This window comes from Nestor notabilis, unplaced genomic scaffold, assembly GCF_000696875.1.
Source record: "Nestor notabilis isolate BGI_N333 unplaced genomic scaffold, ASM69687v1 scaffold28942, whole genome shotgun sequence".
NCBI lineage: Eukaryota > Metazoa > Chordata > Aves > Psittaciformes > Psittacidae > Nestor > Nestor notabilis.
Window position 1 is genome coordinate 1 of NW_009918306.1, and position 54,063 is coordinate 54,063.

Below are 54,063 nucleotides of genomic sequence, written 5' to 3' on the forward strand. Positions count from 1 at the left end.
GTGCCGTGCGGCAGGCCTCCCCAGGGACAGACACCACTCCTCTGGCCATCTCCAGCATCCGCAGGGATCTGTCTCTTCATCTGCACATAGTCCTGTCGCTTATCAGACCTTCAGGATGGGAGGTGGCCCTGCAGAACCTGACTCAAAGACAGCACTTCTACCAGTGCTTGCTGAGGATTTTCACTGTAGCAAAAACTGTTCTTGGAGCTGCCTGTAGCGTTGTGTTGTGGCCAAGCCACTGTGGTAATTGACTGCGTACATACTTAAGTTGAATGAACTCAGAAACTGAGGGTAATGTGTTTATACACCTCTTGGCAAATCCATGGGGACATTCACGCTGATGTCTTGGCTTGTCTTCTAATAGGTGGCCTCTGGGCTTGCCAGCAGGGCTTGGCAGAAGCAGCAGCAACTGCTTATGAAGAGATGGGACAGTTGAGGAGAGTCAATCAAGTGTTCAAGAAGGACAACCACCTTGAAAGGATGACCAGGTTTTGAGGTGGTTAGGACAAGAATCCAGGCTTCCATCATGAGATGGTACAAAGATATGTCTTCTTGTCATTTCATGGCATTAAGAAATAATGCCTTCCTTTCAAGAGGGTTGCTGTCTACTGGTTGACAGCTCCTGAGGGAAACCTCTACTTCAACCAACATAGCAACACGAGGGACAATTGGTGCAAGGTACCAGAGCCCAAGGTCTGCTTTAAGGGTTGGAGATTCACAGGTTTCCACTCAATAAATAACAAGAGTATAAGGCCTGAGAGGGGTTAAAGGAGTAGTGAGCCATGTAACCATGACGCTGTACAATACCAAATTGTGTTTTGACAGACAATCCCCCTGAAGAGTGGGACTGGAGCCAAACAGTCTAGCTTGGCAGAGACAGACCCTAGCAATACATTTCATCCCTGCCAAGCAATGTTGATTTGCTTTGGTTCACATTCATTTGTAAGCACCCTGTCTGCACAAAGCCCCAGATGGCCTCGGAGACTCCAGCACAATAATATTTTGATACAAATACTCTTACAAAAGCTATCAGAGCCTGAGCTGGTGTCCAGAGACAACAGTCCTTACTGGTTGGCTCTCAGATCAGGTTTAGGAAGGTACATGCATAAAGGAAAGAAAATCTCTCAGCCCAATTTGTTCGTGAGGAGATACCCCACTGATCCAAACTTTGTTTGAGGCAAGATCCCCAACCACTTAGATAGCTCAGGAAATCCTCTTGGCAAAAAGCAGGTTTCCAGTTTTGGAAAGCCACCTCCAGTGTCCTTGAATCTCTTTCTTTATTTTCCTTTGGTCTTGCGCAGATCACAAGCACAATGATGGAAATGCAAGATAATTCTCCAAGCTCACACTGATGGTTCAGCCTGGCTTCTCAGATGTTCCAGCCCCTGCCGTGGCTCAGGTCTACTTGTGCCCTTAGTTCCAGGAGCATGTGCAAGAACAAAAGCTGCTAAAAGTAAAACTTATCTTCCCTTTTCCCCAGTGAATTAGAGAATCCAAAGGGAAACATGTCCTTCTTTCTCTTCTGGAAGAAAGACAAGAAGGCATAACATAACTCCTGGTTGCCTTGTAATTCCTCTTCAGTTCCTGTTCTCCCTTCACACACAGAAGTAGTTGAACACTTCGGCCAACACAGCCTGACTTACTTGTTCGGTTGTTTCTTTCTTCTCATTAGAGAAGAAGGCATGGCCATTTCCAGACATAAAAGCACTGAGGACAGAGATAAATTGCTTACTTTTGAAGAAGAGGATTTGTGCCAGTCTGAAGTTCTAAGGTCAGAACTTCGTTGGACTAAGGTCCTTCTTCCTCTTTTCCCCACCAAACCCACGCTGAAAACATCACAGGTGGTACCCTGTGCTGACTTCCACACAAAACTCTGACGATGCATGTATCTGCCTTCTGAGCTGACAGGTCTTATGTTGGTAGACATCACTGGCTTATCTTCTTTGCTCCTGCACTGTGCATTCTCACCAATGCTCCTGCACGGAGGAGTGGATTAGGGAAGGCATCTGCTGTTCTATCAGATCTTCCTAGACAATATTTAACATAAAGTCAGTTATTTCTGCAATCTTTTGGTGTGCAGCATTTCAGTCATAAGGAATTCAAGCCATAAGAAATGGGTTTCTCTTGCCGTCTGTCTTGTACAGATGTATGATAGTCACACATTTGTTAGCTACAGAACATTTCAAAGCTAGAAACTCCAGCTTTCCTGGAGAAAAGCAGTGCTGTTATATGACCAGCACCCAGGAGATCATCTTTTCTTGATGGCTTTTCTTGGGCAGTAACTTCAGCTCATTCTCACCCTTTCAAAAACACATGAATTATCATCTGGAGTACTGGAGCAGACATTTGTAGTGAAGGAGAGAAGAAAAGGGTTGAGGGGATGGCAGCAGGGAATGGCATGTCTCCAATGGGACTCAACACAGTCAGCAATGCCCTAAATCCACTAACTGCTGTTGCCCAGCAGGAAAAGCTGCATATCTGCAGGGGTGAGGTGGAAAGGAGGCTGCAAACATCACATTGAATAAACCCCCAAAAGATGTCCTTATGCAAAAGCATGTTTCATAAAGCTACTGTGGGTTGGAATAACAACTTTAACCTGTACCCTGAAGAGCCATAGAAGTTTATGAATTACTTCTTAGTTGTCATGAAGGCAATTAAGAAAAATAAGCTGCTCACCAGTGGGATTAATCTCACAATGCAGTCAGCCTCTGCCACTGGAAGATATGTAGGGGCTCAGGACAAGTGAGACTGGGAAGCCAGCACCAGATGATGGCATCTCATGGCTGCATGAGACAGAAGACTACCTCCTTGCTCACCCCATGGTGTGTTGGCCTGGGCCTGGCTCAAGGAGACAGCACCGTTGTCTTGGACTGAAATCAATCTTCACTCCTTCCAAAAGATTGGAGTTTTGATTGGATATCAACCCATCTCCACCTCCAGTACCTCCCCAACGTTTCTAACTGTTGTTCCTGCAATGTTTTTGCTTAATTAGCCCAAGACTGTGCTTGCCTGGACATCGGTGTCCTGTAATGCAGGAGTTTTTACCTCATTGAGGAAACTTTGTGCAATGCATTTCTCTGTCAAAATCACCTAGCCAAGTTTGCTAAATGGCAAAACCAGATGGTCTGAAGTAACTGGATACCCTATTTTCTGCTTCATCTCTGCTGTCTGGTCATTTCTCTGTGTGGTGGGGGACCATGGTGAAGGATTTTGCTGCTATTCTAGAAACAGGGGTCAACGTGCAATGGTGTGGGTGGGGACGGAAACTTGGCAAGATAAGCAAGTTGATTGAGACTAGTTAACATATTTAGTATAAAAATAAAACCATAATTAGCAAAATAAAGTAGTTGTTACTAATTCTGCTGTGCTGTGACACTAACATGTTCCTTAGGACATTGAAATCAACACATCCATTCGCATGCCAGTGGCTTCTCCAAGAGAACAAAGGGATATTCTGCACATCCACCAGTGCCTTGCACAGCAGTTTCTGACAGTTTATTACCTTGCTGGAGCAACAGCTTTAAAAAATGAAAGTATGAGCTTAAAGTCTAACAACCTTGCACAATCTCACAGTCATCTAGTGCAAAACAAATGTAGACCAATTTAAGCAAAGTATTTGGATTTCAGATTTTCCACTTAAATGAGGGGTAATTTGAGAAGCTCAGTACATAGTGAATCAGTGCCCATGTGCCTGCTTTCCAGGAATAAAATAATATTCTATGTTTGATCTTTCTGTTGCACTTCTACACAGAGCACAGAAAAGACTTACAACATTGGCTTGAATTTAGTGTAGGTACAAAGTAAACTATCCAGGGCTAGCATAAAATGTCATTTCAAAGCTCCCAAATATTTTGTATTTGGCATCCTTTATAGCCTGGAGGTTATGCAGAGTTCAACTTTAACTTCTGACATTAGTGCTTAAGGACTGTGGGAGTTGAGCTCACAGAATGACCTTTTTCACAAAGAAAAAAGCCTTTATTCTGACAGCAGTTATTTAAGATAACCTGAGAATATTTATAATTAGGCCCCAAAGGCTGGCCTCTGCCAGGCTGCCTGCAGCAGGCATGCCCTGTGTGACAGAGTTTCCAAGTTGCCTCCTACAAGTGCCATTGCTTTTGCCATGTGCCACTGCACATTGTTCGTTTTGGCTTTCACATTTTTGATGTCATCAATCCTGGCTTTTGGTTACTGTATTTCATTCATCACTAAGGCCATGCTGGCGGTTGAAGCACTCACCTGGAGGACACACATTAAAGTCTTGTCTTTGCCCATCATTCAGAAACGATGAGTGTCTGGTTCTCATCCCACTGACTGCTGAGTCACCTCTGAAGAATTTGCTTCCACAGAGAAGAGACTGCTTTTTTACAGCCTAACCTACGCTCTGGATAGAGCAATATTCACATGATACCTGTTTCCCAGCTCTGCATGTTTCTCCATCAGCAAGCTACAACTTCTCAAGCAGAGCCAGATAAGCATCAGATCTTCTTACATGTGAGGTCCCATCCCTGTCTAGATACCGTTGATGACGTCCTTCCCCGTAGAAGGGCAAGGTCATATTTCTCCATCAGGGTCAGCATTACTTTCTCCTTAGCCAAGTGCTCAGGTTAGGAAATCCTAACATATTGCTTATGGTTTGAGCCAGTCTCAGTGACTGCAAGAATCTTTTATCTGAGGTCAGGAGCTAGGACAGCCCTCAGCCTTGGGGGGACCTGAACTGATTTTTCTACTTGATTACTTCACAGGTCTCTGTCTGAGATAAATTGCCTTGATTCCTGACCCTTTTATCTCTGACAGTGCAACTCTAAGCAGACTGCAGCAGGACTTCAGTGTGGATGTGGCTTTAGTCTGCTCTCAATTCACTACACCACATCTCTTTCTGAGTTGCCTTGACTTAGTGGCTTTACATCACTGCTCTTGTGCCACAGTCCTGAGATTTATAATCACATCTTCTGATTCCAGTAGTGGAGACAATTCGTTGTTTGACATGCTGCTCCTCTCTGTTTGCACAGCTTATCATACATGTGAGTGAAATCACACCTTTGTTTTCCATGAAATCTGTCACCATTCTGGAGGCCCCTCTTTAATGCTCCAGCTTTAGCTAACATAAAAATGCTCTTCTCTTTGTATGAACATCCTCAAGTCAATGTTCGCAACCAATGCCACCTTTCCTAGAAATACCTAAACCTTTCCTTTCCTGCTGCCAGGAGAAGCTGGAAACCTGGAAAGCCTGTGCTCTCCTTTTCCCCTTGCTCTGTGAATGGCTCTGGGCTGCCAGGGCCATCTTCCGCCTGCAGAGAGACCTCACTGCCTCCCATGGTGAGGATCCTGTGTGTGCTGCTGTTTGTACATCTCCTGGCAGCACAGCTTTCCCTGTAGCCCACCTCAGCCCATCTGTACACTGGCAAACAAGCAAAGGGAGAGCACATGTAAAGCACAGCTGTACTTGTATGATGTTGTCCCTTTAACTTGAGTGGCCAGCCACTGCAGTGTGCTGCCTTGAGGTGTTCCTTTTAGCTGGAATGACTCAGAGGAGTTAAGGATGTAGGTAGTTTTGAGTGGCTCTCTGGTTTTCTTTGGAAAGAGGCTAAACAAAGCTCTGATGGCCTGAAGAGGAATAAAAATAGGAAGGTTTGCTCCTTCTTGGGCAACCATTTTCCCAGTGGGTCCCAGAACCCACACTGCTTTGCTTTCTTTCTGGCTTCAGAACCCTTCTCTCAGGAGGTGTTTTTCTTCTGGGACTCCTCCAACCCTAGCTGCGTGATCAATCCCCCTTTCAGGGAGCAAAGAAGGTTGTAATGAACCCAAATCACTGCAGGAGCTTTTTTCCCCATACTGTCCCTTGTAGCTACACTGGGGGACCTGAGGCTGGCACAGGGCAGAGAGGAATGGTGGTGAGCTGGAAAGCACCACACTGACCACCAACACAGAGAGGCAGGTGGAAACGTGCTGTTTCCACTGTTCAGGCTAACTAGTAAAAACTTTCCTCTTTCTTCATTCCTCTTTTAGCACCAAAACAAATAGCACATGAAAACAGCACATGCATCTTAACAAAATGACATGCCATTCACTCTCAGCAGCCACCATGGAAGGGCATGGCAAAGTGGTGGTGATCCTGCACTGAATACAGAACCTCTGCTGCCTGACTGACCAAAACCAAGGTCTGATCCCATGCCTTGTAGCTGGGGGCTTCACTACTGGAGGAATTTGTGCTCCCCCAGATTCATTTCACTTCTTTCCACAGGCTGTGCCCGCGAGTGCTGGAGGCCACCACTGCCTTCTCTGGTGATACCACATCAGAAGTAACTGTGGCTCCTCAACACCTTTCTGAGATCAAACCTATCTGAAAATGTGGCTTCTTGTTTGCACTGGGCCAGGGCTGACCAGGGCTGCTGTACCAGGCTCTGGACTGTACCCCATTTGGCATGACCCTGCCTACCCAGTACAAAACAGAGTGGAAAAACATGGCCAAGGCCACATAGGCAGAGCAGAGGCAGCTGGTGGCTCTAACATGGAAAGCATGGGCTGTTCCTCCAACACCAGCCCCCCGGGGCAGCCCAACATCAGCAAAGCTCTCTGCTTAATCTGTTTTACTAGCACAGGGGTCATATTTTCTATGTTTTCCCCCCTGACATTATGCTGATGTGCTAATCCACTGCATGGCAGCAAAAAACCCTCTGAAATTTCCTATGGTGCTGTCAGCTGCTGGAGCTGGGCACCCTGTCATAACCTCCAGAGCTGATGGCCTGCTGCCTCCAATTCCCAGTAAGGACTTATTTTCTTTGGCATGACCAACACATGCAAACCCCTGCTCTGCTAGCTTTTTAAAAGAGAAAATAGGTGGCAAAGTACTTAGCTCTTTCAAGGAAGTTTGGAAACGATGGAGAGCAACCTCATGCCATGTGAACACTGAGTGTGGCTGTCCAGCTTCCAGCACAGAGCAGTAAATCATCTACTGAATGGCTGTCACAAGCACACCAGATCACCACAAAGAAGCTGTTTTTCTTTCATTGCAACTGCCCATTTGAGATCCAATACTGCTGCTAATGTGTTTAGCAGGTGCAAGAAACATTTGGAAATTGATTTCTTTATTTTTTTTTTTCCCCAAGAAATAAGGTTAAGGCTTGTTTGCTCTGCTTGTTTGGGGTTTGGCGTATTTTGTTATACTCCTGCACAGCTGCAGTTTCCTCCACATGCTGGAAACGGTTGCATCCGCTCATAGCAAAGTTTCAGGGCAAACAGCAGTATTTCCAGTACCGCAGGCAGGGATTTACAAGGTACTTCAATGGGGCATCCCGAACTGCATCCACATGTTACTGCCTCCTCACTGGCTGGACTGGAGAGGTACTGTAGCCCCCACACCTGGGTGCAAAGCCCAAATGCAGGAGATGATGCTCTGCTGTGGAAGCACCGCTGGTGACCAGCCGCTCTCCATGCTCTGTGCACAGTACTGGAGTGATCACTCCTTCCCTGGGGAAAAGGGTCAGTGTCACTGTGGGCAACACCAGCTTGGGTGTCCCTGATGCAGTCTCATCCCATCTGACATGTTGTCAGCTCCTGCTGCCTCTAGCCAGTCACCGCACCGCTCATTCCTTAGGTGGGCTCTTGTGCCCAGCATCTCCAGTGTCCTCCACGGCTCTGCCTCCATGGCAGACCAGGATGGTGATTTCCAGTTTCTGTACTCACTTGGGAATTAGTTTTGCACAGGGGTTGGGCACATCCCTTGAGAGTGCCATGGGGCCAGGCACCACTCCCTGCTTATTTAGTCCTCACCAGCAGTGGCACTGCTGCCATGGTGGAATGCACCACAGGAGTAACCTGTAAGTGGAAAACTGGACCAATACTTCCTAAAGATGAATTATAAGTGTGTTATTTTAAAACATATGACATGAGCATCTGTCAAGGAAACACCAGATGAATAGTAATTAAAGTTACATTGCACAAGCCATTAAGCGCTTTCCGAGTGACAGCACTTTGAGTGTTTTTGAAGACAAAGATGGGGAACTAGAGGGGAAAGACTGCTCATTCCCCAGCATGGGAAAGTTTCCTTAGAAAATACCTGCGGGGGGGGGGGTCCCTACCATCGCTTCCACCAGCCAACAGGCAAGAGTCAAAGTGCCCTGAGAGCAAGTCAGCATCTCCCAGCAGCCGAAATGCTGGGCTGAGCAACTTCATCCATGGGATTCTGACCAGAAGAGCTTGGGAAAGCTCTTCTGAAGAGAAGGGATGCAGCAGTTTCTGAATCAAGTTTCATTCTAGATAGCCTATAGGCAGAAACTCATGATTACTCATCCAAAGCTGTTGTGTTTTGTGGCCCTTGTGCAGCTGTTAGTATCCCTTTCCTCAAAATGAAAGTATTGATATGGTTTTACAAAATAGGAAACCACTAGTGTTTTATAGAAATATCTGTGAAAGCATACACTGTGACAGAGAAGTCGGTTTTGTCTTCTTCTTTTGAGCCAGCACATTGGATTTTATAGCTGAGGTGTGTTCTCAGAACAGTCTCTTCTGCTGTGTTTTTTGTGGCAGAGGTTTGTTTGCTGTGGCTGTTTCTATATGCCAAGATCAACTCTCTGGTAGTTTGGGTTCATGCTGGAGAAGTGGATTGATGTGACATGATGGCAGCAAAGAATAGTATCATTAATGTGGTTATGAAGAAAAAGACAGGGACTGTATCAGATATAAACGGTGTCCATAAATGCAGATATGTGTATATATGAACAATGCGTGAAGTAAAATATACTATAACTAAAACAAAATGCAGGAATACTTTGTCCTTAAATGGTTCAAAGTTGTACAAAGTACCTCCATGTACTTTCTGGAGTTCAAGCGTGTGTACAGAGCAAATAATTTCTGATTGGACAAGGTGCCCTGCACCATCTGATCTTAAGTATGAATTCTCCAATTGTCTGAAACACATACTTGATAGGGAATCTGAAAAGAAAGACCAGGTATTTAAAGGTTAAATAGTATTAGGGAACTTCCTGAGCTGAAACTTCAATGGCAGGGTGCCTGCTCTGTCAAGATGATAAAAGATCAGCTCCCTCACTCCATCTGGCCCTTTCAGCAAAGCTGTGTAAACACCACTGACTTTGACCAACAGCACTTAGGGAGCACTCTTGCACAAGACTCCCTCCCAGTTACGTGGGGAAAGCAGATCACAAACACATTTTCCTCTTCCCTCATGTATTCATAAGCCTGAAGCCTGTTTCTACAGCTTTGGATAAAATGCCTGTTATGACTGGAAGGAAACCTGCCCAGGGAACAGGGGGATGAGGAGCAGAGAGTGACTCTAGGGGGCCCCAGGTGGGACGTGGCTATCATTCCTCTGGAGCTGCCACTGGGACGGTGACCCTGCCGTGCCAGGCAGGTTGTGTACCTGCAAGGAAAGCTGCAAGAGAGATAAGGGAGGCAGTCAAGGTGCACTTTTGGGGCCATTGCTGAGAAACAAGTCACACAGCGATGAGGAGACCCCCAAAAGGGCACACTGGAAGTTGGGCAAAACTGAAGCCAGGTCTGCTGGTGCTCAGGGCAAGGGGGCAGGACGTGACTTTCTGTGTGAAACACTGACATTCCTACTAGTAGCATCTAGGCAAAAATAAAAGCAAACTTTTCAAGTGCACTCAAAGCAGGATTGCCCCACGTTCTTCTCCTCTCTCCCTTTTATCCCCTTTTTCTGATTTCTGTAGCTGCAAAGAGCCTATCCGGCTTTCCAGGTGGCAACATAGGAAAGCGTATTTTTAGGAGAGCCCAAACTGCTTTTGTTTTGCAAAAGTACTTTTTCTACCTGTGTAATGTAGGAGGGTTAGAGCAGACCTAAGTTAAAAAACCACTGGTAAATGGTGATATAGGGTGATACCCATGCAGCCCTTCTGGGCCCAATCAAAGGGTCCTCTATGGGCCAGCACCTCCCTCAGACAGAGGCCAAAACCAGATGCCTGCAGGGCAGTACCAAAACAGGGCAAGCTCTTGATGATACTTCTCCCAGATGCTTTCCCAGTCTGCAACAATTCAGGGATTGTCTGAGCCTCTTCCTGTACTTGATTATCCTTGGTTAATGTCTCTTCCTTGAACTTGTTCAGTCATTGTGGACTTGAGCTTTTGAGTGAACATGAGCACCCAAAGCAACCTATAGGAAATGCTTTCACAGTAGAGCTGCATGTTTTTTTCAGTTCATCCTTGGATGCATGATTTTGACAGGTATTGAGTGTCTATATGAGCAGCTTCTCTCTTTCTCCTTGTGCCCATCCCTGTCACATTCAACATGTCCATGGAGAGGCTGAGACCACAGATGGCTTCTGACTGATACTGAAGGTCTCCAAAAAAAGTGTGTCAGGAGTGAGACAGTGTGATGGTGAACTGACTTGAACTTGCACCCTGGTGGAAAGATCTTGCAGCGGTTAGAGGAGGATGAAAAGGATGAGCCCACTTGAGAGGTGGTTGTCAAGCAAATAATGACACATCAAGGTAGCAGCAATGTGGTTTCCTGAAGCTCATCATACCAAATGCTTTTGATGGGATAAGTCCCTTGACATCATATCCAGCTGTTCAGGAGTACACCATCAAGTATCTTCCTCCCTATAAACAACCTCTACTGCTCAAGGACAGTGGCTAGTCTTTGTGATGAGTCAAAATGAGGAGACAACAGCACATTTAAGCAATTTGAGCTGGTTTTTTGTTTTCCAGGCCCAAACCTACATGTTTACTTATATTTTTGGGTGTTCTCTTATTATTTTTTCAGTAGTTAATGGAACAAAGATACACATGGGCTTACAGATCAGGTCCTTAACCAAATTAGAAGCACTAAGCCAAAGAAATGTCATCTTCCTTCTTCCTTGCAGGTCTCCGTTGACATGTTAGGAGAAACGATTCAGCTGGTTTTCCCGTCCTCGTCCACGCCGACACTAGATGTCAGCCCAAACACACGAGTGCTGCTGCTCTGAACTGCAAACAGCTTCTGCAAACCTATGGAGAAGCTGCCTCGGCCAGCCTTCAGCTGTGCTGGCCAATCTTCACCCCTGCAGCAAAGGGAGTTGTTGCATTGCAGTGGCGATGGAGAAGAGGCAGGGTAGGCTCTCGCACCTTTGTACAAAGTCCCTTTTATAATGATCACGTATTTACACAAGCTGAAAGGAGACCTGTTTTATGTGGTAGAAACTCCCACCTGAAGTTCTTGCCCCTGAAGTGCCAGAAGGGGATTATTGTCTCATGGGAACCATTAGCAGCAGTGTCCCTGCTCCTGGCACACAGCAGCTTTGAGCAGGCTGAGGCTGTCCCTGCAGACCCTGCCAGGGAAGGCTGTCAACTGCAGAGGTTTTATTGCTATTAACAGAGAAAGCAGCTATGACCACTACCTCGAAGCAGCTACCAGCTGCAGGCTCTCCTCGGCTCAGATAACAGGCAGAGCAGGCGCTTTTGGTTTTACAGTGAAGTGGAACTGGTGGCAGGGAAACAGACTCACCAGGGGACTTTCTACAATTAGTTAAAAGCTCTGTTAGTGTGTTTTCTCCTCACAGCATTGTTGTCCCAGAGTGTTTAGCTCACAGACATCAGTTACCAAGGCTTGTGTTGACTGAAAGCCCTGCAAAGACGACGGAAATTGGCCAGGGGTAAAATAGCATTTCCTCTTATTTCCACTCTGTCTGGAGAGAGAGGCAATTTCCCCTTCCCTTGTTTAGAAAACAGCCTTCCTTCCCCATTTCCCCATCATTCTCCCAAACTCCAGCTGTGGGAGGCCAGCCTGGCACGAGCTCCAGGCTGCAGAGACAAGATGCCCGTGTGGAACCTGGCAATTAAAGACTAAAGGCTGGCAGTGAACTCCTGCTCCTACACCTCTGTTCCTGTATTCCCACCTTCTGATTTTTAAAATACAAATGTATAAGTTTCCATGTTCAGTCCCTGTCCTTCCTTGTGCCTTGCTGTGCAGTGAGAGATCACAGAGATCAATGGCTAGGCCGAGATCACCCAGCCAAAACCCAGACAAGCTGCAGATCTGCATGGCACGGCATATTTCTAGCACTATTGCCTGGACACCCCTGTCCTTGCCGTGGCAGGGACATGGCTCCTGCGTCTGAGCTGGCTGGCACAGAAAAGGCTCAAACATCCCTGCACCCAGCTCTCCTGCTTCCTTAGTGAATTACCTGTTGTGGAGACAAGCCTAGAGAGACTTTCAAGATCCTGCACTTTTTAAAACACCTCTGTCTTTCAGTGAAGGGATTTTCAGCAGAGCAAATGCAAGTAATTCTGGGTCAAAATAACAAGTATTTAAGCTGTTCCAGTGTGGTGTCCTGCAATACCTGTTCTGTCAGCTTAGCTGCTTAATGATACGTGTTTCATTGTCCAAGCCACTTCCTTGAAGAACAACTAGATGAGCAGTGGGTACGGTTTGTTCTTGTTTACCATGGGGAAGAAAGAAAACTGAAGCACAAACAAGCACACATGCTGCTCTGAGCAGTGACTCTTCAGCTACTGGGGCCGGGGTCAGCTGCAACAAGGCTGGATTGCAGGGGGCCAGCACTGGAAAGCGCGCGTAACGCCAGGCAGGAGGGGTTCCTGGATTTCAATGGCTTGACATCATGCCTTTCCCTCGGTTGCCTTTTTTCTTCTTCCTTTTACGAAGTTCTGCTCCTGGCCAGGATCCTGGCAACACTTCGTCACACAAACGACAGTTGCCATGGCCACTAAAGGGGAGGCAGCAAACAGCCCTGCTGCAGCACTGGCAAGAGCTGCTACAGCTTCCTGGGTGCACGGCATGGGTGCACGGGTGTGCAGGTGCATGGGTGTGGGAGTGCAGGGGTGCAGGGGTGCAGGGGCAGGCACCCCACCAGGGTCCCAGCATCTCTCTGCTCACTTGAGGTATGAGCATCCCACAAACTGCCACCAGCCATGAGCAAGTCGTGCACCACAGAAAAGCTTTGTTGTGAACACAGTAAAATATTTTGCACAGGCTCCATGTGGGCATCAGCAACTTTATGTCTGCTCTGGAAATGGGGGTGAGTGTTAGTTAAAAAAGGAGGGAGTGGGGCTGCAAGGATGCTCGGCATGCTGCCAGCTCTCTATGCACACGCAAGTTGTGAATTTGATGAGCAAAAGGCAGCACCCAACGATCCAAAGAGGAATGGGCTTCCCTGCAGAGGTAGCCCACCCTTCCTGCTGCTCATCTCTCCTGTTGTGCACAGGGCTTGTGAAGGAGTGGAACTGATCAGCTGAAGTCATTGGGGCCCATATGGTCTGTTAACACAGTGCAGGTAACAGCTGAAGAGGGAAGCGATGACCAGCATCTGCCAGCCAGGAGCAATTGAAGTCAGGTAAAGTACCCAAGCAGGGTGTTTGTTCCTGTTACCTCACGTCCATAAGGATTTATTGAGGCCCCAGCAGAGAAGGTGCAGCTGGGAGTTACTCATGGCCACAGGGAGTTCTTTCTGGGGTAGCTGTGGAAATTGCTACCCATTCTTTCCTTCTTGTCCCTGCACTGGGGCAGGAGCACCAGTAGCAGACCTGCACCAGCCATCCAAGCTCACGGTTTGGTGAGCCACACTTACAGCCTGGCCAGACTGAGGATTTAAATCTGCCATGCAGTGGAGGGAAGGCTGCGCTGCCTGCCATGCTGCTGCTGCCTCAGTTGTAGTGGAGGTGCAAGAAAAAGGACCGGTAACTTAACTCAGTGCAGCAAGACCAGCTAGTATTAATTTTCCAGAGCCCTTGGTTACTCATGGAACATTAATTTTGTTTATATTCTGTTCTGTAAAACTAAATAGTTCCCCTCGCTTGGTGGCTTTACACTCTCTAAATAGCTCTAGCACATTTCCCATTCCTAGTTTTACATTTGCTTGCTTGTTTCTCAAGCCAGTTCTTCCAGTGTCTCTTGAATCGTCTGCTGTTGTTTGAATCCCTGCCAGTTTCTTGCCATCTGTTCAATGCCAAAGTGAACAAAATGTTCATGGTTCATAGCAATATCCACTATGACAGAAACAGGAGCCTTCTGTATCTGAAGTTTCGAGCTTTCCCAGTCAAATAACAACAAAATTAAGGCATTGATCTTTGTGCCTCTACTGATTGCACCTTTCTTTGTGTGCTTTAACTTAGAACAAGTACATAGGATTTCCATGGATGAGCTTTTAAACGTCCTCTCCTCTCCGCTTCCCAGAATCCAGGGCTTGCATTTGTTTTCCGTTAACAACCCACTAAGGCAAAACTTTAGACCTTAGCTCATTGCCTTGTATACTATTTCTGATCTCTGCAGCTTGATCACTTATTTGGATGCTGGTATTGTACTCTGCAGTTTCTTAATTGTAATGCTTCTTCATGGCATCAACCAAGAAGTTCCCTGAAATTGATCTCTGACCTCTGTGGCTCAAAAAATCCAGGCGTACATTTGTTCTGGACTTAGCTGTGGTCCTGGCTTGTGGCGTCTGATCTTCGTTTTGTTTTCAGAGTCCCAAGGGAAGCTGTGACCCTTATGAAATCCTGAGCAAGCCGATCTTTTGGTGAGTCTTCAATCAAGTTTTGCTCTTCCAGATGTTAATAATATAACGTTCACAAAAATTAAGCCAGCTGATCTTACCATTCACCATTAATTCCTGGAAATCAGGAAAATTGCATGTTTTCCTTTAATCCCAGAAAGATAATTCTCCCCAGGGTCTCTGCACAGTCACATCTCCCATTGTGCATCAAAGAAACTTCTTCACACCCAGAGCAACACAGACTGTTATCAGATTCCTGATCCCTGAAGGGCCTTTTCTGGGAGGATGAAACACAAGCCTTCAGACGTCACTGTGCTTACCTCAGCCAGCTAGGTAATCTGCTTAGCTGTAGATGAAGCTGATGGGTAAGGCTGACCCATCAGAGACAGCAGCTTTGAGCAGTCCCAACTGCAAGCAGAAGCTCCAGGTTTTGCTTTTCTGGTAGTCTTGGGTTTCACAGCTATTGCAGAGCTAGGCAGAAGTCTCTGCAAATGCTATTCACTGTTACATCTGACTTACTTGACAGCAAACGAAAGCCGACGTGATAGTTATCACTGTCCTCAGAAGGTAATGTCGATTCTTGAGCTTTTCCCTCACTTAGGCAAGACGTCTCCCCCTTTGCTGCTTGACATGTGGCATTTTTCTCTGAGGTAGGTCATTTTACAGCTTTGTTGGCTAATGTTGGTGAAAACCTTTTCCCAGAACAGTTTCATAATGATTCACTGGCTTTATCCAGAGCACATATTCTCCTGTTTAAGCAGCTCACACAGTGCTGTCAGCAGCATGTCTGAACACCAAAAATTGCCTAGTGATGACAAGCCCAACAAGGGCTGGTGGGATGCATTGGCAGGGCAAAGGATTTTCCTGTCATGTTGAGATTACAGATACTTTAACATATCTGTTCCTGATGCACAGCTGTAGATCTCTTGAAGCACCTTTTCTCCCCAGTAAGATCATATTAAAAAGAAATATCAATCAGTATAACAATGAAAAGGTTAAAGCTATGTTGCAGAGTGGGGCATCAGAGGAAGCCTCAGGTGAACATCTCCACTGTGCCAAGGTCCTGCAGTCGACTGCTTTTGTTTCCTCCTGTCTTCAGCTCTACAAGTGGAAGTGAGGTTGATGAGATTCAGTGCAAACATTAGATGCTTTGTTCCAGATACCACTTTGCATGTAGGTGGGGAAGAGGCCAGGGCTGAACTTGGTCTCTTCTAGACTCTATAAACAAGCTGGACATTTTACAGCTGTCAGGGCGCTGACTGTAACGTCTCATAAACCACCTGAAAACCTTCCTGTGCGGGTGAATATGGAAGGTACAGAGAACAGGCTGCGCCTGTGAGCTGTGCTCATTAAACCATCTGATGCAAGCCAATGTCTGCTGCAAACTGCTGTTTTTCCAACTGTATACTGGTTTTGGTGTATGTCAAGGGGTCAGGGGATCATCTCACATTCATATGGCAAACACAAGTGCTTGACAATTAGTTTCCTTGAGGACACTCATTGTAAGAGTGATGTTAACACTCTCTGGGTGTCTGTTAAAAGCACAGCCTAGCAGGCAACAGTAACAAGTTCTCAGACTGCAGGACAGTAAAAGCTGGATTTCTGCAAAGGCCGAGCATCACAGTCTGAAATCTTAGAATTGGCTAAAACATTGTTGTGTCTGGGGATGGAAATGCCCCCACCCCACCATACCTGTTTCTTCCTTACTCCTCATCTGGGGACTGATGGAGAGGGATTGTTGCTGCTGGGGCAATCTGCTCATCACTGTCACACAGCCCGTTTCTGCATACTCTGGCCCAGACTGACACATGTGATTTGCATCCAAATCCACTTTGCAAAGGAGCTTGCAGCAGTGCAGGTCCCAGTGTTTCTTCTTCTCTGCACCCTTTTGTTAGAGATAAGTTTCAATTCCTGAACACGGGTGAAACCAACCCACAGCAGCACCTTCACTGGCGCTCTCCTGAGTACTTGCAGCAACTAGTCAGACACAGTTGCTCAGTTCACATTCTGCTGGGCAATGCTCTTTCCTGCGCGCCCATTACAGCTTGACTCACCACACACCGCCTTGTGCAGCCCATTGCACCTGACAGGGGGATGGGGAGCATAAGATAATATACATGCAATATAAATCGCATGGTGGTTACTTAGTGATTGCTTAAAGTGAAGCCACCGGAGGCTGAAGGAGTAGGATCAGGGTATCCTCCTAACTCCCTATTTGCCTGCTGCCTGCCCAGGGCTGCGGGGCAGCTCCATCGCCTCTGAGCTTACACAGCACAGCGCTAACTCCCAGACTATCGGGACCTCCCAGGAGCAGTATTTTTTGCTTTCGAAGGCATGCAGTGACTTTTCAGCAAGCTTTTCGGCATGGTTTGTACTTTCTAAGAAGTGAGCTGAAGTGAAGCCTGACAGCCAGGCAGTGGCGCTGCTTACCTGCCCCAGGGACTACAGGTGCTATATAGATGTGGGGGAAAAAAATCCCTGCAGGTCAGGAGGAGATGTAAAAACCCCATCAAACCACCCGAGAGAGCAAGTGAGGAGTTGTTTTTCACAAGAACAACTTGGATGAGATCTCTTTTAAAACTTCAGCTGAAATGAAAGGAGGGTGGGTTGGTTTCTTTATTGCTACTAGAAGCTTTTATCGGAATGACTTAAAAATTACATGAAACTCTAACTTCAAAATAATTTTCTTTTCAGGCTTGGGTCTGAAGAAATCCTCATGGAGGGGGGTAGAATTTATTCCTCAGTCAGCAGGCAGCCAGGGAGATGGATGGTGGTCCTGGCTCCTTTATTATGACGTATGTGCCATTGCTGTTAGTAACTGCAGCAAAAAGTAAGTACTCGGGTGAAGGAGCCATTTATGTCAAAGATCAAGGCATGTCAGCTAGCCCACCGTAAGCTAGGTCTGGACATCAGAAAGTATCAAACACAAGAGATTTGGGGTCCATCTTCCTGTGAATGTCAGAGGGATGTAACTGCTTTTTAAGACAAGAGTTGATATAACTGCTTTTAATATGAAGCTTTATAAATCTTTAAAAAGACGAAGTGGCAGCATCCTTGGAAAGGGAAGGGGAGGGGTCAGGAAAGGTCTTATCTGGGCTTACAATGGGTGTGGAGACCACCAGATAGACAGGAGGATGTGGGTGACAGATTACCGCTGCTAGCAGCAGCCTTCGTCTCTGCCCTGGCCTTTGACTAGACAGGTGGGGTTGGGAGCAAAAAGTCTAACTTAGTGCCCTTGGTGGCTTTCTGGAGCACATTTTCACCAGGAGCCATCCTCTTTCCAAGGTGGCTTCAGCTACATGAGGCAGAAGAGCCTTGACATCTCTGTGGCCTGATGCCATGAGGCAAAGATCTCTAACAGCACACAGAGACGTATCTCTGCCAGCATGTTTCCTGAGTGATCTAGCAACAGCAGCTAAACCGGTGTCTTTCAGCTGTGTTGTATCACTATCTTCTCTTTTTTTCTGTTTATGTTTAGGATTTGTATGGGTTTGGTTTTTTTTTTGTTTTGGTTTCTCTTTAAGCAGTGAGGAGAAAGAAGGTAGAACTGCATGGGAAAGGAAGCTGTTCCTCACCAGAAGCAGATGAAAAAAAGATTGCAAGTTACTGTTGTCCAACCTTGGTCTGTCACTTCTATATCTGGATGAAGCACTTTATTTTCCTTTCTGCCATGTGTCCTGCTGTGCCACAGCACTGCGGTGACACTTACTGAGACATGGCTACCTGCGGCTAGCTGATCAATGTAGCTGTGCTCAGCAACCTACACTCTGCAAGGGGTATCGGCCTTGCCCTCTGCAGACTGAAGCATGGCTCTGAATTCAAGGCATCACAGCTTATTTCCACAGGAAGAAGAAATCTATGATGGAGGCTGGAGTGCCACAATACAACCTTGTTTGGGTTTTTTAACTGCTTTTTGTAAAACCTGCCACCCAAGGACGAGCAGTTGTACGCATCCAGAACAGCAGCCTCCAGTTGAGTTTCTCCCTTCTGCATTGTGTTTCCTCACCTCTGCCCCCTTCATTACAGAAAGCGTTCGGCAGCTCATTGCCAGGTGCTAACACGCTCTGTAATACAGCAGGACGTGGGGTCCCCATCCTTGTCAAATTTAAAGAAATAATTGTGATAGTGATCAGATAATTCATCTAAATGTCAACCATGACTGCATCTTGCAAGACTGTATCTTGCCCTGGAAGGTAGTTACATATGGCAAAGCCTCTCCATGCAGCAGTGCCTGGACACCCTGGCAGCCCTCAGGACATCCCTGTGCAGTTCCCCTCTGAAGTGGCTGTAGCCCAGGCTGCAGTGAACTGTGACCGCCCTGTGCCAGTATTACTGGCCATGCAAACCAAGTTTGTATTGCAAACGGACCACTTGTCCAAATGGATGGAAAAGCCAAATATGAGCAAGTGCATTTCCAGTTAAGGTCCTGGAAATAAGCTTATCTTCAACAAGGCCAGTTAGTGCTCCCAATCATGAAATTTCCAGAGTTGTGTTATGTAGATAATTCTGTATTTCCACCCACCCCACCCAGCCCCCCACCCCATTTACTACATACTCAGTATAATGCAAATGCTGCTAATGAGTTGGTTTAGTATGATTCAGATGCTCTAGGTGACCCTGCTTGATCAGGGAGGTCGGGCTGGATGACCTCTGGTGGTCCCTTCCAACCTCAACCATTCTGTGATTTCACGATTCCAATCCTTATTTCAGACATAGCACGTAAATTTCAGAACAAGTTCTGCAGCAACCTTTAACAATGTATGATAAAATACAACATCCGGCAGGGAATTAAACTGTCTTCAGGAAAGAACAGCATATGATGTCCTCATCTGAACCAGCAGCCTCCAAGTTGTGCGGTGCTCACTCATTAACACCAGTGCCACCAGGACCTGCCCACTTGCCATAGTGGTGCTGCTTCTGATGAGCCAGTGTCCTACCAAGCACAAAAGGTATGGATTTAATGTTCAACACATGAGAATTTCCATCAATCTGAGGACATGCTGAAGTTATTTTATGGATTGGGACGAAGTTTGGTGGAAGGCAAATTAAATGCTTTAGTTGAATAGATTCACTTTTTTAATAGGCACCTCGGCAATTACATATTGATACCTCTTTTGGTGGTAGGTAGCTAATTTTAAAGCTTTGCTCTGTTTTTCAGTTTCTTTTTTCAGATTGGGCCACATAAATGAGAAGAAGATTTAAGTGGGTTTAGTTCCTGTAAAAAGATGCTTTAGTTGACCTTGCTTGATATAGACCTCATCATAAATTAGAGGATTTGGCTGGACGTACTTTGGTGTCTATACCAGCTCAGATGGATAATATTAGTCTGGATGAAAATAAATCAGCACATATACTTTCATTTAAGTGGGGAAAACCGAGGAAGAACAAGGCCCTGAGGCCATGACCTGAACACAGAGCAGAGGAAGAGGGGGATACCCCATGAGGTGCTGCCTCTAAATAGTGGAGCTGGACTGCCATCATGCTCACAGAGGTGCCATCATCTCTGCCATGCTTGGCTGCCCCTGTCTCCCTGTGTTCGTGCGTTTACATTTCCAATTAAATTTACCTGTAAGTCTGATTCTTCTAGAGTTCTTGCATGTTTGGTTTTGCTAGATAATTGCTACAGTCCTGTAATATGTTTTACTTGGAGTTATTAATCTGCACCCAGCTGTAACACCATCTTAGCCTAGTTTTGTCTAAGGAATATGAAATGTTCTCTTATTCCCAGAGCAACAGATGAAAATAGCATCCTGAGGATGGGAACCTTATCAAATGGCCAGTACTTTTCACTGGTCTTTTAAGAAATGTTTTGTTCCGCGTTTCTTTGCGATGAGACACTGCTTTCTGACCTCTGGATCACACCTTATGGAAGCTGTGGGGAAGCATGTCACAGTTTTCATTGATTTTTCCTGAGGAATTTGTAACTCAGTACAAATTATATGACATCCTTTTATGGGTTAGTCATATACACTACAGAACAACTCTTGTGTTTATCCCATTTTTTCCCTTTTGCAGGATGCAAACAGGGTTTCCTCTTTTGAGGAATTGGTTTTGACCATGCCTGAGAGATGCAGTGGTGAAACCAGAGGAAATCTCAGGGCTCTTTTCCAAGTGGATCAGAGTTGGCAAATACCCAGCAATACCTGCAAGGCCTCAGGTTCCTGCTAGCAGGTTCTTCTCCTAGAGCTCAATAAGGGTTTCAGGCCAGATTTGCACTACAGTTGATGCCAGAGACTTCCTGACTTGCCATTTGGTCTTACCACCACCCACTTCTGAAAGTCCTGCGGGGTGTGAGTTCCCAGTGTGCTGCTATCAGCCTCCTTAAGTGAAATCATATGAACTATTCAACTGAAAACCAGGCCCACACTTCTACTGTGTCAGATGTTTGTGAGGGAAATTTCAGTTGCAAAGTGTGATTTCACAACCTTACGTTTGACAGTCATTCTTTTTCCTCTCTTTCTCTTTTGGTATTGTTTCTTTTTCTGACCCCTAATGCAAATGCAGGAAAACAGTTAGTGCTGTTTATTTTTAGGCTAAGATAAAGATGTGATATGTCATACTAACCACAGTGGCTGTACAAAGCTGCACCTTCTTTTTTGTAATGCTTTATTAATAACTCAGAAACTGAGGCTTAAGCAGTTTTCTTTGGCTAAATTTCACCCAGAGGTAGCCTGGGATTTCCCTGTGCATTGGAAGATAGCAAGGGAACTTCATACATATATTGAATCCAGCCATTCCTCCACAGACCGTAGCATGGGAACTGCTCACTACAAGGTTAGCAAGTTCACCACTCTTTACTAAAAACAGTCCTTTTCATTTAAATTTCACTTCTTCTCTCAGTTTTGGGATGATATGATTCCAAAGAGAAGTTCCCGTTTCTTTTCTTCTCTCCCTTTCATTTAGTGGGGCTCAAGCAATGCACAGCTGAAGGGGGAGGGCCAGGCACATCATCACCCTCCCATGCTCATGCCCAGGCAGCCCCTGCATTGAGCAATACTAGACATCCTGGGGGGGAATGTGGAATGCCACAAACCGCTAACACAACATAGTGGTGATTTTAAAGAGAAATGTCTTCATGGGTTGCACACCAAAATACTGCAGGTTGATTGTGTTCTCTGAATACACAGGTAATACACTGGCTTTTCAGATCAAAATAGATGCTTATTTCAGTGTGCTGGAGCATCTCCTGCCCATGAACAAAGCAAGCTGTACCAGCATGAACAAGCACGATGTTCAAGAACTTGCAGGACTTAAGGGAAGTGATAAACTCTCATGGGGGATAAACCCACTCCTGAAGCACAAAGAAAACACATGCTTCTTGCTAGATATGGTAAAGGAGGCTTAAAACAGGTGAGGATTGGACAAGATGATCTCCAGAGGTCCCTTCCAACACTAGCAATTCTACAATTCTATGATTGCATGCTTAGTGTGGATCAGAGACTGCTGTGTGTCAAATGCCTGCCTTGGTACTGTCCTGGTAAAGTGGGGTGACATCTGATGTATGTATGCATCATACGTCATGTTCTGTTGCATTTGGAAATTGCCTCACTGCTGCTATTAGAAGATAAATCAACTCAGGTCTCGGCATACGGTCATGAACCCTGTAGTCATGGCACGGCAAAGCAGAAATAAGGGACTAGCTCAGGGTATGGAGACTCCATCCCCAGCATTACAGAGCTTGGTTCTCCCTGGTTCAGCACTATGCAGGGGACAGGCCTGGAAATCAGTCTTGTCTAGCATGCTTCCTCTCGCTGCTGGTCCCCAAGGCCACATGGAGCATCTGGGCATGGACAGCACGGCCAAGTGCAGGAAAGCCAACCCAGGTCAGTACACATGCAATCCGCTGTCAGAGGAGGTAAGTGAGGGTGGCTAGCAGGAACTCTCTCCAGGTTTGTAAGTCCTGCACAACAAAAGAGCATTTCATCCACAGCTGTTATGAAATGGTCAAAGTATTGGTGAAGCAATGAGATAAAATACATCTCTGGTTATAACTAATTACCTGTGTTTGTTTCCTTGAAAAATCTGAATTAGGAGAACAAATTTTGGCTTCAGCTTGTTTTCTGTGGAAGCAGCCATGCCAACTGCTTCTCCAGCTAGTAAATCCTGCTCAGAAACTTCTCAACCTGGTGGCCACTTTCACCCAAGCTGGAAAGAAACAGTAGGAGAAACCTGCAGGCAGAGAGCAGGACAGAGAAACAGTCAGTATGGTCTTTTGCTCCTCCCCACCTCACTTGCCTTTCACATCTAGGCTTTGTAGCAAAAGTCAGCAAGGCTCCCAAAGGTATATGGCCCCTGGCTGACAGTGACACTGGTTTACAGCTCTGTTTCTTCACCTTAGAAAATTGCCTTTTATCTCTGCTTTTTATCAGAAAAGGTAACTCCAGTTTGCTGCCCTTCACACTGCAGGGACAGACAGCAGAAGCGCATGTGCACTCTGGGTTGTCCCAGCAAAGTAAGACCAGCTACAGCTTCCACCCCACTGGCTGGGCTTTGGGGGGATGCTCTGCTGAGAACAAGACTTTGACCCAGGCAAAGTGGGGCTGAGCCAAGGCCACGGTCCTGCAGTTTCCCCCACTGCAAAAACAAATCCTTTCTAAGCACCTGCTTCCTCTTTGAAAGAAAGAAACACTCTTGTGTGAAAACCAGACAGCAGTGTGAAGGAAGGGCTTTAAAAACCCTTCAAAATCAGGTTGGTTCATTGCACACAATGGGATTCTTTCTTTGCACAGGTGGAAGTACAGATGTGCAAGACATTTGCATGTGCTGCCTCTTCAGGGCATGCCGTACCCCCATGGTCAGGCAGGTAGCATGGTGGCAGGCAGCCGTGGAACACTACCCATAGCAGTGGGGACTGGTGATGCACTTGCTTTTATCACGCTCAGCTGCTGATGCTTGACAGCAGGCTTCCCTGTGCCAGCAGTGCTCCTTCCAACCCACCTTTCCTACAACCCCCCACACACTTAACACCAAATAGCTAGCTGCTATTATTAGTCCCTAGGAATGGTTACACAGCTCCAGTCCATGCCACAGGACTCTTAAGCAAAGGCTGGCCCTTGTTCAGGTTGGCACCCCGGGAAGTTATCACTGCTGCCACTGCCACCCTGACCCGGTGCCCCACTGACCCGGTAAACCTGGTTTTTGTAGGTCTCCACTGGGCTCCTGCAGAGGTGGGACCAGTTACACGTGCCCAAGAGTGTCACTGAAGACTCTCACTTGCTCATGTGTTTGTCCAGGTAACCGAGGTTGAATGTGTGCCCACAGCATGCACACATGGTTTGGAAATCTGAACACAGAAGGCATGTCTTCACTTTCCCAGCCTCCATATCTGATGAGATCAGAATGCTTGTTTTATGGTTAAATTATCAGGCAATCGCTCTGAAGCAGCTGAAGAGCAGTACACAACATGTAGCTGATGGAGAAACTTGTTGCCAGGGGATATCAGAGTCCCTAAAGGCATGAACAGGGTCAAAAAGGAATTAGACACATTTGTGCAAGGTGTGTCCACCAAGACTATTAACTATAGTCATTCAGATGTAACCTCCAGCTCACTAACTCAACAAAATGCTGATTAGTAAATGCTGGGAGGATTTACGAAGTTAAAAAACACCCTAACCTTGCCCTGGCTCCAATAATCTTGTCCAAAATAATTGTCCAAATTCCTGGAGACAGGATACTGGTCCAGTCAGGCCAGTGAGCTGACGCACGTCCCTGTCCTACTGTTGTAAAAACTACCATGTGTCTGTAATAATTAATCAGCTGGAAACAGACCAAACCCAAAGAACAATGCCACGGCTCTGAGCACATATTTACTCAGTCAGGGGAAGCAATGAGAAAAGGAGTTTTGCTCCAAAGAGCAGAAACACCTACCAGAGATACAGAAAATCAGAGTAAGAGTGCAGACCCTATGGAAGATATGGTTGGACTTTCCCCAAACTGCTGCCCAGTCATGATGAAAATGGAGCTGAGCCTAATGCTCTGGGGCAGCGCTGCCCGTCTGATAGTAAACGCACCCATATTTGCAGGAGACACACAGTTTAGCAGGAGTTTAAATAGAAATGAGGTCAGAGAGGAATGATCTCTAATTAAAAAAATAAAGTTTATGAATTATTTATACTGTTTTATTTGTAAACATGATGGTAGGCAGCTTGGCAACAAGGCTCTGCCCTGGATCTCAGAAAGCAGTGGTAATGTGTGGTGTGGGATTCCCAGTGGAGAAAGTATGAAGTATGAGTTTCCAGGGCAGCACCATGGCAAAACCAACTACTGCTATTTTATGATGTGTAAGGAAGTGTGTGGATTGTCAGGCAAAGGACAGGACTGACTGACTGACTCTTAGCTTCATGAATGGTGCTGCTGGTACAAGAAGGGGCATGTAAAAAATCTTCAAACCAAGCTGAAGGCCGGAGGATGTTCCTAAGAGTAAGGTCTTCACCAACTTGGTCTCTGTCAAAAATCCAGAAGAAGTGGCCTAAGCCAATGCAGGTAAATTTTATCATGCAGGTAAAATTCAGGGTGTAAACTGGGCACAGTTTTTTGCTGAAAAGTATAATTTATCCTTCCAAGAAAGAGGGTCCCAGCTCTTTCTAAACCAAGACATAGCATTCTGAAAGGGGTCCCTTCCCAAATGCCATAGCAGCACTGCTCTAGAAACCCTCAACCCCCATTTCCTCCATCACTGGTCTCCAGCAGTGTTCAGGTCCATTTCTAGGCTTCAGAGCCCAATACCATACCTGACAGCCTTCTCACTCATCCACTGGGGCAACTGGCTTGGGGCAGGCAGCTTGCTTTTCCTCACGCTGCTCTTTAAACTGAAGCCTACCTCCATAAAAACTTCCTTCAAGTCAGCACATGAAGAAACATCCAAAGGATGACAAAAATAAACCAGGCAGCTGCACCCCTGCCGAGCCCAGGCTTTCCTTTGTAAGGCAATCAAACAGCCTGGCGTCGCACGTCATTTAGCACAGGAGTCAAAAAAAGACCCTTGTTTAGAGGGTGCCAGCCATGGCCGCTGATGGACAGCGTGCATCTGGCCACAGTACCAGCTCTGGCGTGGCCCTGGGGCTGTTTGTGCTGCTGCCGCCGAGGGAAGGGAAGTCACTGCACATCCTGTTGGCTTTACCTGAAGTGACCCAGCTGGGATGTTGTTATAGCTTGGCGGGTCTGCGGTGCTGACATGCGCAGAGGGTAATGATCCTAAGGAAGGCGCATGCACACGGCCGTCCTGTGCCTGAGCGTCTCCATCCCCTGGAGCAGTGAGAAGCTGCTTACACAAGGAGATCGTGTTTGGTTAATTAAAGCATCTAAATAAAAGCACCATCACCCTGACCCACTGGGGTGGATGTTCCTTTAGCTAATTCCCTTCTTGTCCCTTTCATCAAAGCTACCTTCCTCAAATTAGCATCTGCTGCAGACAGAGTGGGTCAGTGGGATGGAGTAACTTGTTGCCACAGCTGAGCCCTCAGTGAACTTGATTTAGTATTAGCTGTCTGCTTTTAAAGACCTTATTCAGACGGAAACTTAAGCGATTTAAGTAAAACTATTTAGAAGCCAGTTAACCAGATTTCCGTGAATAAATGTAGACTTGCCGTAAATGTAACTCATTGTGTCTATGATGCTGCTCTGGTTTCGATTCTCCTCCATCCCATCTGGAACCTGAAACTATGTAAAACCATAAAATGAACAGGTTCTGCTGAGGATAACTTCAGCAGCAGTGACCACACAGCTGTGTGAAGGAACACTTGCTGTTACAGTGCTCACATTACCCAGTTGCTGTGCCAGCAGGGAGCATCCCACCCTCCAGCTCTGACAGAAGCTGATTGGGGTGCGGCAGGAGCCATTTGGGATGCTTGGCTGCATCCCAGTCCCCAAGGGAGGATGCACTCAGGCACAGGTTCCCCGGGCAGCCTCTGCAGGAGAGCAGAGGGGGCTTGACTTGAAGTCATTGATATCTAGGTAACTGATTCTAAACTGATTTGGGGGTTGTTTTGCACAGACATTTGGTTCATTTTGGAAGAGCCCTTTGAAACACTTACGAAGAGATCTTATATCAGCTTTGCTCACACTCATAATTCGCATTTTCCCTGTAAATTTTCCTCCACCAGCCACATGAAAGATGCTCATAGTTTCTCTGTAGTACCAAGAATCTGGTGTCTCCAAACAGCACTTGCTGGAGACATAGCAATATTCCCCCGAAATGCACTGAGCCATGGCACTGTAAGGCCTTCCAGCAAAACAGGAATCATCTCATTTTCCCCAGCAAAGTATGGCAAATGTAAAAGGAATCTGCAAAAGTGCAGATACGAGGATGAGTCACGCTGCGCATGCCAGGGCAGCGGAAACCTTCAGGGAAACAGCTTTTAGGGAAAAGTATCTTGAGCAGTGCTGGCATAAGGGCAGACGACCTCATGCCAGCGGTGATGTGGCTGTGCAGAGCAGGGTACCGCAGCACCCCACGGGAAGGAACAGCATCCCATGAAGGCAGCCAGGGTGCGGGGGTGCATGGATGCATGCGTACCCCTGCTGGCACAGGGCTGCCCAAGCTGTGTCCCCCACATCAGGTTAGGAAGAGCAGGCAGTGTTTTGGGCAGTGTAAAACCCCACACTGCTGAATTCGGGTTGCTCCATGCTGGTTTTATATAACCCATGTGAATTAGTTTATTCTCTTCCATCGTGTGACTGACAGGTGGAGACAAAAGGCTTGGGCAGTGTGAGGGGCAATGCAGGTATCTGCCCCAGGGATAGGACAGCATCAGTGTGTTTCCTGCAGATGCACAGAGTGCTGCTGGAGGCTACTTACGAGAAGGTGAAAGCATCTTCAAGCCATACAACTCCTCTTTCATTTTCTAGATGGAGAAAACTGGGAGCTGGGGTGGCAGGGGTTGGTGGGGCAATGCAGACTAATGGAGGAGCATGCAGGGGAAGGCGACCAGGGAGGAGGGATAGAGGAGGACCAGACCAAAAGTGGTATGAAGTGGTCTTCAGCTGCTGGAGTCACACTGTGCACTTGTGAAATGGTTAAAACCTGGCCAAAGAAAGCAAGAAATTGAAAACAAAAATAATTGCAGGAGGAGCCAGGGCCAGGGTGTAGCAGCCCCACAACACCCAGGCAGTCAAATCTGAATGCAGCTACCTCCTGCGAGCTCAGCACAGCCTGCCCGGGCAATGACACTGACCCCACTGCCACAGGCAGGGAGCAGGTTTTAACATTCGTCGGTTGCACGGATGTTAAAACCCGAAACAAACCTGCACCCCTATTTACATGTCCATATTTTCTTGCCCTTAAGAAAACTGCGCTCAGAAAGGTATCCTGGCTGCTGCATCTGTCAGACCTGTGCTTTGTCACATGCAACATGAACAAATAATGACCTTTAAAATGCCACAGTGAGTCAGGTAGCGCTGGGGGTGTGTGTGTGTGTTCTTTGAAAAAAGGAAAAAAGAAAAAACAAATTTGCCTGAGAGTAAAAATACTACTGAAAACTGAAACCTAACAGCACTGGCTGTGAGAGATAGCATCTTTAAACGGGCACATGCAAAAGCAACTGCTACAGCAAACGTCCTCCGCACCCACCCCGTTTCCTGCTGCTCCCCCACATCCGAGGGCAGGAGCTGCGAGGGGTTAATAACGCAGCGCCCCAATTCCCCTGCCTGCTGCCTGCATTTGGGCACCTTAAAAGTTCTCCTAAGGAACAGTCTGGAAAAACATATGAGAGGGTGCTAAGTTTAAAGGGTAGAATGAGTTTTATCTATCAGCTGGGAAACCGTGCATCAGATGAGCGGAGGGAATGAAGGCAATGCTGCTCGTTATTTTCCTTACAAAATTAAAACAGTAACTCTGACATCTTTCCACCTCCTCTCCACCAGCTTTAGCCTGTACAAAACCAGGAGCCATTTCCAGTGATGTTTCACCTCCCGAGGTCGGTACAAACCCAGCTCTGAACAGAAATGCTCTGATGAGGCTGCGGGAAGCTCGGCAGCACACCTTTCAGCTGCTGCTGAATTATTTAGTGTACAGGCATGTAATTGAGAGCAGAACTGGCCCAAAGGAGCCACCTATCATCAGCTACTCATCAAAAAGTAACACACTGAACTCGGATAGGGCGATTCATTAGGAGCTGCCACACACAGCGAATAGCTCATCCAAGGAGCTGTAATGTCCGGTAAATGAATTTCATGCATCCCAAGCCTGACTGCAACTGCCTTCACCTCCTCAGAAAGCCCGGGATCCTGGACGCTGTCTGTGGCAGCAGTCCCCACTGGCCCCCGTGGTTTCCTTCCTCCCCACCCCTATTTTCAGCATTGTTGACAGAAAACCCCTGCACCTGCTGCTCTGAGCACGGAGGAGGAAACCCTCCTCCCAGTGCCCGCAGAAAAGGTCACTGGGCTGGTTCTTCTGCCACAGCATTGGCCCCTCCACTGGCCTCTCCTCGTGAAACCCAATCAGCAACAGTAATTAACAGTCTGACAGCAAAAAACAACTAGTATGGGGCAATGGGGATGGAGCTAACCCGGTCTGGCGCCTGCATCACCAGCTGGGATGCTGCTGTGAGGGAGCAGGGAGCACTTCAGCACTTCCTCCACACATCTGAGGATGGAGCCAGGGATCCCAGCCCTTGGCCCTCATGCTCACCCTTCCAAGGCCACCACTGTGCAGCCCCATGCATGCCCACTTCACAGTTTCCATGCCAAGCAATGGGGAGGGAGAGGCTGGAGAAAAGGGCATGTGGTTGTGCCTGTTCTCCCTCTTGGGTGCAGCCCCAGCTGCAAGCAGGGTGAGACAGGAAAGAGAAACCTTTGGGTGACAGGGAAATGATTAAAAGACAAAGGTGGTTTCTGCTGGCCCAAGCAGGAGCCCTACAGCAAACCTAGGGACTCCAAGGAGCTCTGAGGAAACCCAAAATGTGGACAGGCACTTCACACTGCCTAAAGATGCATCCTTCTCCCATTTATCCAAGTGCCGAGTGAAATGTATCTAGCAGTCCTGAGGCAAAAAGGCATGCAAGTGTCATACAGCTACTGTCTCCCAGGTACTTCCAACAAAGGTGCAATTGCATCAGGATGTAAACCAGCCTCCAGTGTCTGTCCCAGCGTTGATGCATGGAGGAGAGGGAGGGATGAGGACGGCCAGGTGGTTACAAACAAGCAGGAACTGGGGATCATCGTTACTGGCTGGCAGGGGAAAAAGTAAGGGCCTGGTCCTAGGGAACCTGTTGTCACCTATCATCATTCTGAATGGGATTTGAATATCTTTGCATGTGAGGATCTTGCTGGGCTGCAGGAGGACATCAGGAGTGGCAGCTCCAGACACCAGCGGGCAGCTGGGATGTAACACTATGTGAGTCATAAGCACACCTGGATAAAATTATGCTTGGGGCCCTTATGTCTTTTTTTTCCTGTTCTCCCTCATTTTTTCCATTATTCCAGTTGGGCTACAGAAGGGATGATCCTGCCTTCGCAGGACTCCTCCAGCAGCTTCCAAACCCAAGAAAAAAAATTGTTTATGTTTCATTTTTAAACACTCCTGCAAAAAAACAGACGTGCCTGGGCTTAGCTTTCCGGGGCAAGGGAACAGAGCCCCTTCAAACAGCCCCTCTAACCCATCTTCCCTTCACTGCTTTGCCTGGAGATTCATCTCCTACACACAGGGATACATATTCCTCGAGGTGGAAACACCATCCACCTCGAGGCACCATCTGCACAGTAAACTCCTGTTTGGGATGGGAGCAGAAGAGCAGAAGTCTCACAGCACATCAGACTCGCTCCTTTTAAATCCCCAAGACCCTGTATTTGGCCTCTTTTTTCCTCAGGTGCTACAGAAATATTCATACTTGGTGCCTTCTCCAAGCGAGGGAAGGCTGCCTCCACTCAGTTTTGAAAACAACAAGGAGCACAAGCCTAGGCGATGGATGTCGGCAACAGGTGAGGGCAAAGACACCCATGGTAAAACGGGGTGATTCCCCTTGTGGTAGATGTGAATATACAGGAGGAGCCTGTGCTCGATCATCCCCTTTTCGGTGCATAGTGCCAGTCCTCATGTTTTCTGACTTCAAAGCAGCTCTCTCTGCAGCTGCAGTGTCTCATGCAGCCAGGTCCCCAGCTGGTACCACGGGGAGCCTTCAGCTCCATGGGCTAAACCTCAGACTTCCCAAGGATCTGAGACATGTGGTGTCATGCTGAACCCCATCAGCCTGTGCCCCCCACTCTGCTCACACTGTGAAACCACCAAGCAGGGGCCCAGGGAGGCAGCAGCAATCTGTGGGGATTCCCAAAATCTGACCAAGTAAGGCTCTGAGCAACCTGACCTACCTTTGAAGCTTTGGGGCAGGAGCTGGGCCAGGTGACCTCCAGAGGTCCTGCCTGACCCAAATGGTACTACAGCTTTGCAGTAGGATGTGTCCTACTGGTGAAAAGTTCCCGCAAGCCTGAGAAAACACATGCTTGGATAGAAAAGACAGTTCTCACCAAGTCCTTGATGAGGAAGAGGCTGCCGTGTAGGTTAACCCTTCCCTATAGTGTTCATAAGGAGACTGAACACTGGGTGGTGGGAGAGAGGGATGCTGGGTGCCCCAACCAACAGGGTGGCTATGGCAATATCCCCCACCACAGGGAACATCTCTGAACACAGCCCAGATCCCAAGCAAATCCATCTTCTCTGTTTCTGCTACTCTGCAGATGACTTTTCTCCTACCTGAGCCCCGCGGACAGCTTTTGAGGGGATCAGACTTTGCCAGAGACCTTGGTATCACAGCACCTTGCTAGCCAAGATCCCCTGAAGCGGCCTGCTTGAGCTGTTGAAGCACAGGGGGTGCTCTGGCCACAAGCCCTGTGGGTGCTGCAGAGAAGAGCCTGGCCCCTACCATGCTCAGGGCAATTTCTGCAGGCTCACCTGCTGACCACATCACAGAGTTGCACAACGAGATCAACTATGAGATTACTTGTAGTGCTAATGGACAGGCACCTGGTTTCCAGCATTCCCGAACCAAATCGGTGGTTGGGCCAACACTGACTTTTATGACTGTGTAGTTTTGCAAGCAAATATAATCAAACATTGCATTTCAGAATAGATGTCTGATGTCCCAGCCTGAAGAAATCCTCCTTTGTATTTACATCACCCTGCGGTTCGCCAACTGCTTTTGGTCTGAGCAAGTTGCAGCAGCGTCCTCAGCTTTGTGAGGTGGATATTCTCTTTGATGGAACAGCGTGATGGGTATGTGCTGTAACTCCCCTGCTTGGATACCTCTTGGAAAAGCCTCAAACATGTAAGCCCTGGGAAGAGGGGAGTTTACCAAGTACGCACGCCGTTCCCAGAGGTATGTCTGTGTGTCTCCTATTGCGCAGGGTGGGGGTTAGTGGTTTTGCAGCTCAGCTGCCCTCCTCGCAGGACCAAGCAGAGGGTGAGCCAAGTTACCCAGCCATCAGCATGCTGGCACCAACTGTCACATGGAACAACCAGAGGCAAGTTGTGACCACGGAACTCACTTTAACTATGTAAAGGTTAATGCATGGGTTAAACTGGAAATGCCTGCCTCTCCCTGTTAACTACTTCTAAGTTCCAGATGGCTGATGCTAAGAACAGCAAATCCTTCTCCTGGCAAGTGACAGTTTACATCGCAGACAAGCATTTATATACCTAGAAACACTTGGGTGGCTCTTGGGCAACCATCTCCTTACCCCAGTAACCAGCAGGGCTTGCTGAAGGCAGGCTCTCACCAAAAGAACACACAGAAAAGGCAGCTCAGACCTCACTCCTCTTTGTCAGCCCTGTAGGATGCCAAGCTCCATGTAGGCACCTGAGCGAGCCTGAGAGACTCAGAAAAAAATGTTTCACCATAAAGGGCAAATATGCTCTCTCTCTCAGATGGACCACAGTACTGAGGTCAAGGAGGATTTGTGCAAGAAGGTCAGACATAAAAAGGGGCTTTGCAGTTCCTACGGTGTGGAAAAAAGGCCTCTGAGATGCTTCCTCAGTGGCATGGGTGATGGGCGAGGAGCTCGAACTGCTGCTACAGACAAGGAAAGCCCACTGACTCTCACAGTATGTAATACACGGGACACAGGCGCTTGCCTGGAGGGCTGCAGAGATGTGCCAACATTTAACACAGCCGATCTGAATGGTGAGGAGCAAGCAGGCCATGGCAGACGTAAACAGTAGCCTTGCTTGCAGGAAAGCAAAAGTTTTGAGTCAGCTCTGTTTACTTGGGAAGATGCTTTCCAGTCCCCACACAAGCCTACCTCCAGGCTTTCTCTCGGCCTTAACTCTCAGCACTAAATCCAGGCTGTGCCAGAAGCAGAAGTCTCCTTCTGTCCACAGACTAAATACTCCTCAGAGGAGATGAGCGTCAGCACTTAGTTTACATTGCATGATGCTTTCCAGCCCCACGCGACTGAGCCTTCTCTTTGCCTGAGCGCTCAGACTCAGGCTGCAGCCCTTACTTTCCAAAAACGAACCTTCCCAAGAGGAGGGTTTGAGCATCAGCCCTCTCAAGCTTGGCTGCCCCTTCCCAGCCCCAGCACAACCACAGCTCTGGGCTTTCCCTTCTACCTAACCCAACTCTTCCTTCCTCACAACAAAAATTCATCAGGAGATGACTCCTCTCCAAGCCCCAGGTCTCCCCAGACAGCCCCTTTTCCAGCCACTCTCCACCTGCAGCTCCCAATCCCAACCACAACACTACCCTGATGGCCAGCCACAGGGCAGGGAACTCGCCACACAAGGCAAGGCTGGATGAAAGGGATTCATGAAGCCTAGAAAATTTCCTTACTTGAAATATTCAAGACTTGGTTTGATAGAGCCCTGAATAACCTCCTCTGATACACTGCTTTCAAAAGAAGGTTGGACTCAACATGCCCCAAGGGGTCCCTTCCAGCCCCAGCTTGTCTGTGACCCTATGAGATCCCTCCCTAACCAACAAGAGCCCATCATGTTAAAAGGGGGTAAGAGATGCTGATCTTTACCCGGGGAGTGTGGAAAAACTTCCAAAAACCAGAGCAAACTATGTCAAGAAAACATAAAAATAAACCCAACTGAGCCCCAAAACCAAGAAAAAGCAGCCTGCCATGAGCCTCATAACCCGGCTGGTGAAGGACTAGGGACGCCAGAGACTCACTGTAAGAACCCTGCGCGTACACACAGGCACAACTTCCTTGAGGAAGACCAAACCTTGTGGTCACTGGAAGGGTAAACACACAACCAAAGGAAAGGGACAGAGACCAGAAAGTTTACGTACCATGGCTATAACCAGTACTGCTTTACAGCCTCATTTCAAACAGTGCTCATGGCTTCCTCTTCTTCCCAACCCTAACCAAAGCCTTGTCTTCCCAGCCCACCAGGCTGTGTATTGGCTAGACTAAACTGCAAGTTTCTCATGGCTTTGTGATGAAATTTGGAATCCTGGCATCAGGTAAAGCACACAGCAATAGCCTACTGTTCCCCTTTTCAATAGCCAGCTGTGCCAGTGACATCCCGAAGTGTACAGCACTTCACAGAGTCCAAGGCACAGCCTGACCACCTCCACCACCAACTCTGCAAGCCACTGCACACTCAGTTAAATACTCAACAGCTTCCCTCAAACACCCAGAGGAAACAGAATTTGCCATCACACTGTAGACGTGAACAGCCTCGGGGAATGTCTATTTTACTTCTGATTCATTCCACTAATAAGGAGTTACTGCTTGACACTCTGCAAAAAGAGATTTTTCTGAACAAGGAAACTGTAAGCAAGCTAAACAGGTATCTATGAGGAACGGGGTAAGCACAGCTGAGGCTGTGTGTTGGGTGAGTGATGGACTTTCACAAGAGCTCTTCCATGAGGTGACATGCTCAAAGCCCAACCACGGAGTAACAGAAGAGGCACCCCAACTCCCAGCCTCTGCACATGAGGCCAAACTTGAGTACACCACCTTTAAACTCTAGTTCCTCCTTCTGCCTCGAGCTGCCTTGAGCACAGCACTTCCCACCCTGTTAGATGGGTACTCCAGAAGTTGGAAAGGCAGCTCACACTATTGCTCACTCCAAGAGGTCCATTCCCCTATCAAACCAATGCCATACAAGGCTTCTGAAAGATGAAAAAAGAGAGACCAACAAGAGCATTATTAAAAATTTAACTATATACCATATTTATTATCAATCCACAGGATAATCTGATTGCTACATGAGCTCATAAAAGCTATTTCACCTTTACAAAATTAAAAAAAAAAAATGTGCCACAAGGATGTAATAACTGCTGATAACCAAGGACTGAATCTTAAAATTATAAATTTGCTGTAGAAAAGATTAAAAAAAATTATATTCACTTTAGAATTTTACTTTGAATAAAATATTCCCCTGTATAAAAAATAAAAAAGCTTGCTCTGGTTAGAATTAGAGTATTTTTCTTCTTCTTTTTTTTTTAAATCTGGGAATTTGCATAATATCTCTGTTATAGGTTTCTTTTTTTTTTTCCTATTGTACCACGCGGCATTCAAGCATAGCAGATTAGAAACAAACAAGATAAAAGCAGTCTTAAAACATATGAAATCCACATGGGAAGTTTTAACTTCCTTTCCTTTCCTCTATTCTTTAAAGACACTTTAGCAAGAATAGCCTTGGAAAAGAATACAGGTGGGGAGGGACCTTCAGTGTGCCATTAAGTAGAGCAAGGTAATAAAAGGCCTTTTGTAAGTGCTTTCTTAATAAGGTGCAGAAGCAGACTGCAACGTTGCTAGTACTGCACTATGTACAATATTCACAATAGATTTTCTTTATTTAAAAATATTCCAGCTAGTTCACATTTTCTCTTCCATTCTGAGGCTTTCAGTTCCACCACAGCCTTGACAGCGAGAAGCGCAGCAGCACCACTTCCCTTGTGGTCGGTTGGTCCTCTTATGAAACACTGGAACCTGCGAGTGGGCCAAAGTTCTGGGGTTGTTTTCCTACGTAGCAACCTTGGAAATCCACCTGGGTTCAGGCGTACATACTGATGGCTGGAGTCCTGAGTTAAAAACACTCCGGCAAGAGGAGTCGGACACAGCAATGTTTTATATTGCCAAGGCTTTACCTTAGATTTGTCTTGTGTGCATCAAGGGATGAACCGAACGTAAAATACAAAACCAAACAAAACAAAGCTAAAAAAACACACTGTCGAAGGCTTAGCAGCTCTTGACTCTCGACTGGGTGATGTCTGACGTTTTCTTGATGACGCTGGCCCGTGTCTCGCGGTCTGGCCGGCTGCTGCTCGTGGAGGCTGTGGACATTACTTGTGGCAGAGGGATGTCTGTGAAAGGGGGCCAGGAGCTGTTGTAAGGCAATGGGCAGCTTTCTTCTTTGATGGTGACTTGGAGGTCAGGCTTGTTGGCTACAAAAGTTGCCATGCTGGGAAGCATATGAGAAGTGTTCCTCATTCCCAGATTGCTGAAATACTGTTTGCCTTCAATGTTTCTTTTCTGCCAATGAAGTCGTCCCTAGAAAAGTGAGGGGAAAAGGAGGGAAGACTATGAGCAAATGCAACTTTGAGAAGTGCTCTGACTAACAAGATGAAGAGAAAAACATCCACAAATTGCACAGGAATTACCTCATCTCTAAAAGCATAAGGTTTTTAGAGCCTCTGGCCACTGGCTTTGAATGTCTTTGCTCTCGGCCACTTCTCCCTTTCTGAAGTCGCGTGCTTAAACCCTGGTGGCTCTCCAGCACTCAAGAGGTTCTGCCCACCCTTCTGATGGAAAATAAAGGCCTTACTCCCCGTATGCCAGAGACAAAAATAGACATAGATGACTGAACACTCCAAATGAAAGCGTCTTCTCCAGTACCGGGGAGAGTATGCCCCTGCCAACAGGCAGGCAACAGAAACCCAAGATCTCTCAAGCAGCACCACCTGAACTGCCAACACAGGTGAGGACGCCAGGAAAATCACTGTCACTTGATGGTGTGTCCCCTATCACAAGGAGGAGGTCCACCAAGGAAAGATGTGCATCCACTCCTTTCCCCATCACATCTGCCACAATGGCAAATTCTGTCAAATGAGGTTTGAGGAGTCATTACTGGCGGTCTACATACAAGCTTCACCCTAACCAAGGCATGAGAGACAAAATCAAGAGGGTTAGCTGTACTGATACACAGCTGCACAACCTGCACTTCTCCAAGAATTCAGAGGCTTTCTGAGGGCACAGCAGGAGAGAGATTTGGAAGAGCCCTCCTGCAAAAATGCAGCTGCAGCACAGGGCTTCTAAGTGCCCTCAGGGAGCTCCTGGTCTCTAAGTACTTATTGAGATCAGTAGGTCAGGTCACTTGATGGCAGCCCCAAAAGGAAAGGCGAGTGCTGGTTTTGCATAGGATCTTCTCCACTGATTCCTTTCACCCAGGAATACCCAAATGAGTGCTCAGGAAAGCTTTCTGCCTCACATACCTCAAACATTCAAGTTGCATTTTGATTTTATGTGTAAGCATTTCCTCCAACTGTGTGAGTTCAGGTGCCACTTAAGGAAAACAAAGTGAGCATGCTTTCAACCAAGACAAAATTCTCACTACCCAGCAATGTCAATGCATCATATTAACAAACTAGCTGGGACTGTTGATGGCTCTCCAGAACATCTTATGATGCAAATTAATCTCCTTGGAGTTTGGACAGATGAGGTGGAAAGAACTTGCACAGATTCATTCTGTGACAATCATCTAAATGTCTGTCTTCCTTGAACCTTCCTGGATTGTTTTCTTCCCCAGCTATTGGGAAGGGGAAGAATACCTCAGAACATTGTTCTTGAGACACTGCTCCAAAGTGCTAAATTTCCAGAAAACTCTTACCTCTGCATTTTCTTCATCACTTGGAACGCTGTCTGTCGTTTCACTTTCTGTTAAACAAAATAAAACAAAAATGAAACTTGCACTATTCTATCTACAGTAGGAAAATCCACCTCAAGAGGCCTGATCCACTTCCAACAAGTAGAAGCAAACAGAGTCAAGCCAAACAACCAGAAAACAGAGAAGCATGGACCCCCTGCTGCACCAGTAGCAATCCAAGGGCTAGACGGCACAGCTGCGTTGAACAACTGGGGTAAATTCAGATGGTTATAACATTTAGCGAGGCTATACCCTGAACAAGACAGCAGTGGAGAGGGAAGTAGTAGATTTGTGCATTCTGAGCAGAGGGAAGAGCCTCTGGCAAGCGGGGATGCCCCCTCTTCCTCTCTTGGCAGCTCCAGGCCTGGCAAAGAGCAAAGTTCTGTCCAAATCCTTATTTTTATCTCCCTGCAAAACCAGCAACAACTCCACCCCAGAGGAGATAAGCGTGTTTTTGTTTCATGAGCTGTTATCTCAGCCTGCCGCCTCAAGGGCTTGTTGTGACTTCTGGTGCTCTATTACTGCTATACTTTGCTCTCGGTTCACTTCTGCCACCCATGCCTCGCCTCCCTAGCTTATTTCTCAACCCTTCACCCACCACTCAAGCAAGAAGGAATGCTGCTTTCTCCAGCCCCACCACCTTCACCCACTGCACAAGGCCTCCTTCACCATCATCACTTCAACCAGAGCGCAAACACAGGGGCACAGCTCCAGCAGGATGGCCATTCTCCTGCTGCCGTATCCCTCGCTTGCAGAGATGCCTGAAATCCAGGAATTTTGACAGCATTTTCAAGCCCACGTGTGTCTGAACACAGGTCTCCCAGTGCCCGAGGGTCAGGCTCCTGGCCCATGGGCTGTTTTAGAGTGCTGTGCCTCAGACACACCTGAGACAGGGCACAAACCTGTCTTTCCACAACTAGTCTGCAGTGATGGCTGCTGCCTTCAGCACAGCTGCCCAGTGCCCAGACCCTCACCCAGAAAAGTGGAGGCCTCAATTGCAGGTCCCCTTCAGCTTGTGCGGTTTTGAACCACTGTGTCCTGTTTCCTAGGCATCTCTCAGGCTACCGAGAGCATTTGGAAGAGCCCCGCCAGGGCTGAGCAGACAGGGTTCATCCACATCTTAAGCCGAAAGGAACACAGAAATTACAAGGTTGATGGAACAATGTGATGAGTTACTGTAGCAGGCGATGAAGCTCTCAAGTCCCATTTTCCACTCTCCATTCTGCATTACGCATTTGAGCCCACGCAAACTGCTTTGCACAGCCCCTGCATCCCTGTGACCATAAACCATGATCCTGCCTTCCCAGAGAGCAACCTGATGCTCTGCACTGGACATGAGTGCTAGGGGTGCATGGACTGTGCCTCGTGGATCGTGCCTCTGCACATCTTCAGAGATACTGGCAGCTCCTTGCCCTTCTCTCAGGCTAAACATTAGGTTTAGGCACAGGGCTGTAAATCAATAGTCAGACCTCAGGATCTAAACTGCACCCAGTCCTTCGGAGGTGAGGAAGCAGGCAGCTCAGCTACCCCAGACTATGACTTCCAAAGCCAGCACCTCCCCTTTGCCAGAGTCTCCGTCTCAGCATGCAGTAAGCAGAGGAGCAGTCTGAAATGTTGAATCTAACTGCAAAGTCCTGTGAAGTTAACACTCTGCAAGGCTTCTCGCTCACTGGCCCAGGTAAAGAGAGATGTGCCAGTGTGATTAATCTGGCTAATTAAGCCATACTGGGGGAAGGAAAGGCAGAAATTAATCTGTGCAAGGAAGAAATGGCCCCGGAAGTAGAATTAATAGGAGGAATCCACTCAGAGACAAAACCAGATATTCCTTGACATGAGGAAACGTGGCAAAAAAAAAAGAGTGATGCAGCTGAAAAGGAATCTATGCTTGGTGTTTATACATAACAAAATGCTGAGCAAGAGATAGCACTATAGTTAGCAAAGCCAGGGAAGCTAATCACTCAGGCATGGAAAGTTAGGCTATTTCAATCACAAAGATTATTTGAATCAGTGTCAAACACAAGAGGAGGCTGACAACAGCCTTGGTACTAAAAAAACGGTTTTCATAGACATCAGTGTAAATATGAGAAAACTCACAAGGGCCACTCACATTATTTGCATGAGTAACCTCAGAAAGGAGCTAGAGGTGGTTTTGAAATAAAACAGATTTATGTAGGACAGCTGAAACCTCAGGCTACTTTTCGTTATTGTCATTTCAGAAGAGCTAAACTAACTGTTCCTGCACAGCTGCTCTGGTTATACTCTTTCCTGCCATTCAGTGGTAGCACCTGACAGAGCAAGCAGCTCAACCCAACAAAACCATGAGCACAAGGCCAGGCCTCCTGCTGTTCTCATAAGGGTTTGTGTGGAACAAGCCAAGCCAGAAATAGTTACAAGATTCTCCTGTAAGTTTCAGGGTTCTAAGAAACCACAGACCCCTGTCCTCTCTCCTGCCTCAAGGACAAACGTGTGCTTCAGAAATAAAGATTCATGGAACAATTTGGGCTGGAAGGGACCTCAGGAGGTCTACAGCCCAACCTCTTGTTCAAAGCAGGGCCAGCTACAGGACAGGATCGGGTTGTATGTGACCTTATCAAGCCAAGTCTTGACAAGCCCCAAGGATGGAGGCAGCACAACCTCTCTGGGCATCCTGCTCCACTGCCTGACAGTCCTTGTGCTGAAAAAAAGTGACATTTTTTCTTGTACCCAGCTGGACCAAGTTCTCTTGATTCAATTTATGCCTGCTGTTCCTCATCCTCCCACCACAGACCATTGTGAAGAGGTTGGCTCTACTTTCTCAATAACATCCCTGAAGGTAGGGGCAGGCTGCTATGAGGCCTTCAGAACCATCTCTTCTCTAGGCTGAACAAGCCTCAGTCCCTCAGTATCTCCTCACAGAGTGAGTGCTCCAGCCCTTTATCACCTGGTAGCCCTTCCCTGCACTTGCTCCCATTCGTTCTTATCTTTCTTGGACTGGCAGGCTCAAGACTGGACCCAATACTTCTAAAGTAATGTAGCTACTGCTGAACAGAGGCCACTTCCCTGGCCATGTTCCTGAAAGCTGGCAGCCTTCTCTGTGGCCAGGGTGCTCTGCTGTCTCATGTTCAGCTCAACCACCTTGTGCAGACCTGCTCCCCATCCCATCAGCCCCAGCCTCTACTGCTGCAAGTGGCTCTTCCTTCCTAGGCACAGGACTTGGCATCTGTCCCTGTTGAATTTGGCCCATTCCTGCAGTTTCTCCAGGTCTCTGATGGTGGCCCTGTCCTCAAGCATATCGACTATTGTCCCCTCTTTGGTATCACCTGTAAACTTCACAAGTGTGTACTCCAACACCTCTTCTGCTCATTGATACATGAAACAGGACTTGTCCCAGGACTGACCCTTCCAGTACTCCACTTCTTACTGGCCTCTACGTAGAGTAACCAGAATCAACAAGAACTGCATTGAGATGCACTCAGAAGCATGTCAGTGGCTTGAAATCACCTCAGAGTTACCTGAGTTATGGGCTAGTAGGTCCTGGTGTAAGCTAGGACAGCTGAAAGCCACCAAGATACTAAGACAACATAAGAGGATAGCAGAAGTATGTCAGCCACGCCTCATTTTCTTTACGCAGGCTTGTTGCATTGACTTTATGGGAGGTAGCTCATGACTTACCCATATCAGGGTGGTTCTCGTGTCACCAGACCACCCCTCTCTATCATCCCAGCCCAAGCAAACACCATGACTTCCACAAGGCGCTGTCTCCCAGCCACTAATAGGTTAAAGCACCCTCATTCCCTGCCTCACACTTTGCAAAGCTCTTCTAAATGCTTTGGCCACTACAGACTAAACATACTGGGAAGCATAATGGTTTATTAACATGTGTGAGACTAACATTGGAGGCTATTCAAAAGAACATAACACTATTCACCCGGACCCAAAGATAAAAATTACTAAATACATATTTTATAAAAATGTATCTGGAAGTAATTTCAGCCTAATGAGCCAAAGGCATAACCACGTGTAAAATAATAACTGTCATGGGGAACAATTAATACTTAAGTTTGCCTAAAAATACGACCTTTGTGTTACTACCCTGTCTCCTGAGGCTTTCAAGTTAGCAACATGTTAAAAAAGGAAGGACAAGTTGGATCTGAAACAACTTGTACTTTCAAATGTGGCTTTGTCCTGCTTCCTATGGAAATAAAGCTTACACGATTGCTGGGACTCTATATAGCATGCCCACATGTGCATTTATGTCTGTTCTGCCCTAATACTGTCAGACTTGGATAAGGGATAAATGAGTGCCAAAGACTCTGAACTTCCTACCAATTTTATGAAAATAAGAGGGCCTGGACAAAAAAGAGAAACCATTAGCACCCCCTGACTGTGGGCAGGGCAAGGGGAAAGCTTGTTACCTCACCCCTTTTTAGATATCAGTGAACCCAGAAAGGAGGCAGACGTTGGTGGAAACCAGATGTTCACAGCTCTGTTGCTTGCCGGACCACTTGTTATCAGCCACTACATGGCTGTTCTAGTCTGCAGACTACTTGTAACAAGACAGATCTACTCCCTCAGGGCCCTCAGCTCCATGGCTACATTATACATCATCAGTGCAGCCCTTGGCGCTCTGTGTTCACCGTGCTAGGCACTGAGGAAACAGTCAGAGGAAAGGCAGAGAAGACCTTTAACCTTTAGTAAGTCAGGGGCAAAGGGGACACACTATATCTGCAGCACATAATTTGTACTGCTGGAAATGTCCCTCTAATAAAAGATGAGAAGACCTCTCTGAAGTACATCTAAAAAGGTTCTTTTTCCATTAGTCACAGGCTAAAATCTGCAGCTTATGTTTCCCACCTCAGATGTGCCCAGTTGTTTCCCAAGATGGAACCAGTAGAGGACTCTAAGTTTTTGAGGTGCGTTAAAAATGTAGAAGGTGGATGAATAGACATTTCTACCCTCAAAGAGCCCTTTTTCCCCCAGGGTCTTCCAAACAAAAAAGAGCTAGGAAAAAGAAATGCTAGGATGCTTACCTGCATAGGAGGAGACAGGGGAGATCTGTAGGGGGTACAGCTGGCTCATGCTGAGGGGCTGTTCATCACTTTCTGTTGTCACCTCTACTACCTGGCAGACATCAGGAGGATTGGCAACTATCACCTGCTCCTCGCTGCTGCCATCAAGGTGCGGCTGTCCTACAACTCAGGGTTAGAAATAAAAATTGATTACTCATCACACCTCAACCCCACTGGACCTCTGAGAGTCTGTCCTTGGAGACTGCTTGGTATGTGAGTGAGTCTTCAATACTGTCTCAGCACTTTCTTCCATGCCCAGCACCTGCTTTCAATGGGATTTCTAAAGGAAATCTGTGTGACTTACTTTTCATCGCCTTCAGAGACCTCTGTTTCCCCACTTGTGATGACTGAAAATGCCCAACTCTCCGCTGGCTCTCTCACATTAACACCCTTGAGCCCTCCTTGACATACCAGCTATCCAGAGGCTTTTGCAAGGAAGACCACAGCCACACTCCTCCTCCACCCAGAAACATGGTCTTACCAGAACATACAGACCACAGCAAGCTCTCCTGACCTGGGAAAGCATCCTCACCAAGAAAGATGCCAATGTCCCATGGCCTCCAGATGCTCCCATGTAAATTATGCACCACAAGACCAGAACTGGCATGCAAAAGCTGTCCAGATGGTCATCTAAAAGATGACTCTGATTTATACATGACATGAATCTGTGAAAATTTTCTCCTCTGATTAGATGATTATTTTCACTAATCCTTGCAATGCCACTGATAGTATGTAGAAAGACAGTTGTACCTGTAGTCTGTAAGCCCCATGGTCTGTGACAGAAAGCTACAGACTGGTTAGTTATTAAGAGAGGGTTTTCTTATTCCCCCAGGCACATGTTATTTAGTACCAAAGGAACATAATTTATTTCCACAAAATGAAGGCACCATGGATGCTTTGCAAATGCCCTGAAGTGCTTTGCAGACATTAGTTGTGCTACGCAACACCTTTCTGAAACAGGGGAATAAACCAAGGTACCAAGAAGCTACTAAGTAAAAGCGTAGTGAAATCCACTTCTCTGGAGCTGCTTGAGACAATTCCCTCTGTGTTGTACAACTACCCTGTCAGCCCCAGCAGTACGAACACATGACAACTGCATTAATCCAGCACAGAGGGGAAAGCCACTACTAGATCAGAAGAGCACATGGGGATGGAACCATCTCAGAGGATGGCTAACCTGAACCGACAGTTGTCCAAGAGAAAGGGAAGAACTACAGATATTTTTTCACTGGAACATAAAGCTTCAAAAGAAGCAATCTTCGTACTGACAAAATCTATACAAACATGGTGCTGTGTTGTTAGAAATTCACAGTTCATTTTTCTAGACCCATGGCTGGAAAAACGTAGGTGATGAAACCCAGCGGATCTTGAAATTCTTCTCTTAAGTGATCCAAGTACTCTAATTATTAATTTTTAAAAAGTCAAAAGATAGCATCTGTTCCTGGATAAACTAAGATACACATACACGCATGCACATGTATATACACACAATCATTCCTGCCTTCTATCTTCAGACAAGGCTAGAACATGACTTTCCAAAAATGACAGGTTTTTCTCTCATCGAAAAGCTGCCTATCATTTTGCTTTGTGAACTGCCAAGTAACCACTGGAAAATCCCCCAAACCTAGGTGTGTATTTTATTAAACAATTCCAGCATAAAGAAAATTACATACATACTAAATAGTTGTCGGTTAGGTTGTTGGTTTTTTTAAATTTAATCACTACAATTACTATGATTTCGTTCCAGTATTTTGTTTCCACTCTATTTCACCTTTCCTGGTTCTGAAACAACCAGCTTTTTATTGAATAGGGTGCAGGGGGCAAGAGCACAAACACACAGAGTTAATTTTTATCTGGGTGAAACTAATATTGTGCAACCCTCTCGGGGAATGACCAAGCCATCTGCACTGCTTTATCTTTCTCCTCAATACCTGATGAATTCTTACCCACCCCAAGAGATAACTTGCACAGCAAAAATTACTGCTCACTTGGGCAATATGCCACAACTTCCCATGAGCTGCATGTATGTCAAAAACACTGCAGGTGCTGTTTGCCTCTCCTCCCATCCAGCTGTCTTCCCTCTTTTCTGCGGAACAGATCTATTTTACTCTTTTCCCCCTGTTTACATTAAAATCCCAACTGCAATCCTAAATGAGGACTTCTCTCTCCAGCCTGGGTAAGCAGCACACTTCATAAGCCATTAAACAACACTGGATGACAGTTACCCACCCAAGCCTTGCTGTCCTGCCCCTGAAACTGGACTCTCTGAGTTCAGAGAAAAAACAATGCCCTTAAGGTACAAATTCAGTTCTGCTACTTGGAATCTCTTGCTTGGTTTCCACAACAGACCTCTGAGATGTTGACGTTGCCACTATGAGTCCTGCCCTGTAAATTGCTGCTGAGATCAGATTCTAAGGTGTAACACACATTCATCTCATCATAAAATCATACAGGAGTTTGGGATACACTGTACTGTAGAAAACCAAGGTGTCTGCAGCAAAATGACTGTTCATGGGCTTTGGGGAACACCACGTATTTTCCAAAGACTACTTTTAAATTATCTCTGTTTGACTTTAAGACTGCAAAATAAAGTAAAACTGCTCAAAACTTCTTCCCTGGGACTGCGTAGTGGCCTTGGGGGTGTTTCAGATTTCTTTATGAGTCAGTCAGTAAATAGGAAGCACTAACAGCACTACAGTGCTATTCCTTCAAGTTATAAAACTCTCTGTGACAGCAGAAGCAACAATTGTGTTCTAACACTCTTACAAGGCAACAGATGATTAAATGAACAGCCATGAAGAGAGGAAGACTACTCACAAACTCCTCAGCCACAAAAGCACTTGAGGAGAATGACTATGCAAAGCCCTGCAACCTATGAAACAGGGATCAAAAATAGTCACTGCGCATCTCTACAAGGAGAAGACTAACATATCTTTCAAACACTTTTTTGTCATATATAAAAGTGTAATTCTAGTAAAAATGGTATATGGGTCACATTTTTATGAGCCCTCGCTACTGAGACAACCTCAACCAAAAAAGAGCTGTCAAACCTCAGCCCAATTATTCTACTGAGAACCAATTATTCATGTGCTGAGATGACAGCTAATTCCTAATGTACTTGTTTCTAAATGCAGTCTTCACTGATCCTTGTTGCTAGCTCAGTGATACTAAGAACTAACTCTGCAACTGAGGTTCCAGTAAAAAAAACAAGTCCCTCGATCTCGTCTTCAGTTTTAAACTCCCAAATAAAATGGCACCCTATACAAACCTCTGCTCCAAGCAATGGGAAACCACCATCTGACTGCAGCTTAACTCTCACATGACATTGGCTACAGTGTCGTCACAGCTTAGGACTACCCTGTGGAATGAGTTCATGTCAGGAAAAGCCACCTGAGCATGTATATAAGCGCTTTACTCTGCAGGGGAACCACCACACTGCTACAGTGCTGCTCGCTGTCTCTGGAACGTGGTGGGGCTGACCTGCAAATCAGGATCTTGCGTAGCTCAGGCTAGTGAAAAATGGGTCAACCTGACTGTAACCATAGCATTCTCCAAAGTGCAAAATGCTGATGGCAGCTGAGTTTGGCAAGAGTCAAAAGGTGTTTGAAGTCACCTGTATGCTTAGCATATAAGAAAAGCATAGGAGTACTTACCTACAAAGTTCACTGTACTGTCAACTTCATTTTTTATACTGGAGGACAGGAAATAGTCAGAAGTGACATCATTTAGCCCATTAATCCCAAAAGATGATTCAACTGGCTCTTGCTAGAATGAAAACAGTACAGTTGGGTCAGGTTTGATTTATTTTAGGAACCTGGAGTCAGTTCATCTCTTTGTTCTGAGCCAGTAATAAATTATATCGCTTCTGCCTGCCGTTATACCCCCCACTCTCTGCTAGACACGGTCTTAGAACGACTATTTTGGTTCTCCAAGAAGAAGCCAGTCTACTTCATTTCCAAATCTTCTGCTTTGAAATGAAAGCTATTTTTAATTCTTGGATTTAAAGTGAGCCTTCAGAGAGCAAGAAATCAATGTGCTATTTACTACAAGAGATTAACATTTGCAACAAACAAGGAAGAAACACTGCTTTAAAATGATACTCTATTTAATATTCATCCTCATTCCCTTCCAAACATGCTGTATCTCTTACTGCTCTCTGAAAGCTTCTGTACAGCAATTACTAAATTCTAACCTTAATTTTTCTCTGCAGCAAGCCTGAAAGCAAACCAAAGTGTTTACACTAAATACAGCCTTTTAGATCGCATCAGAAACATTACCACAGGGCAACAGCGTTGGGAAAACACCACCTGTTCTACATAGACTGAGCTTTCCACAAGATACATCTCTGTAGGTCTGGTACACTCAAGCAGGAATCTAAAAAACTCCCTTCAGAATAGACACCAAAATGTGTAATTCCATAAACTCAGGATTTCTTTAAAAAGCTATAAATACATCTAAAGAATTATCTAGAGGTCCCTGGAACTGGGTCCCTTACAGGGTCATCAGTTACAAAGTCTAAAGTCTTCTGCTCTTTCTCTGGGGAGGCTGTGCCAGCCCTGCAAGGCAAGTTCTACCTTGCTGCTGACCCAGAGACACCTGCAGAAAGGTGGAGGGCTGCCAGTTGGATGTGATGCCACACCATGCTCATTTTCACGGCTCTAAAGCATTTCGGCACAGGCAGGGCAAATGTGAGCCTCAGGACTCATAGTGCCAGCCCTCCACAATACTAACCATATGAACTGTTATCACAGGGACAAAACAGTGGGGACAGCATGACAGGCCTTTCCCGGATGCCGCATGCTGTGGTTGTGATCCACTCAAAGTGAGCTGTCGCTTTGACACAAGTCTGCACCTTCCCAGCCATCAAGTGAGGCAAAAACACGCCAGGTCCCAAGGTCCCTCTGCACATCACAGGGTGCAAAGTTAGTGTTAATGGCAACTAGGTATTTGAGGAGCTGCACCGGTTGTGTCGACCCACAGGTCAAAGACCCGGAGAGCTGGAAAAGATAGAATTAGCTGCTATTGATCCACTGGGGATCACAACTGCAGACACAGCTAGGGTTGCGCACTGCAGCCCCAAGCCTCTGGCGTTGTGCAATGCTCCAGCAAATACAGCTGCCCCATGGGAATGCTGTGCACGAAGAACTTTGCTCAGCTTTGCCGAGGCTTGGTTTCTCTGAAGTTTATTTAGTAGCCCCTTTCGAGCTGCAGAAACAAATACGGAACTTGGGTGATGGTGCCAGATCAACGAAAGGACTTGGATACTGGCACAGTCAGTGTTAAATTACCTAAATTTCCAGTGTCCAGATGCCTAGCCTAAGCTAGATAGATGGGGAAGGGTGTCAGAGTTAAAAAATGTCTCAATGGGGAGCTGCATGCATAATCGAAAGGATACATCTAGGATAAGGGCTTGAGGCAGGCAGCTCAGTCCTTTGAAATGTTTCAAAGGAAAGAGCTTATTTTTATCTGGGCTACTTAAGACACTTATGACTTCTTCCCATTGTTAAGAACTCATTCTTTCAATGGAAAGACCCCATTTGCCCAAAAGCCCAGTGGTAAGAGGCATTTGTGAGGTAGGAAACCTGCTTGCAGCCCCCTCTGCCTAATGCAGAGCAGGGATTTGCTAAGACCCAGGTCTCTCACATCCACAGGGACAAGCAGTGAGTGCCCCAAGCATTCTGCTCAAGCTCAGCAAGGTCTGGCAGGGCTCTTCACCCTTGCAGTTGCTGTGGGTGCCCAAGGGGTCCAGCAATGGCAACCAGGGGGAGCTCAATGTGAGACTCTTGCTGCGCTCAAGTCCCTTCACAGATCTGTACTCAGATCCTCAGCTTCTCCCTCTGCTACTATTGCCCCATGGCTGTTACCAGGCAGATCATGGAGCAGAATCCCACGCATCTCCACAAAAGAGAGGATTTTACGGTAACTGCGAGATGTTCAATGCCAAACACACAACTCGGATCTCAGGAATTCACATCACCAAGCAAAGCAATTATAAGCAGCTTTCAATGCTCAGAAATGTGCATTTGCATTAGTTTATCCACCACCCTTCTCCACTCTGAAAGCCTTCAACATTCAATAGTCACTCTAACTAAAGCTGAGCATGGAAGGAGCCCCTGTTTTAAAATCCAGGCATATCTGGAGGCCAGTCCATGTATGCCTTTGTCAGAATAAGGGGGGACAGGAATACTACCTGGTCCCAGCTCAAAGTCCACAAGAGCCAAGTGGCCATACCATAGTCAGTGGCTGGTGAGCTGTATACTCATAATAGGTATGGCTGGTAGGTGTATGTGCCGGAGGCACAGCCAGCTCAGCTCACTGCTCCTGCATCACCTGGCCTAATGCTTCTGTGCGGCTCAGGGCAATCGAGCTGGAGCAAAGTGCTCCCAAAAGCTGTGAGCATCACCCCGTCAGCACCTACTCCCAGGCATAATGCCACATGTACTAATCTGACAGGCATCACCGGGACTCCCTTAGCAACGACCATTTGTGAGATTAATCTTAATGAAGAGGATGAGACCATTCGAGCGCTGCTACAGCTTTTCATGCATTTAATATTATGTTTTGACTAAAAGAAAGATTATGAAGGAGAGGAATTGGTGAAGTGCTACTGCCAGCTTTAGCAGTCATCACACACTGCTCTGCTCTGACCAAAGGAGTTTACTGGCTCCCTCTGAACACAGGCTACCATCAGTCACGTTATAACAAGCACAGGTGGCTGCATGACCCAGGTAGGATGGTTTAAAAGTGGTTCCTTCAAGGCAATTTAAAAATTGTGTTATTCTGACATGCCTCTCTGCAGCAGACACAGCTGCTATGTGCAACCCAAAGACAGTAACTTTACTGAAGACTGAAAGTCTGAAACCTTTGCAAAAATAGAAGGCAGACCAAATCCTGCCCATGTGTAATACTGACCACCTCGTAGAGGCGCTCACCTGCAGTGAGAAAGCTAGAAAACAGCATGCTTTGGAGGAAAGCTAACATCAGTCTGGGTCCATGCTCTGAACAAGCAGAAATCTCCAGCAATGACTGAGGAGCTCTTACAACTGAGGTCTTCTAACTGACAGAACAAGAACAGAAGGAGCAGAAGTTCTGAAAGAACTTCTCCCCCTTGCCTGAAAGAAAACGCATTTCCAATGCCTCAGGCACAGCAATTAATTGCTCCAAAAGGTAGCTCCATTGTTCAGAAGCATTCCTTCCATAATTACTGTATTTCTCCTTACACAGACAAACAAATGGCAAATGTATTGCTGCGGCTGCCAGTTTTCCAACCTCCAGGCATTGTAACACAAGGGCTGTGTCAACTGATGACGTCAGTCATGGCTTTAACAGCCGTCACGTTTTAAAAAAAACCCAAACATCCCATGTAACTGTAGCTACTTAACCAAACCACAAGCATGAGAGAATTGCAAATATCCACCGCAACAAACTATTTGGGCTATTAAAAAAATTTGCAACAGATTGTTTTCACAAGCTCTGCACTATTAAACAGCCACTTCTTACCTTAATTTGTTTGAATTTGTCATCCTTCTCAGGCTTCGTTTTTTTTCCTGCAACAACAGAGGAAGATTTCTTAAAGTCCTGTGTACCATGAGTTATCCTTCACACTTTCTATATTCACCAACAAATAGCCCCAAAACGTGCCTCAAAATGGTAGCACCTCCTAGGAAAGGGAGAACACACTGCTTAATTTTAAACCCCGCCTAAGGCCTGGGCAGTCAAAAATTCACCTTGAACATTCTGGCTTTATGGGTTTTTTTTAAGGGCTACAGAAAGGAACCATGATGGGGCTGAGGAAATCAAGGTGAAAAATGTGGAAGAATGCCAAACTAAGCAACAAGGCCTATTAAAAAACAGAAGGAAAGGGGAGAAAAATATTTAAAAGGGTATAAAGCAAAAGCTAAAAATATGTCTCATCACATTTGTGACACTCTCACTGTAGCTATAAAAAAAAAGGGAGACTGTTCATTAATTTAATGTGAAAGGAGATCACAATAAACTTCAACAAATATTTTTTGCAAACAGTTGCAACCTGGGAGGGGGGGATACATTATAATTCATGCACAAGTGTTTTATGCAATCGTGGTGACTTGAGAATCCACAAAATCACAGAGCTTACAACCTTCACACAATGTTGTGTGCCTTGGCAGACCCCAGTGTTGCTGCCCCTGCTCTGACCTGACGAGACCCTGATGTGGAAGCTCAGACTTGCTACTGCAAGCTCAGCTCTACCCCACTGTTTGCACAGACATGTCCCAGGAATTTTTCCCATCTCTACTACAAGATAGCACTGAGAATTAGAAATGTTTGCAGCCAAATTCTTTCGCTCTCACTCACACATAAATTTAGCCACACAGAAAGGGCATGTGAGAATATATACAGGGCCCAAAATACGTCAAGAGTTTTATAATAACTGGACTTGCTGTAGAATCCTCTCCTGCTACAGCTCCCATCTGCAGAATCTCAGCATTCACGATCAACTTTTCTAGTTCTCAGAACTATGAGAGGAATCCTACCACAGTGGGACAGGTTACGGTTCAGGGAAACTAACTGAACGTAGACCATTTTTCATACAGCTGTTAGGAAGTTCTGGGGAACATCAGGATAAAAATATTCAGCTTCACACAGAAGTAGAACTGGCACATTTTGCAGGCCCCACAAAAATAACAACGTCCCCACCACCATTTTCATGTTGACAAACTCTCCTCTCTACCTTTTTTGGAAGGTCTTTCAGATAATGGCAGCATCCGGTAAACCCTGAAGGCATTGTTTCCTTTCTTTATACTTTTGTCCTTCACTTCTTCTATGTCAGGCAGAGAGTTCATAGCACAACGGAAGTTTGCCTTCCATGTCTTTGGATCAGGTTTATCTACTCCTGACTGGTATTTTCCTAAGCAAGAAAAGAAAGTTAGGCACACATGACTTGCAACTGAAAACCTAAGGCAAATTAATAACACTGTAGGTTAACTTCAAGGTACCAGCCTTCGATTCCCTTGGCAAACATTTACACAATAGCTGAGGATACAAGAGAGTGTTGTGATCTCATTCACATGCACATTTCTAGGACCACATGTTGAACAAACAGTTTCTGCTCAAGAAAGACCCAGGACACTGCAGCTCGGATGTGACTGCACAACAACGTGGAAAAGCTTGCACAGCATTTACCTTTATTATGTCTGGCTCAAATCCATAAAAAGCCCAAGGGCCCAAGTCTACAAAGTGCTGAGTGTGCTCTACTGACTGACAATCTTGTTAACGTTTAAATCAATTAAGTTTTACTATGTTCCTCAAAGCAAATGACTTATGGCACTTCAATAAAGCTGGAGAGTATCGCAGACCTTGAAAAAAGCGCTTAGCTTCCCACAAATCTATAAACTTAGATTCACTTTCTGTGTGAGTAAAAGCAAAGACAAGAAAGAATGAAAACGTAACTTTAAAAGGGAAAACCATATGAAAATCTGTTCTGTTGAAAGTTCCAATACCTGTGTGAATTGCCCAGTTTCTAAATAAGGGAGCATCTTTTTCAACGTCCCACCCATGTCTTGCAGCATGCATCCAGGGAATCTGAAAAATCTTCTTCTCCTGGAAGGGAAAACAAACAGGAAATGCCAACACTGATTGACTTGAGGGATCTTCTGATGACTTTAAGTCACTTATTTAAAAGCATAGTTCCAGCATCTGCAAGTGTTTTGCTTCCTTCTAACTCAGTGCTGCTGCCACTGAAGTCAATAGGAAAATATCCACTAGCGTCACTGAAAGCAGAATACAGCCCTAAGTATATGAAATACTCAGAAGCCCCTTCATGAATGATGAGCCTGGCAGCTTTCCAAGCTGACACATGGACAAAACATGTAGTGCTGCACATTTCTAAACACTCAAACAAAGGCTAGTTTTGGCAGCACACTCTTATGATTAGAAAAATTACATCTGAAACTAAGCAACAATAGGAACACAGCAAATTCAAGGGATTTAGTATTCAGCTAGTAAAACATTAGCATGGTGAAGGAAAGGGGTCCCTCAAAATTATATGCCAAGCAAACAGACATATGAATCTATCAACTGTACACATCTCTCCAGTGGGGATAAAAAACATCAGACACCCATGCGAAGGGGTGGCATTGAAGACAGTTGAACGTATTTTACTTTAGAAACTTTAGGCCAAAGTGAAGTGTTTTTAAAGGAACCCAAAGGAAGGGTTTTTCTGAAATTATTTTAATACACAGCATGCAGTTAACTTAGGGCATGCCTTACGTAGTGGAAATATAAACTGAATCCCAAAGGGATCAGAAAAACTCATGAAAGATAGTACACTGGTGACTTAATGATGATAGTTTTGGGATGCAGCTCCAGCTCTGGAAGACCAATGGCTTTTAGAGCCTGAACAGCATGTTTCCTATACTCCTTCCACCAGCATTTAGCATACAGGATACCAGGCCAGATGGATGCTGGGTCAGATGTGATTTTATGTCATACAAAACCAGAACAGATTACTGTGTGCTGAGACCTACCGGACTGCTTCAGAACTCTTCACGCTCATTTCTGCAAAGCCATACAGAAGTTTGTTCACAACACTTGTTTTTCTCCCCTATGAGGGGAAATAAATCTTATTTGGCTTCCCATGCAGACATCTTGCACTATAAACACTGCAATTACAGGTTTAGATCCATTTCTCAGCCTGTGAAAAGCACTTCCAGGGCAAAATGTACCCTCCTCCTGAGGTGGCCGCCTGAGCCACGCCAACTGAATTGCACCCTAGAAAAGCCTATTTCTCTCCAATGACAGCGAACAACTCTAGACAGGCAGCTCTCATTTGAACGACTGCATTGCAGATGTCTGTGGTCGGGTGAGATGAATGCTTTGCCCTTTCCCCTTCCTCCAACACCCACTTTTCTTCCTGGTCTGACTGGTTAATATTTCACTAATGTCAAGGTTAGGCTTATTTCCTTTCCTTTCCATGTGATCTTTCCTTTTTTGATCCTGTGTTTTGTATTGTCCTTTAATTCTTGTCTTCAATCCTTTTTCTCATTTACGTTCACTTGTTCAGAATTGCATTTTTCCCTTCTCGCTTGGCTTCACCTTTTCTTTAATTTGCTGAAAGCACAGACTTCAACACGTTCCTCACTGCCCTTCAAGCCCTCACACTCTCATTCTTCCTGTTAATCTATCCACATTACTTCTTTAATGTGCCTTTTGACTCCTTACTCTTCCCCTGTTATACAATTAAATCATCCTACAGAGATGCTCTCCTCTTTCTCCAAGAAGAAGTGATCTAAAGAAAGCCTCAACCCCACTACCCTGTGGTCCACAGCACTACTGTATCCATCAGAGCTAGAATAACTTCCTTGCCTTTGCTCTTTCACAGAGTATAATGAACGTGGAAAGAAAAAAATCATACTTCCATAGAAAAGTATTTCTATCAACAAGAACTTTAAGAATTGACCAGATTAAAAAGTCTTCTCATGCTTGGTGACAGGGAGAGGTTTGAACAATGCTACAAAATGCTATGGAGGTTTTATCATGGATTTCATATTCCATATGATAATTGAAAAAATTCTATAGGAACTAGCAGACCAAACAAGACTCCAGACATAGCATCCTGTAATCAACAACCATACTGACTGCTCCAAAGGAAGACGCCAGGACACTCTCAACAGTAGTCTAAGTGTTCATTAGTGTTTCGGGTTATTACAGAAAGTTATTCCCAATCCCAGATGTCTTTAAATAAGCATTTAACTAATCATAATATAAATAA

At 46.1% G+C, this 54,063-nt stretch overlaps 1 protein-coding gene across 1 annotated transcript; it reads right to left on the minus strand.

Moving 5' to 3' along the window:
• Positions 1 to 34,550: 34,550 nt before the first annotated feature.
• IRF2 (interferon regulatory factor 2) lies at positions 34,551 to 52,512 on the minus strand (the record flags this gene model as incomplete). The annotated part of the gene is made up of 8 exons (XM_010009655.1): positions 34,551 to 35,894; positions 37,231 to 37,277; positions 42,276 to 42,440; positions 45,968 to 46,079; positions 49,815 to 49,861; positions 51,025 to 51,201; positions 51,794 to 51,897; positions 52,455 to 52,512. Coding segments are annotated over 8 exons (1,022 nt in total), but the record flags the coding sequence as incomplete, so codon positions are not given.
• Positions 52,513 to 54,063: the final 1,551 nt, after the last annotated feature.